The 72089-nt window shown below is 39.1% G+C and overlaps 1 protein-coding gene across 1 annotated transcript; it reads left to right on the top strand.

Moving 5' to 3' along the window:
- The first annotated feature begins 38769 nt into the window (after positions 1–38769).
- On the top strand, positions 38770–52689 carry tnfaip3 (tumor necrosis factor, alpha-induced protein 3). Its single transcript, XM_034017202.3, has 9 exons — positions 38770–39099; positions 40756–41083; positions 47436–47626; positions 48076–48217; positions 48613–48783; positions 49131–49311; positions 49620–50554; positions 50956–51191; positions 51855–52689. Exons 2-9 carry the CDS (start codon positions 40777–40779, stop codon positions 52116–52118), a joined length of 2427 nt encoding a protein of 808 aa, XP_033873093.3. The 5' UTR covers positions 38770–39099; positions 40756–40776; the 3' UTR covers positions 52119–52689.
- Positions 52690–72089: the final 19400 nt, after the last annotated feature.

Raw genomic sequence — 72089 nt, 5'->3', positions numbered from 1 at the left:
GAGCAGGAAGATGATGGGAAATGTAGTTCTGAGAGGTCCATGCAGGTACATGTAAAGGCATCTTGAGGCAGGGAATGCAATTTAAAAGTTTAAAAAAGTGGTCAAAATGTAAAAGAAAAATTAAAACAATAGACACACCTTACGTAAACAGTTGTAGCAACACATGGGAATATATAACACTATAAAATAAAAAGGTCCTTATGTACCCTTTAAGCACTACATTCAACCTCCAACAAGGAACTATATCCTTCACCAGTGCCTAAGCCACCGGGTGCCTTTCAAAAATTGCCCCGCCAGGAAAGGAGCTCCTGGGGAGACTAAATCTATTTTTACACGACAAACCGAGATGGTTGCCAAATAGACCTTTAAAGTAGAGGGGGATTTCCCCTCATCAAAAAGGTCCTGTAAAAATTGCAGTATAACTGCCACGCCCCACTTATAGCCGTAGAGGCTGCTCTGGCCTTTTGTAGGGTGTCAATCACCCCAGATGGCTCAAATGCAGCCGTTCAGGGGCCAGACCCAGAGCCTTAGACTCGATGGGTTTGGGGTGCCACAAAGTGCCCTGCGACTGAGCAGGTCGCGTCGCATCGGCAGTTCCAACGGCTGGCCGCTCAGGAGCTGAGTCAGGGAGGAGAACCAAATTGATGAAGAACCACATGGGACAGTGTGCCGACTCCTGAGAGGCAAAGAGGTCTACCTCTGGTCTCCCGAATCTCTCCCAAATGAGGCTCACAACCTCAGAATGGAGTCTCTATTCTGCACCGCTGAGGACCCCCCTTGAAAGGAGGTCCGCAGAGGAGGTTCTGTTGTGTCCACAGCAGAAGCTTGTGGGCCACACAGTGGAGACTGGGTGACCGCAAAGCACCCTGGTCATTGATGTAGGACACCACAGACATGTTGTCCATACGAACACGCACGCGTCTCCCCCGAACCTCTGAAGTTCTGCAAGGACATGTACATTGCCAGCAGTTCTAAAACATTTATGTGGCGTCCCTTCCTTGGGGACTGCCACACCCCTTGCACTGCTCGTCCATTCCAAACGCCGCCCCAACACGAGTTGGATACGTCTGTGGTGATGACCTCCCTCTTGGTGACGCTGCCCAGTGCCACGCCTTGGCGTAGATGGGCCAGCTGTCTCCACCAAGAGAGTGCCTGTAGACAATATCGAGGCACTGTCAACAGGAGGTTGCGATTCAATACAGGCTGACAAGCCATGTGGTTGAACAAAGCCTACAGGGGGCGCATATGCAGGTGACCCAGTGGAAGGGTGTTGGATGCTGCTGCCATGAGGCCCATAAGCCTGTGGAAAGCCACTACTGGCAGTGCTCTGCCGAGCTGAAACAGCTCTAGGCAGGCTGTTATTCTCTCCACTCTGTCATCTGACAGGGTGGCAAACATGAGCCCTGAGTCTAGACGCACCCCTAGATAGGTAACTATCTGGGTGGGCACTAACTGTCTCTTTACATAATTCACCTTCAGGCCCAACCGATGTAGGTGGTTGCTAACAAGCTCTGTGTGATCGTGTGCCTTTGCTGGATACTCGCCACAAATGAGCCAGTCGTCCAGGTAGTTGAGGACCCTGATGCCTCTGAGTCTCAACAGGGCCAATGTAGCCTCCATGCACTTTGCTAGTACGCGTGGAGCTAGAGAGAGGCCAAACGGCAGAACACATAACTGTTATATTGTTCCCTGAAAGATTAACCTCAGGTACTTTCTGTGCACTGGTTTTATGGGGATGTGAAAATAGGCGTCTCTTAGGTCCACCATGGTAAACCAGACGCCTGGCCTGATGAGCTGCAACAGCCGTTCGGAAGTCAGCATTTTGCACTGATCGGTCTGAGGCCGCTATCCCTTTTTGGCACCATAAAATACCTGGAATAGAGCCTCCAGTTCTTGTTGGAGGAGTCTACTATGTAAATGGTCTGCTTTCGCTGCAGAGCTGCTACCTCTTGAGTCACTTGAGCGGTAGCTTGTGGGTCCGTGACAATTGCTACTGTCACACTCCAGAAGGGAGGAGGGCCATGTTGGAACTGGAGTGAATAACCAGTTTGAACAGTAGTGAGCACCCAGGGTTCTGTGGTGCTGCTTCGCCTGAGGTGCAGCCTGCGCCTGTTGCCTAGGCACAGGGCGATTGAAAGTACACCTGCCTCCGTGAAAAGTGGGTGTGGGAAGTTTCAGGGCGGGTCCATGAAGCCATCTGCTGCGCCGGTTTCTGGTGAAACTGGGGCTTAGAGTGCCACGGCTGTAGGCTGCAAAACCGCAGTAGCCCACTGTATCAGGGGCATAAGCTCTTCCGATAAGGAAAGATGTGTCACCGTGTCACTGTTAGAGTCCACATCATCAGATAGGAACACTATATCCTGTTCATGAGCTTCCTCAGAGGCGACAATAGATAGCGCATCACCCCCTAGATCACATGCCCTTGCCTGCACAGGAGCAGGTGGGACGAGTGGGGAAGAGACTGGTGATACTGGTGCTGCTGAGTGCTTGCAGCAGTTCAGTAAGACTAGCCTGCCGGTGTGACAGGACCTCCCAGATCTTATCTATCTGCTCCCTATCTGCCGAACGTGAACGGCGAGTTTTCTTCCTCCGTTTTGGAGGGGGGAGAAGGTGGGGGAGGAAGAATGGGAGGAAGGCGAGGAGCATGGCTTCTTGACTGGACTCCTTCAACTGTGACGCCCACCCTCCCTTGACACAGAGCCACGGGAGGAGGGTCCAGTCTCACTGACCGAGCATGGCGATGCCGAGCACTGAGCGGGCATGAGGGAGCGTTACCTGGAATGACGGGGCAGCCGACGGTCCAGCATAAGCTTGATGAAGGGGGCACAAAAGTCACATGAAGTGCGATCAATCATTGCCTCCTGAGTGTGCACTTAACATGTCCTCTGGAGGCAACTTGGCCTTGCAAGAAACACATGCATGGCAGAAAGACTCTGTACTATGTGGTAGTGCACACAATAGTAACAGTAAGCAGTGTCAGTACAAACAGTAGTGCACACAGTAGACAATGCCAGTACACACAGTAGGCAGTCTCAGTGCACACTTCAGACAGTGTCAGTGTAGACAAACGGACAGTGTCAGTATACACAGTATACAGTGTCAGTGCATACAGTATACAGGTTATTGTACACAATAGACAGTGTCAGTGCGCAATAGTAAGTGTCAGTGCGCACAACATATAGTATCGACGCACACAAACATTTGTGTCCAGTGTATAAGTGCATACAGTAAACAGTATCAGAGTAGATAGTGTCAGTACATACAGTAGACAATGTCAGCACAAAAGACAGTGCAACTCGGTACTGGTACTCTGGGCACTCCGTACCATCACTCTGTACCTGCGACAGTGTTGCAGGTATCATTAGTGGTGTGTTACAGGGATGCCCACCTGTAAAACATCCACTGGCTAACCTTCCAGTCAGTACAGACACGAGACCGGAAGCAGCCTGCTTGTAAACAAGCCTTTGTAAAACTGTGCTGATAGCTACAATAATACAGCATCAAGCTGTGAAAGTAGGCAAGCCCACAGTAGCTGCTTGGTTTCGTTTCAATCCTTACTATGTAAGAAAAAGAGAGAGAAACGCAATATTAATATATTATAATAATATAAATTAATATACAATATATGATACACAACCGGAACACAAGCAAACACGGTTGAACAAGAAATATATATATATATTTTAAACTCCGGTGGAGTAGACAGATTGCACAGCCGACTAAATGCTAAGGATCCCAGGGAGGAGAGCACTTGAGCCGCAGGCTTCACGCGGGACAATAGGCCGCGGAGGGACTTTACCAGCACTCGGCTGAAATACAAGAAAGCTACAAATAAACAATTTATACTTCAGCGATTCAATATTGTTAATTCAGCATTTAAAAGCAACACCTCTCTCCTTTCTGGTCTCTTTCCCTCTGCCTTCAAACAAGCCTCTATCACTCCCCTCCTTAAAAAACCTACCCTCGACCCCACCTCCCTCCAGAGCTACCGTCCTGTCTCCCTCCTAACACTTCCTCTCCAAAACCCTCGAGCGGACTGTACACCACCAGCTCTCTGCTTTCCTGTCCAACCACTCTCTGCTCGACCCTCTCCAATCTGGCTTCTGCTCTGCTCACTCCACTGAAACCGCCCTCCTGTCTGTCACTAACTCACTAAACTCTGCCCAAGCTGCCTCTCTCTCCTGTGTCCTAATTCTCCTCGACCTCTCTGCTGCCTTTGACACTGTCGATCACTCTATTCTACTATCCTTTCTCGCTAAGCTGGGAATCTCTGGCACTGCTCTGGCCTGGTCACCATCACCTCAAACTCAACCTCTCTAAATATTACCTCCTTTTCTTTCCCTCCTCCTCCTCCCCCTCCTCTGATCTCTCTATCTCCATTCCTCTGGAATCTACCACACTGTCTCCCTCCTCCTCAGCTAAGAACCTCGGAGTCACCCTGGACCCCTGCCTCTCTTATTCCCAGCACATCTCCACTCTGGCATGCACTTGCCGATTCTTCCTGAGCAACATACAAAGAATCCGACCCTTCCTCACCAACTACGCCACCCAGCTCCTGGTCCAGGCCCTGGTACTCTCCCGCCTAGATTACTGCAACTCCCTCCTGGCTGGCCTCCCTGCGTCCGCCACCCGTCTGTTCCAGCTCATCCAGAACTCCATGGTTCGCCTGGTGTTCTCTCTGCCTCACTTCAAGACTCACCTCTTCAGACAGCACCTGTAGAACTCCTCTTTTCCCTCTGGACACTTTATCACTCTTCCTTAAATGCGCTTTACTTGCTCTTATCTGCTCCCTATTTTACTGCATTTAATCCTGTACTTTAGAGTACTGTAATCTGTCACAAGTGTTATTTAATCTGTAGTATTTTATATTTAATTATATCCTGATGTAACTATCACTGACACTGTTATCTGCTCCGTTATTGAATTTGAATTTTGTCATATACTTGTACTTGCTAGAACCGAAGTCATTGTATTTTATCTTGCTCTTAATTGTATTAATACTTGTACTGTGATTCTTGAAATGTATTTTTGTTTACGACTGTAAGTCACCCTGGATAAGGGCGTCTGCTAAGTAATAAATAATAATAATAATAATAATAATAATAATAATAATAATAATAATAATAATAATTAGAAAGGTGATAATTTAATATCAACACTCTTGCAAACTGACTGGAAATTACTTTTTAAAAATGTGTTTATGACATACACAAAACTTGTAGCACTTGTGACATTTTCTGCTGTTATAAGCATCTATAATGACTTTATAAACCTTTATGTTATCATTATCCACATGCTAAACTGTATATTGACAAAATCAGCTATTCAATAAATGACACAGTATGAAACTCCTCTTTGTTGAAAAAAATTATAGTATATTTTAATCAAGGTGTCTGAGTAACAATTGGAAACAAATGCTAAATACCGACACCTATTGTTTATTAAATATTTTGTATGACCTAATTTTTATATAGGTTTACAAAACTATATTTAAAAAAATGCAAATATAATTATTTATAAATGTATTTCTCTTTGTGTCCATATGAATTGAGCATCAATTTAACATTCATGCAATATTTACATATCTGATATTTGAACAGGTTTGCTTATTCATAATTAATTAATGTTTGTGTATGAATTTATTGTTTACTTGAATTTAATAATAAATCATATGCTTGTTCATACTGTTCGTTGAATTACAGACACTTATTATAAAGTGTTAACCAAAACTGGAAATAAACCACTGTCATTTACTATCACGCCTGTTTCTTCACAGTTTTGTAACATTTCCTGTTCACTGCAAAAAAAATAAGCCTGTAAATGTCATTGCACATACTGACATATGTATGGCAGAGAGAGACCATGCAGACGTTCTGTGTCATTGCAAAATATCCTTATTAGTTAATATGCAAATGAAGGCGATGGTGAATAAACTTGCTAATGTGGCAGAAATCCAACACATGGCGATGATCAAAACACAACAGCATAAAGCAGCTCCAGGGCACAGATGTGATGGTGAGCTGATTTTCAAAAGGAAGCTCTGCAGAGACTAGGGAACAGGGGTGGGGATGTGATGGACAGGGAGATAAGTGAATGCATTCATTCAGTGAAAATACAGCTACTGAAAGGAAAACGATATTTGGTTATTTCACGCTTAGGCCATGTTGACTGTAAATTTGTATAAATACTATATTGTACTGTTTAGAGGCCCTTCACTAATTCAGTTTTCTATTTTAAAAAATTTGTTTGAAATAGCAAAATAAAGAGAAGCACTGTATATAGGAATAAATCACGAAAAGGGAATACGATTAATTGTCCCAGATTATTATTATGATTTTGTTTATGATTTAGTGCTTATTAAGCATAAAATATGTCCATAAGAGCACTCCCTCACAGATCATCTCAAACCTAACCTAAAAATCCCTAGCCATATAGTCCTAGGTCTGTCTCAAACAGACTGCCAATAATGTCATGAATTGGTTTTGTGATGTACAAACTAATGTCGTCAGGGGACCAGGTTGAGATTAATTTCACTTGTGTACTAATGCTAAAAGAAACTCATAAAACTATGTGGCAAACCTTTCGTCAATAAGTCTTTCTGACTGTCTTCCAATTCTAGTCGAAGCGTTTGTCATCGATTTTGTATAGTTTATTTGAGTATTACTCTATTTACCACCATTGAATGTATAAAGAATAAATAATAGAGTTTTAAATGATGAATAAGTTATATATTTTTCAGGAGAAGTGAATATATGTTTTTTATATATGTTATATATATAGTTCTGTTTTTCACAAATTTCTCATTAAACATTAGCTTAAATTCTAATGTAAAACTAACTAGTGGACTAATGTTTTGGCCTTCATCAGTTATAAGTCTGAAGTTTATTTTTATATAACGTTTAACAGACAGACTATTGAATGGTTGCTCTAGCAAAATAAAAAATACAATTTGTGTTTCTGAGTTTGATTATGTATTGTTTGTTTCTGGTTGTTTTTGGCAGCCAAGACAGAGTTTAATTAGTCTCATAAACAGCCCTCGTTTCCCATCAAGATCTGTTTTTCTTATGACTACAAAACATTTAGTAGATGGATCTGCTACGGTGATATATACTGATGATTGTGGTTAAATGGTTAGCTAAGTTCTGAATACTACTTACTGTTTGTAGAATATATAAATCATAAATGAGTTGAAGGTAGTATTGTATATGAAATCATCTATAACTTCAAATAGTCAAAATAAACTAAATAGCTGCCTGCATTTATTATAAGAGTTTAATGTGGTATATTATTGTATTAAAAGCATGTTGAAACCGGGGTAAATCTCACACACACACACACACACACACACACACACACACAAAACACAAGCCTATTAAAAGCACAGTAAACTGCTAAATGATTTAGCAAATTTAACACGGTACACTTTCATAAGGAATAGTCATCATTTTTAATATGTGAGATTTGACTGCCCCCTGGTGGCCTTTTGCTATTGCATTTGGATCTTGTTTTGTTGCTTTTTTGGTTTATCATACAACTTATAAATACAAACTTTTAAAAGTAATTACAATCTAATACTCCATTTTCCTAAAAGAAAAATCATAACTGGTTTGTTCAAACAACTACAGTACTTATTTTTTTTTATTAATCTGAACCTCAATTGTTCTTCCCAATCCCAAATCTAAGCCTTGGGGACAATGATTACACAGTTGCAGTTTGATTAAGATAGCATATCAATTTCAAATTAATCTTTATGTGAGGAAAACAAACTAATATTTGTTTTTAAGAAAGGATGTTTATAGGCAGTGTGACGGAGTGTGATGCAGGCAATATTACTTGTATTGTAACGCTTGAAATGTTTTTGCTTACGATTGTAAGTCGCCCTGGATAAGGGCGTCTGCTAAGAAATAAATAATAATAATAATAATAATAAAAATGTGCATTATAAATATCATATGGGAGATACTGCAATTGAAGAAGGGATCTATGAAAAAGATCTAGGAGTTTATGTTGACTCAGAAATGTCTTCATCTAGACAATGTGGGGAAGCTATAAAAAAAGGGCAACAAGATGCACTCGGATATATTTTGAGAAGTGTTGAATTTAAATCAAGGGAAGTCATGTTAAAACTTTACAATGCTTTAGTAAGACCTCACCTAGAATATTGTGTTCAGTTCTGGTCACCTCGTTACAAAAAGGATATTGCTGCTCTAGAAAGAGTGCAAAGAAGAGCAACCAGAATTATCCCGGGTTTAAAAGGCATGTCGTATGCAGACAGGCTCAAAGAATTGAATTTGGTCAGTCTTGAACAAAGAAGACTACGCAGTGATCTGATTCAAGCATTCAAAATCCTAAAAGGTATTGACAATGTCGACCCAAGGGACTTTTTTGACCTGAAAAAAGAAACAAGGACCAGGGGTCACAAATGGAGATTAGATAAAAGGGCATTCAGAACAGAAAATAGGAGGCACTTTTTTACACAGAGAATTGTGAGGGTCTGGAACCAACTCCCCAGTAATGTTGTTGAAGCTGACACCCTCGGATCCTTCAAGAAGCTGCTTGATGAGATTCTGGGATCAATAAGCTACTAACAACCAAACGAGCAAGATGGGCTGAATGGCCTCCTCTCGTTTGTAAACTGAGTCTGCGCAGGTTTTGTATTTTAAATTGTATTTTATTTTAGGATCTGGGCTATTTAGGGCTGCCTATTTAAAGGGGAAGAATTTAATGTGATTCTTGAATAAGTATATGCCTAGATCTTGGTAATTTTAAACATTCGTAAGTGCCAGATTTTATAGTTCTGTTTTGTTTATTGATTTTTGCCTTCACTTGTAATTGTGGATTTTGATTATTAGTTAATTGGCGCTTCTGATAAGTCAATTGCCTGTTACAGCTGGCCTTTTAACCATTTATAGAATGGTAATTAAGGTTATAAGTGGGATATATTTACCTGCATAAGTCTTATCTCTTTCAAAGTACAAAACAACAGTTGTATTTGTATCATGTAACTGACTTGTTATTTCCCTGTGAATACATGCTTGATATCCTCTTAATCATTTTTATATAAAGTTACTGTTTTAAACTTATCCCTGACTCCTGGTGTCTTCCACTGACATTGTTGGTCCATTAACCGGACCTTACCGGGTTTATACCAAGGTTGTTCCAGCTGACAACCACCCCCTGATATCCGATAAGGCTCGTTACATAGCTTTGTTCTAACAGCGTTTGATTTGTATTTGTGCAAAACCTTTTGTCAACTACGACCCTGTGATGGAGCGACACCACCCTGATACTATTGCTGGTAGCTCGGCGGTGGTGCATTGTTGCTGTTGATTCTGTAAAACAAATAAAACATGGATGCCTGTGTCTGCGTGACAACCTCAACCTCCCAAAATGAATGATCGAATACCCTTCTTGCACTCAGCCAATAATCCAGTGTAAATCTCAAACTGTATTTATTCCCCCAGATAACTGCAGTGCTGCAGACAACAGAGACGTCCTTTATTCAGAGCTCAACATGAAGAATGTAAACAAGAAGGGTATAAAAGCTCTCTCTCTCCTCTCCTCCAACCCTCTGTATTGGACAGGCATCCTAATACCCCTCTGCTCTGTGTTTCTATAAGGAATAATATAAACTGTTGATGTTTATAACACAGAATTAACTTTGTACCTTTTACATTCCACTCTAGTCAGTACTGGAACAGATTGGGTGGTGGGGAATTTGTTTTTGTCTTTCACCCCCTACCCTGACAGCTTGTTCTCTAAAGTAAGTACAGTTATGGCATTGAATAAACATTGCTGGATCAAACTGAAGAGGTTGCAAGTGAAAAGAAGCGTCTTCAAGTGTTGAGAAATTGATCTGCAGAGAAGAGTGACAAAATAATGTCCCTATCCTTGTGCATACTACATGACTTGTCATCTACAAGCCTGAATGGTTTATATACTGGACGAAGGATAACAAAAATAAATAAATAATGGGCCAGATTCTCAAACTTTTCATGTAGTATCCTCTTTTTATTTCCTAGGTAAACCCTGTCAGATAACAAACCTGAGGTGTTGTACTCTGAGATCAGCCAAGCAAAGCCCTCAGGTAAGGACTGCTGGAGAGTATCTAGAATTCTCTCTCTCTCTCTCTCTCTCTCTTGCTCTCATTATCAGCCAATGGGTAACCATATGCCAAAGACAGAGCTATACAAGCTATGGTAGCAGTGTGGAGTAGTGGTTAGGGCTCTGGACTCTTGACCGGAGGGTCGTGGGTTCAATCCCCGGTGGGGACACTGCTGCTGTACCCTTGAGCAAGGTACTTTACCTAGATTGCTCCAGTAAAAACCCAACTGTATAAATGGGTAATTGTATGTAGAAATAATGTGATATCTTGTAACAATTGTAAGTCGCCCTGGATAAGGGCGTCAGCTAAGAAATAAATAATAATAATAATAATAATATGGTGAGAACTTAAAGGGTAAACCTTTAAGAATGTATTTTGTAAGTAAAATGTTTCTCTGAAATATGATGATATGAGTTGCAATGAAAAAACCTTCCTTCTCCTGAAGATGAACCATTGCCACCATTAAGAGCCGACCAAAACAAATGAATACCGGTGGATATATATGATGAGCCACTAGGGGGAACTGCTTTTAGGATCATGCTCTCAGGTTGTCATTTGCCAGTTTGCATTAAAAATATGTTTTTAATATGGTGAGGTCCATGGGCAATGACCTAATTTTTATTTTAAATGTATGCTGTTAAGGCAATACATTTCAATGGCAATGAAGTGACATTACAATGCAGTCTTGCTGTACTAAAAACAGCACAAGGATAGCTGTAGTTGTATAATCCCCTGTTAGGCTGGAATCTATTTTTAAACAGCAATGATCAGAACTGATGTATGCTGTTCAGAGATGGTGGTTTGCTGTGTTAGTGGCTAACCTTTGTAAGGGATAACACTAGTGCTGTTGTTCTTCACTTAATAACTTTACACAACATATACAACCTAATATATATTTTGTAGTGCCATTAGGTTTTCCAAAAAGCACTTGAATAGTTGGGTAAAATATGGTATTACTGCTCAGTTTCTAGAAAATGTATTGCAAATCCTTAACATGTACATTTAAAAAATGCCCCCAGATAGCCAGGAGATATAGATTGACTCGAGGGGTGAGTATAAATAGTATTGCCATAGACATTAATGCAACTTTTTTTTTTTTTTTTAGTTTACAAAATTAGTTTGTGTATTACAATTCTGGTTGCTGCTAGTTTTAATCAAACTTTTATAAGCCCAATTTTTCAAGCAGGTTAAAAAGCAGATTTTTAGAGAGAAATAAACTATTTTTATGGTATAAACAGGTAAAAAATACCTTATAGTAAGAATTGGCAATTTAATTATTATTCAGAGTAGTTTTCTGACAGTTTATAACATTATTAATTAGCGTTCTTTCAGTTCAGACATATGTGAGCGTTTCACTACAATAGAAGCGCAGTAAATCCTGCCCTAGATGCCTTACTATCTAATAATTCTGTGGTTAACAGTTTTTGTCAGTCTTGCTTGTGTAATTTTCTTGGTCTTCCTGTCTTCTTTCTGTTCTATAAAGTTTCTTGGAACCTCTTGCAGACAATTGTTTCAGAAACACCCAGCTTTTTCAGCAGTTTCTCGATAAAAATAACCTTCGTGTTTCAAAACAATAAGAGCATGACGCTTGAGGATGCTGCAATGCTAACAAGTTATGTTTAAAGTAATGTTAGCAATTTAATAATACAAAGTACATTGGGCTATATTCGGTAAAGACTATATATATATATATATATATATATATATATATATATATATATATATATATATATATATATATATATATATATATATATATATATATATATATATATATATATATATATATATATATATATATATATATATATATATATAGGGCAGCAGTGTGGCGTAGTGGTTAGGGCTCTGGACTCTTGACCGGAGGGTTGTGGGTTCAATCCCTGGTATGGGACACTGCTGCTGTACCCTTGAGCAAGGTACTTTACCTAAATTGCTCCAGTAAAAACCCAACTGTATAAATGGGTAATTGTATGTAAAAATAATGTGATATCTTGTAACAATTGTAAGTCGCCCTGGATAAGGGCGTCTGCTAAGAAATAAATAATAATAATAATATATATACATATACAGATTCATTTTTATTAAGAACCTTTTAATGAAAAGTTATGAAGTGTGTGGTTCATAGTTATAACATTATAAATGCACAATAAGTCTGTAATTACAAATTTTGCAATTTTTACATATTGTTGCACAAGCCTGCCTGTTCTTTAAATTGCTGTTCACATGAACAGCCAACAAAAATACATGGCCAAAACTTTTTCATCACCTAGAATTTTAGGATTGAGACATAATAAAAAAAAGAGAACTATATGAACATAATTTAGATCTTTTATTTAACATCATGTAATCAAAGAAACTCTAAAATGATATTGCAAGTCTACTGGAAGCCATCATAGTTGTACAGTATTTCATGGTAGATTTCAAAATGTCACATTTTTCAATTGTTTTAAGTTTTTCATTTAGTATACGGAAAACTACAAAGCGGAATGTAATTCAATATGTTAACGTCACATTATTCAGCAGGCTTCATTTGACTTTATGAAGCAAAATTAGTTAATTCTATAGGGTAATGCAAAACATTTGGCCATAGCTGTACATAAAACCAAAACAAAAAAAGGTCCAGAAAAATATATATGCAATTTTCTAATTAGTTTAATTTTTTTTGTTTCTTTATTTAGAAAAACATAATAAGGAAATTAGCTTTAGTTTCCAAAAAATTTCATTTTGTAAAGCGAATTCAAAATTCACAATGTACAGTGTAATTAAGGTGTAGTAGTTAGAGATAAGGTAGAATGTCACCAATGGTAACATAATTTACTTGTAGAGTCACATTATTGCTTTCTGCTCTCTTAATTATTATTGACGTAAACCTGAGCTGGGGTTTGTATACCAGCTGACTATCCAATAAGAAACCAGTTAATGTTCCAATTAATCAAACTGGTATAATTTTTAGCAGGAAATCGATCTATAAGAGAAATCACCAGTCAGACAGATTTGAACCAACTCCCAGTCCCTGCCGATGAAAAGCATCCCCATAGCATAATGCTGCCACCACCATGCTTCACAGTACGAATGGTGTTACCTGGGTGATGTGCTGTGTTGGGTTTGCACCAGACATAATGCTTTACATTTAGGCCAAATAGTTCAATTTTTGTTTCATCGGACCACAGAATCTTTTGCCACATCTTGTCAGAGTCTCCCACATGCCTTTTTGCAAATTCTAAGCGGGATTTTACATGGGCTTTTTTCAGAAATGGCTTTCCTGTGGCAGAGCAGGGCTCTGCCCTTGTAATATTGGCAGGGATGGGGTTAAATTCGCCTCCCTCCCCAGGTTTATTGTGTCAGGTGGGAGTAATTAACAATCAATTAGCACCCAGCCACCTAACATAAAAGGAGGCCTCAGCTCCTCAGTAGGGAGAGGTAGCTGAGGAAGCAAGCAGGGGTTGTGTGTTTTTTTTTTTTTTTTTGGTTGTTGTTGCTTGCTGGTTTTTTGTTAATTTTTTGTATTCCAGTGAAGGCAAAGCTCAGCCTGGAAGCCTTATTTCTGTAAGTTTTTACTTTGTGTTTATTGTTTGTGTTTAAGAACCTTTTTGTTTGGCCCTCGTGCCTGTTTATTTTGTGTTTTCTATTTAATAAAGGTCTTTTGTTTGAACTGCAGTCTGTCTCTGGGCCTCATCCCTTGCGCCATCCTGTCACACTTCCTTCTTGCCACTCTTCCATATAGGCCAGATTTGTGGAGTATCTGAGCTATTGTTGACACATGGACAGTTTCTTCCATCTCGGCCATGGAACGCTGTAGGTCTTTCAGAGTTGTCATTGGCCTCTTGCTGGCTTCTCTGACCAATGCCCTTCTTACCCGGCTGCTCAGTTTGGGAGGACGGCCTGCTCTAAGCAGATTCTGGATGGCGCCATATACCTTCCACTTCTTAATGATCGACTTGACTGTGCTCCAAGGGATATTCAATGCCTTTGAAATCTTTTTATACCCCTCCCCTGATCTGTGCCTTTCCACAGCTTTATCCCGGAGTTGTTTTGAAAGCTCCTTGGCCTTCATGGTAGTATCTTTGCTTTGAATGCACTACCCAACTGTGGGACCTTACAGAGACTGGTGTATTTAATCTGAAATCATGAACTTTTATTGCACACAGATGGACTCCATTTAATTTATTGTGTGAATTCTGAAGGCAATTGGTTGCACCTCAGCTTATTTAGGAGTGTCATAGCAAAGGGGGTGAATACTTATCTAATGAAGACTTTTCTGGTTTTTATTTTTCATTGATTTCCCCCCCATTTTTTCACACATTGAAAGTGTTGAGTAGGTTGTGTAAATCAAAGGAACAAAATGCATCAAGGTTTCAGGTTGTAACACAACAAACTGTAAAAACAGCCAAGGGGGGTGCATACTTATTATAGGCACTGTATATATATATATATATATATATATATATATATATATATATATATATATATATATACTATTGAAACTCAATGTTCAGCGTTCATAGTAAATCCAAGATGGGTTAATAATGAGCTGGATTAAAAAAAAAAAAACATTTTTCTTTAAGTTTTTGTTTCTAATATCTTAAGTTAGGTTACAAAAATGAATAAAATCCTATAAATTCGGTCTGTGACAGAGACAGAATGATTATTGGTGATAAATCTCCCTCCTGACCTGTTAGGGCGCTGTGTAAAGGGAACAGAGTGCCCTGGACTGGATGGCCAGACAATTAATTCCCAGGGTTAGGCGGAAGTCAGCCATCTAGAAAGGGGGCAGAGCTATGGTACACTAAATCATCGATCCGGATTGGAGGAGCGCTTGCAAACGTTAACCAAGGGGTCATGATTGATGGTATAAAAGGGGACGTAGCAAAGTGATTAGTTCCGTTTGTTATGGTTAATGCTAACTGAAAGGATAATACGGTATGTATTGTGAATTGTGAGTGTTTTGTTTGTTTTTGTCGTGTCTAATTGTACTTGTTTGTTATTTAGATGGCTAACACGATCCGGAGCTGTCGCTACAGGCCTGCACAAAACCTGGACAACACTGCACTTTGTTTCACGATAAATCGTATTTGCACCACAAGCACTACAGCACTCACTTTGGACTGGTGACTGTGTTTGTATATTGTGGGTGTATTAAAGACTGTGTTTATATTTTCGGGACTGAACCCCAGGGTTAAACTGAGTAGTACACAACCTTGTGTACTACCATTCATTATTATTTACCGTTTGTCATCAGATTTTGGATTATAAATAAAATACCCTTGCACCTAGATTATCATTGTCTGTTTGTTACTGATCACCACATCACTCCTGCACCTGCACATTGCTAACCACTTTGCCACATGGTCCCATTAAGAGGAATGTGACATGCTAATTTTAATATTACTTCAATTAATGCTTCTACATTTACCACTATTGAGAGTTTTATAGTTTATACTGCATCATATAATCCACTCAATATAAGAAGATACAACAGATACCTACAATGCCTCTTCTCTTTAATTGTTGATAGAATCCCATTTTTGAGACCATTCCTCATGAAACTAGTGGGCTTGAATACAGATGCAATTACCAACTTTAAAACTACTTCTAAAGTGACTTGAGTCTTAAACTTACAGTGCTTTATTTAATAATCTATATATATGACAGCAGGGCAGCAGTGTGGAGTAGTGGTTAGGGCTCTGGACTCTTGACCGGAGGGTCGTGGGTTCAATCCCAGGTGGGGGACACTGCAGCTGTACCCTTGAGCAAGGTATTTTACCTAGATTGCTCCAGTAAAAACCCAACTGTATAAATGGGTAACTGTATGTAAAAATAATGTGATATGTGAAATAATGTATAATGTGATATCTTGTAACAATTGTAAGTCACCCTGGATAAGGGCATCTGCTAAGAAATGACATACTTCATGTCAGGGATACCATATACCTAACATATCTATCAGTCATGAATGTAAAAGTATATGCTACATGTGACAGTGTCTTTTTCTTTCAATATCCATATAAGTGGTAATCTTTCAGTATGTTTTGGGTTATTTCTAGCAAAATCCCAGTTTATCAATTTGGGGATAGAAGAGTTGAGGTCTAGAATCACCCTGGGAGATTCTTAAAGGATATTTACACATAACAAAAGTACAGTATTTAAAAGCTTCTGGTACATAAATCACATTCATGCTCTTCGTGCTGAAAGTATATGTTATATAAAATATAATCACTGCCAGAAATTGTCTGTTATTTTACTGTACAGCATCAAAACCATTGAAGATATACATAATATTTACCTACTACATTTACTGGTATTTAAGCTATGACAAAGCATCTGTAGTGTGCCCTTTATGTCACTGGCAGTAGCAGTAGCAGTGATAGTAACACCATTTTTTTCAAATACATCACCCCTTTTGTACATGATATTCTGAAAAGTCCGCATGTACTTCCCCTTTTGAATTTGAAAAAAAAAACTTCCTCCAGCTGTGAGGCTGAGTCACACATACTACCTCATAATCACTTTTTACTTATTTTTTCTTGGAAGAAGTGAACAGAGGTCAGAAACTTGTCAAGACTCATTCATATATAAATCATTCACAACCTGTGTCTTTTTACTGACTTCCTCACTGTGACTGTGTGCCTTCTTTTTTTGTGAAAGAAAAACACCAAAGTAGCTCAGAGCTTATGTGGTTCCTATGACCAATGTGGTTGTCTATTCCACATAATACTGTACTTCCCTAATGTACATTTTTGTGTGTGTGGTCCCTCTTGACAACTTTGAATTTGAATTGTATTAGTAATACATATGGCATCAACATTCTTACAGTTACCCTAACACTCTGTCCACACTACCCATATAATGCACAATCAGCACTATGTGATTGCCAATTACTTCATTCACAATACATTTTTCAATATGCAATTACTGCTCGTTATTTTGGTAGTGTGAATAGGGTTTCAACATCCAAAGTTGAATATATAGTTTATTTGTGTAAACATTTTAACATTCTAGCAAGTAGCTTCAGCTATTCTGTTTTTATTTATACCGTTTCATATAATTTTTAGTGGTTCGTATTTATGATACGCAAATATCGTTTTGTTTTCATTTTGTAGTTTTGTGTTAAGTGCTTTGACAAAGAGTTCAGGAGCTTTCACTTTCAGCCTCTATCTGGCCCTCACAGCCTCACAGCAACCACTCCAGTCGAAGTCTGCATGTGTTCTCCTCCTTGAGGTTTGTCCCCCCGCCCTCCCCCATTTATATCCTTGGGGGAGGGGGAGGGGGAGGGGGGGTAAGGGAGTGAGGGATAAACATATAGATGCCTTGTATTGTGCAGTGTATTAATGAGGTATGATTGGTGCATGGGTGCCAACTGTGTACAGCTTGGATTGTGTATAATTAGTTGTGGATTGGGGGACTAGCATGCTAATTAGGGTGAATCCTTAGTTGGCCAATGACAAGTTTGGATGGGCTATATTACGGTGTGAACAGTGCCGCTGCTCGAGTTGAGATTTTCGTGGTTGATAAAAGAGCAATAAACAAGCTTTGTCTGCCTCATTATTTCACTGCCGCCGCCGCTGAACCAACCTCCCGCTTGGAACCTACAGCACGCTCAGCGCTACAATATATATGTAATGTAATGTATCAAGTCTTCCAACTAGCATTAGGATATAAGCCTGTAAGAAAAGTAGGCATATACATTTGTTTATTATGAAAGGTTCATTATATTTAAAAAAAAAAAAAAATTAAAAAAGTTAACTTTAAATATGCTATATTTTATACAAAGAAAAGCATATAATAATTTTTTCTGGAATTTCTGTAGAAAAAAAATCATGCCTTTTCTCTGCAGAACACAACATTGCTGCAGTCCGTTGAAGCTGAAACAGAAGAAAAAAGTGTTAGTGAATACCAAGACAGCAGACACATTGAGCGGACAGAGGTTGACTCGATGGAAAGCAGTGAAGATGAGGAAAATCCCAGTTAGAAATGACATTGCAACCAAGAATGAAACACGAGATGACAACAGAAGAGGAGGATGGATGTATCCTCCCTGAACTTGAATGTAACAGTGACAGCAAGAGAACTCTCCTAACTGCAGATTTAAGAAGTGCTGCTGTGTACTAGTTAAGGAACCTACATTATTCCATTGCCAAATGCATATGAAAGGGATTCAAGTTGCTATTAATACACTTGTTGATTTACTACAGAAGTTAGTTATTTATTGTTGACAAAATCATCTTTCATGAAACTAATTCAAAATGTCTAAACAAGGCAAAGTTTAATGCTAATTAGAAAGGCCACCTTTGGCATCAATAACAACTTAGCATCTTTCTGGCATTGTGTCTATGTCCTAGTCGACCGTGACCGGGAGTTCCTAGGGGGCAGCGCACAATTGGCTGAGCGCTGCCCGGGTAGGGAGGGCTTAGGTCGGCAGGGGAATCCACGGCTCACCGCGCATCAGCGACCCCTGTGGCCGATAGGGCGCCTGTGGTTCTGCAGTGGAGCCGCCAGATCTGTGTTGTCCTCCGGCACTATAGGTCTGGTGGCATTGCTGTGGTTCTGCAGTGCGAAAAATGACGGCTTGGCAGGAGCACGTTTCGGAGAACGTGTGTTCCAGCCGCTGTTTCCCTAGTCGGCGGGGGGGTTGCGAGCGGTGAGCCGAGGATACAGATAATAATTGGGCATACTAAATTGGGGAGAAAACCGGGGTAAAAAAATTGCAGACGACTAAATTTTAAAAAATCAAAAATTAAAGAAACACAAGTAGTGCGGGGCAAAACTGCACTTGTATTTATTAAATTAAATAATACAAAACAAAAAAGCACAAGGGCCAAAATAAACCAACAAAAAATAAACACAAACACAATAAACACCAGTAGTATTCCTTTGTCTTTTTCTTCTCCAGTCTCCTGTATTCTCCAACTCCCACACAAAGGATTCTCCTGCCTTTTACAGTCTGTGGTTTTAGCCCAATTAATCAGCAATTAACAATTACCTAATTAAGGCTCCAGCCACATTCTCATGTATTTCTGACAGGATTTTACCCCCTCCCTGCCGATCCAAAACAAACAATAGCAAAACTAATAGGAACAAATGATATATATATATATATATATATATATATATATATATATATATATATACACACACACACACACACACACACACACACACACACACAAAAACAGAAATAAATCATAACAATAACACCCCGTCACAGTGTTCTAATAAACTTGCATACTACCCGTACATAAGATTCTTCCTTTCAAATCTCTGTCAGAACACTTTGCTTTAAAGAGTTATGCTCAGGCATATGCTTTGTTTTTGTTTACAAGCAATTATTTTTGTTGTACTTGTGAGACAGTAGGTAAAAATGCCAGAAACCTAAGAAATATGTAAAATTAAAGTTAGATTTTCAGTTATATTATATGAAATATAAAACACCATATTAGTGATTTATTTATTTCTTAATCTACAGAAAGTTTTGACTTTTTTATTTGGTTGTTGTCATCTTCAGACTGCTTTTCTTCCATTGGTTATGTCCTGCTAGACAGTTTTATTCCTTTGATGACTTTGTTTTTAGACATGTAAATATCAGTATTCACATCACCGTCTTTTATCCTCCTCATTGTCATTACCTCTTGATTATTGTACTTATGCTATCTGCCATGAACTCGTTTTTCTTTCGTTTCCTAGTTTAAATCGTCCCTCAACTCGTCTCTTCTCAGTTACTTTTCCTTCTTAGGTTATCTTTAAGACCGTCTGAATTGTATCTACTCATTCCAGTTAATTGTAAAGCACCCTCATGTTTTGTGATAGTGCTATGTAAATTGAATTTGTATTTGTTTTGCTACTTAAATTTAATCTGCATATTCCTTTGAATATACAGTGTGGCTTTTTGTACATAGGGTGCAGTTCACATTGGAAACTTCTGCTTGAATAGAAACAAAATGGAAAACTAATCTGTACCCTCCCCCCCCCCCCAAAAAAAAAATAGAGAAATTATTGCTACAATTAATAAACAGGTTTCATTGTCTTTTGCAATATGTAGTGACTTTAGAGCTCTATAAACATAAAACTACACAAAATACTTAAATATTTTAAGACAGGCGTGTAGTAGACACAACGTTGTATTAAATACATTTATTTTGCAATGGATTACGGGGATAATTTTACATTTATTTCAAAACTGCTACATTCATGATTCGCACACACTGTCCTTCTCATAGGGGATATGTGGCAATGTGGTTTGTAGTGCTCCGGTGTACAGGTGATTCCAGGTGCTCCAACAAAGGACAAACACAAAGTTCACAGGTCAGGTTTCTTTAATGTTCCTTGACGAGGATTCAAATAATAAAGCTGGCTCTACCCAGCAATGGGTATTGCCAGCGAAAACTGGACTCAAATAATAAAGCTGGCTCTACCCAGCAATGTGTATTGCCAGCGACAAACAAAAAGGGGGTTGCAGTCCCGAAATAATAATTCCAACACAAAACAAGAAATACAGTCACAACCACACGTCTCCAGACTGTGTGCTCTGAGTGCTGGTGCTCGTGTGCGTTCAGGTCCGGGCTGGCATCTCCCTGCAGCTCCGGCTTCGAATCAGCCGTCTGGCAAAACAAACACAACAGTTTATCAATGGAACCACACTTCATTCAAGGTTCCGTCCTTGTCTCCTCCCATTAACCACAACAAAGGAAGCGATTACGGCGTCACGTCCCCCTAAAGTACCCTAAGCCCCGCCCCCTCCGATAGATAGTTCAATCACGTCTCCTCCAATTCATGACTGAAACTTCGCTCACCATACTAGGGCGATGGCTCCAGGTACCGTAACGCCCTCTTCCTGAATGGCCGGCTTCCGACTGTCCCCGGAATGAACTGCCCAACCATTCAGTACAAGGCACGCAGTTCCTGTTGTACAGTGCCCTCACCGGTCGAGAGGGAGATTATTGATTCGGATTCATTCGCTCTCCGTCACAGGATAATGTGATCACATGCTGTTCCGCCCACTCTAGCTCTAGTATTGGACATACAGTATGTCATTGCCACCATTATATTCTTTAATTTCATGAAGATTTTGACTTTTCATACCTGCATCCATTTGAGATGAAGATGAAATCGCTGTTGAATGTTTGATCATCTCGTTGTCTGACTGGGTAGAGTCATGTTTATGCTGGTCCATTTTCTCTTCAGTTTGCCTATCATCAATGATACTGTCCACCACATTTGACTGACATCCTGCATGTCGAATTTAATAGAGTTGTCGGCAGGTGCATGTGGTGTGGAAAAAGAAGCAATGTCCAGACAATAATTTTCCCAAAACATCTGTGTTTTATTTACAAAAGAATAACAAAAAGGGCCGCCCCTCTACCAATGATGGTATCGGGGGGGGGGGGGGGGGGGTACACGGCAGTAACCTATAACAATAATCCCCAATCCACATTAAGTTAACTCAAAGGAAACAAATAAGTCACCTGACTGTCTGAAAATTAAAGACGTGGTATAAACAAAAGACATTTTCAAAGTATAGTTATCAAACAAATATGTATAAATATTTCAAATATGAAACTCATTTTATGGTGGTCTTTTGAATAAGGAAGTCATTATGTGCACAGCATATATGCTATAACTGAAATATTGCACAAAATACACACACTCATATGTTTTGATTACCAACAATAGTATTAAACACATTTATTATACATCTAACATATTAAAAACAGACAACATAGGGAATAAAACAAGCTGGTGCCTGCTGGTTCTCTTAAAAGACTAAAACAGACTTAAGAGCTGTCTTTCATTTTGCCGCCCTCTTAAATTAGGCGTTCGTCTACTTCGCCTGCCCCTAAAGCCAGGCCTGTTTGGTAGCATAGCTGATGTTGGCTGAGGCTTTTCCAAATACCTTAATTTCAAGCTGAGTGACCTCAGCCGCCGTAAGGACTCTCAGCTCCTCCTATATAGAAAATATTTGTTTTCCATGCACCAAGAGGACTTTGCTGCCCTTCCTCTGCCATATTGTTTTGTTTGGTTTGATTTTCATGTTCCACAAATCTCATACAGTGCCTACTGCTCTCTGTACTCCTAACTCACCTCACCTCTGGGCTGTAAGTGCGGTCGCGAAATAAAAGTGTTTTACTTATTTATTTATTGTACTTTAGGATAAGATGTACTTAAGTTTAAGTTTGAAAGCAACTTCATATTATAGGGTTATCATTTCATCACCAATTTTGATACAATCATTTGCGTGCAGTAACTATGGTTTGTGTGATTCATCAACTAAATAATTGGTCATATGTACAGGCAACATATTTTGTAAATTAGTCTTGAGGTAAAAACAGGAATGTCCTGCATAGCTATTTACCCTTTCAAGGGCGGGTGCTATGCTGGAATGCATGCACTTGTTTTTAAGAGTCATACAGATTTTACCTAATCACCATAAAACCATTTATCATTTAAAAGCTTAGAACTTGAAGAATATTATTGTCAAACTGTTTGCAGAATTCAGAACATGGTAAAATGTGTATATATAAAACAGGGTTTTCCGCAGTAATTTTCTGCAGTTGGGTGGCAGACCATAGCAGCCATAAACACTTTCAACAGAACAGAATGTGTGTTTACGCTCATGTACCATATATTACCTTAAATAATTAAGCAAATATATATATATATATATATATATATATATATATATATATATATATATATATATATTAACACTTTTGTATCACAGATTAATATTCCAACTTTTTTATTTATTTATAAGTTAGCCTTTACAATTTCTATTTCTTTAGTCCCCCTTTCACTCTTAGAATTTTTACTTTCGATTGCTCAATTTTTTTTTTTTTTAATGCATTCTCATTTTTAAGGACAATTTGTTTAATAACCCAAAATCTTAATTGAAAAAATAAAGCAAATTTAACATGTGTTACTGCAGAAATTAATTAACAAAAACTAGCAATTATGTTTTATTAGAATGTAATCAAACAACACAAGCTGACTGCACATTTACTTCAAGTCTTACAACATCTTTCTGCACCAAAACAAAATATGTTTGTTTGCTCTTCGTAAGGTAACTTTTTCAAGACTTTTAGTATGATAAACTTTATTTTTTGGATAGTTTTGACAACGCATTGTCAAAAGGTGGGGCATTTTGTACTGAATACACTATGTAACACAATTTTTGCTCCTGGGTAGTAAGTGTTATTTCCTAATTGCTTATGCCACACACGTATAGAAAATGGCTATTATTCCCCACAAACTTTGCTTTTGTGACCAGGACAGTGATATTTTGAAATTTACCTATTTCCAATGAGAAAACGGGCGAATTTGTGTCTTTTCGTTCACATAAAGTCAGAAAAAAACAACATATGAATCCAAATTAACATGTATTTATACTAAAGTAATACAAAAATGACTACAAAAGATTTAGAAGTGAGTAGTTTTTCGAGATTTACGATTATACTGTAAATCACTTTCACAAATCAGCCCCCAAATGTAGTCTCCCATCATGTTCTCGTTATACTGTCCTTGGTAGCGGCGTTCAAAGTCCAGTATATCCTGGTGGAAGCGCTCGCCTAGCTCCTCCGAGTACGCTCCCATGTTCTCCTTGAATTTATCAAGATGAGCATCAAGGATATGGACTTTGAGGGACATCCTACAGCCCATTGTGCCGTAGTTCTTCACCAGAGTCTCAACCAGCTCCACATAGTTTTCGGCCTTGTGATTGCCCAGGAAGCCCCGAACCACTGCGACAAAGCTGTTCCAAGCCGCTTTCTCCTTACTAGTGAGCTTCTGGGGAATTCATTGCACTCCAGGATCTTCTTTATCTGTGGTCCAACGAAGACACCGGATTTGATCTTTGCCTCAGATAGCTTAGGGAAGAAGTCTTGAAGGTACTTGAAGGCTGCCGACTCCTTATCTAGAGCTCTGACAAATTGTTTCATAAGGCCCAATTTGATGTGCAGTGGTGGCATCAGCACCTTCCGGGGGTCCACCAGTGGCTCCCACTTAACGTTGTTCCTCCCCACAGAGAACTCGGTCCGCTGTGGCCAGTCCCGCCTGTGGTAGTGCGCCTTGGTGTCCCTGCTGTCCCAAAGGCAAAGATAGCAGGGAAACTTGATAAAACCGCCTTGGAGACCCATCAGGAATGCCACCATTTTGAAGTCTCCTATGACCTTGATGCCATCTGCAGAAAAATGCAGATATGTATCCACTTAGGCAGCTGGAACTAAACTGAACTGGTGGGCTTAAGGCCCCTGTATTTATACTACTATTTATATTACTGGAAAGTTCTAGAAAGTTCTAGAAGTTACTCCAAGTTTACTCAGCACTGAATCTATCTGGAATGTTCTGGAAAATAGGTAAATTTCAAAATATCACTGTCCTGGTCACAAAAGCAAAGTTTGTGGGGAATAATAGCCATTTTCTATACTTTTGAGGCATAAGCAATAAGGAAATAACACTTACTACCCAGGAACCAAAAAAAAAAAAAAAAAATTGTTACACAGTGATATCAGAATCTAATCAGAAAGTGACAGTAGCATCCATATATTACATATATAATAATTATATAATTTTTTAAGGCATATCAGTTGCAGATGTTTTACTGTAACAAATTAAACTTACCTCCATTTCTTTGAAGCCTGCCATGAGTAAAGCTGAGTTTTGGTAAAACCAAAACAAAGTGTTCAGTATTGTGGAGAACGTCTTAACAGATCCATCCGCGCTTGCAACTGCCAGTCGGTGTGAGACGCAGTGATTGGATATAACAACTGGGAATTGCGCTTTTATCTTCGTAACCACTCCTGCTTTCCTGTCTGTCATTACATTACCAAATCCGCAAAGTTTGCAGTCCAGTCTACAGTCCAGTAGTATCTTAATCAGTGTCTGTGTTATTGTCTGTGCTTTTCCATTGGGGGTGTCCTGTACAGCTAAAAACGAGGTCTGCACGTCACAATCTTTGTCCAGATAACGAACGTACACCTTTAAGTCAGTACTGCTATGTTGGTGGTTTCATCACATAAGACACTGAACATTTTGCTTGATTGAATAAGAAGCTTTTGTTTGTTTTTGATAACATGTGACAGGACTTCATTAAGTTCCTGCATAATTCTCTCACTTGTGTAATGTGAATTTTTCCCTTGGTTCAATTGACTCAGATACGTACATCCTAATTTTGCAAGTGACAGTAATGGTTCAAAATGAGTCGTATGGGCAATTTCTTCCTTGCACAACCAGTACACACATTTCAGTGACTCTCCCTTTAAGTTAAGTCACAACCATTGCATGTTTCCATAGGATGTTGCCACTTTGGAGTATCTGTCCCTCAGCGCACACCGATGCCTTGTGTACCTCCGATTCTGCATGATCCTCAATAGTGTGACGACATGAGCTCTCAACAGGATGGATGACTCTGGAGACAAGGTGTGCAGGGCTAAATGACAGTAATTTATTGTTTGAACAGAACTCAATACCGTCCTAAGTCCCTGTTTGGGCCAAGACTACGCCACCAAAACAACAAACTCCCCTGTCACTCACTAAATGGTAGCCCCCCCCATTCCTTACACGCTCCCAACCTTAACACAGTCCTCAGCCTCTCCCTCTGTGATTTGCCACACCACGGGTTAGGTAACCTCAGACTCACTCTGTTGCTCTGTCAGGCAATCTCGTTATCTGTCTCTCCTGAAGATTTTTTATTTTGTTTGTGTTTTTGGCAGAGCTTGCACATCATTCCAACTAATTCAGTGCAGTAAAAAGTCATTTCCATTTTTCTCCCATGTAACATCATACCCACTATAACGATGCTTCTGTTTTTTTTCTCACAGGCTCCCCGGCCTCCCCCTACCGCCTTTCCTCTAATTGTTTATTTTCATTCGCTGTATCGTATTGTTTCTTTTCTCTTTCTAAACGTGTTTCATAATTTGCTTCGTTGTTTTCAGTTTGGTTATTTTCACACTCGCTTCCACAATTGTTTTTCAAAAAAGAAAAAAATCGGTTATCTTCTTAGCAGTCATTTTAGCCTTCCACGAGCTGCAGTGTCTAAAACGATACCCCGCCCACACTAACCAACGCGATTGGTTAGAAACGTTACTGCCGCGTGAATAGAGTGGGTAGATGCATTCAATGTGTTTCAATGCTATAAAAAAAGAAAAAAGAATCCTCGAGTGCGAAGGACTGAGGCTGCTGGCAGTCCAATTTACACCTTTGCAATAACGCAATGACAGCCGCAGGCCGCAGCCGCAGGCCGCAGATTTTTCAGGTGGGTGGCTGGCGTGCCCGGCTAAAAAGGCCTAGGGAGAACCCTGTCCAAGTTTAATGACAATTAACTTGTTTTGTCAACATGGAAATATACCAGGGAACACACTTATTGTGACTATATCATTTATATTAAGCGATTTATTTCTGTTTTAAAATTTAACATTTGCCTGCAAAAAATATATATTTTTTAATATAAATAAGGTATGGCATGTGTGGGATTTGAAACTATAACCTTCAGTTTGCAAGCATGTTGTGTTACTGTCAGTGCTACATGACTAGTTCAGAAAACAAGCAGTATTTTGAAAGATGAAGTCAACCAGCTGAGAATTCTCTGGACACACATTTTGGAGATTTTTTTGGAGGTTTTTTCCCCCCCCCCCCCGATTTGAGTCATCTCATCTTTCTGAGATTCTGATCTTGATCTCTGAAAAATGTTGGTTTCCTGTCAGTGTAACGCTCATTGTGGTCCCTATTTTCGCAAGGAAGTACGGTTCCTCCTCTTGATACTGGTTGATGAGAGTAACGCTGTTTGTGGTCCCCACTGGACAAAAAGGAACATTAATTTCAGATAATTAGCTATGCTGAAGGATAGCCTATATATCTGGTAAAAGTAAAACAAATAAACACATACATTAATAAATATTGAAATGAATGAATACATAAATCAATACATATTTCTTTCTTTTTCGCTATCAAATATAAACACTGCTGTTTAATACTGTATTAAAATGAAAATAAATACTCAACAATTATTGTTCAATTGTATATTAGTGAAGATTTTTGTACATAAAGGTCATCATGCTTTCATATATTTTTACTTTCAAATTAAAAACAAATTAAAGGACAATTGCTTTGTTGCAGGACTTGTCTGTTCAGTTTGTCTCATCTGTCTTTTATGTTACATGTATTGTAAGGGGAACGGGTCACACCGTTACTTAGCATGGGAAAGGTGAGTGAGTGAATGAGTGGGGAGAATGTGTGTTGCTGTTTTCGGGGGTTGCAGAGCATGGATGTGACTGGTTGATGAGCTGGACAGCGGCGGGAAACAATGGGAGGTTATAGAAGGGGGTGCATGAACCTGGGGACTGGAGACAGTCCAGCGCTGAACTTGAATGAGAAACTGTGGGTGCGACTAGCGAGCGTGTGAGCTGTTACCGGAGACAATATGCAGTGAAAGTGCCAAGACTAAAACTAGAGTTATTATTTTGGTGCCATAAATTCCGTCCCCTGACAGGAATTTGCTGTAGTTTCAAATAAAACATTTTGAGAATTCAACACCATCTCCCTGAGCACTACTTCCAAAACATGAAAACATTACAATATACTAAATGAATATATCAAGCTTATTATGATAGTTTGCAAAATCAGATGAAAGCTTTCAATGCAATCTGGATAATACATAATCATTATTTACAAACTCTTGTCTTGTTACTTGTTACTTGTTAAAAACTGTAACTTTACTGCTATACTACTTGCAAATGTTGTCAAATGGCAGGGCAAACTTTGTGGTGTGAAAGCTGTATTAGAAGCATGTCTTGGGTTCGATTCCCACACAGTGTTTATGTTGCTAACTTAAATAAAAAAAACTAAATGTATTTTTTTATGTGTAAAGATAGGATTTGAACCCTAACTAGTCATATTTTCACTCCAACTACATAACCACTACACAGATTCACATCTTAACCTTTTCAACAGACTAGGCTACTATTTACATTTACCCTATTCAAACGGCCTCAAAATAGGTTGAACAATTTTGCTATTCCCGTAATGTGTGTGTGTTATTATCCATTAAGTGAAAAAGAAGTGATATCTGAAACAAAAACACATTAGAAATGTGAAAAAATGGCAAGTTATCAAAAGTGTCCAACCATTTAAAGTGGAGATATCAAAAACACAAGCCAAGTTAGAAGAAACCATCGGGGCAACCTTGCCCAGCACAAAGCAAACAGGCACAATTGTAAAACTGATGGTTTACCACTGTGGACTTAAAGGACATGTATTTCCATGTTCATATTCGTCCCGCGCACAGGAAGTATCTCCGCTTCACCTTTCAGGGAAGCGTCTTCGAGATTTCCATGCTGCCATTCAGCCTCTCCTTAGCCCCCTGCATATTCTCAAAGTGCATGGATGTCATCCTGAACAGAATTGTCTAGCCTTGTTTCAACAGGGATCGATAGTACCTCTGGTGTTTTGTCAGAAGTTGCTGGATCTGATGTAGAGGTCTGCTCAGGCCTCAATTGAAAACTCAATCCGAACCCAACCCAACCAAACAAAATCAGAACCTGACCTGAGCCCTAGACCTTTCAAATATATTTGCATACCCGACCCGACCATCTCCACAAATATATTCCTAACATACGCTATTGTAGCTAAGTACCTTCAGTGTAGAGTATTCCTGGTTTCCAGTTAAAATGTAAATAAAGAAAGAAAAAATCACGCTCAATTAATTGTATCTCATTTACTTCCTTTCCTAGTAATCCAGCACTGTATGATTTAAAAGAAGACAACAACAGGCTTCTTCAAAACTTTGTTACCATAAATAGCAACATAGAAGATGCTCTTGCAAATTTGCATACTCATTTTGGACAAGCCTGTATCATATTAAACCGCTAAATTAACATCCAACAAAAAATATTACACCACAACTATGGCTTTTAAAACAGCTACAGGACACTTTTCAGTGTGCCGCTACAGAGATGCATTTCCCATCTTTTTGCTGTAATATTTCAGAAATATTTTGCAAGATTTGCATTGTACAAATCCACAAGGGCTTTTATTATCACTGAATACAACAATGTTCGTAATTTTTCAAAACAGTATATTTAGACATACCCTTTCCAGGGAATGCTCCCCTGCTACACATTCTCCTTTGATAGTTCTTTTTTTACTCCATCATCCTATATACAGATGAACACGCTTTATATCATGCTTGCCATATAGGCATAATTCGGGATATAAAGCATGTCATGATATAAACTGAGTTTCACGTTCGCCTATGACAGCACATTACGAGAGCGAGAAAAAAAGAAAGAAAACTTAACGGTGAATTAAAGCAGTGTTTTAATACTGTACATTTAGTCATTCTTTATATTTAAACAAATGCATATAGTTCAAGACAAATATGTTTTGTATCATTAACTGGAACGAAATAGTTGGTGTCATTATCTACAAAAGGCATGATTTGTCGACTGATGAGAGCGATCAATTAGGCATTGCACTTGGTGTTTTTTGTGTGCATTTGCATAAGACTGACTGTTAAAATTTGATGACGTTGGCATTTTGCAATTGAACTGTATCCCATTAAGACTGCTCATGCATCATTTGTTGACAGGCTGCGTAAAATGTCAGTTTATCAGCCAAGATGATTATTGGTTGTTAGTTGCGTTGGAAATTAATTATATCCTGTGGTTACTTAATAAAGCCCGGCAATGCAGCATTTGACAGGCTGCACAAAACGAATAAGCGGGTTTGTGAGATGATATTAAGAGAAGTAATTTCTCAAAGAACCTATGGTGCATGGCGAGTGTTTTTTCAAAAATCGTGAAGCAGGAAGTGAGTTTTAGGGAGCACTTGCACACAGGTAATGAAAAAAATAATAACTTAAAATTAAAAACTGATAACATTAACCCAACCCAACCTGACCCGAGCCTGAACCATAATATACAAACTACACCCGACCCAAACCCGACAATGTCGGCTCCCATTGGGCTTGGGTTGGGTAGCAAGGCTCTAGTCTGATGGCCACAGCTTCATCTGCCCTCCATGTGTGCCCACTTCAGGCGTGGCTCAGTACCTTCCAGCTAAATCCCAAACGCGACAGACACCGTCGGCTGACCGTGTCTCGCGCATGCTGGCAAGCCGTGCTGGTGGAGGCAAACCTCTCACCTCCGCGAAGGTGTAAGGATGGGGGTGATCCACAGCCGTCAGGTAATGACAACAGACGCATCCAACTTAGGTTGTGGAACAGTCTGGGTCAGCAGAGGAGTTTGCGGACCGCTGGATGTCCCTGCATATAAATATGCTGGAACTGTAAGCGGTTCAACTTGCTCTCCAGCATTTTCTCCCAGTGCTCCAAGGAAGACATGTCCTTGTCTAGACGGACAAATATGTGGCATATGTCAACCGCCAGGGAGGACTTCGGTCCCCGGGGTTACATCGCATAGCCTTTCGAGTATTATGGGCAAAACAGAACCTGCTATCCCTCCGGGCTGTTCACCTTCCTGGAGTAGTGAATCGGGCAGCGAACCTCCTCTCAAGGAAGGGTCCTCACCCATCTGAATGGCAGCTCCATCTCAGCAGCTATTCTGCAATTCCTGCAAGAACTGCTGGAAGTGGGAAAATCCCCTTCTACGCTGAAAGTGTACCTGGCAGCCATATCTGCATGCCTTGTTGACTCGGTGTCCCCAGGCGCCCATTTCCTGGTGACCCGGTTTCTGAAGGGCGCTCGACGGTTATGTCGAGATCATGTACTGAAGGCTCTCACTAAGGCCCTGTTTGAGCTTATACATTCCTGTGACAGAGATCAGATGATTCTTGGTGTTAGATCTCCCTCCTGACCTGTGAGGGCATTGTATAAAAGGAACAGAGTAGCCTTAACTAAACGGCACGACAATTTATTCCTTAGGGTAGGTGGGAGTCGGTCATTTAGGAAGAGGACGGAGCTACGGTACCCAGACTCGGACGGGAAACGGCGTGGCATCCGAGGATTGGAGGAGTGGATGCGCTCGTTAACCTAGGGGTCATGAGCGAGGGTATAAATAGGGGGCGTAGTGTAAGTGATCTGTTCCTTGGTAAGTGGTTAGTGTTTTAAACCTACAAGGAGTCTGTGTTACAGTATCGTGAACCGTGAGTTTTGTCTTGTGTTTGTTAGTGTTTGTTAACTGTCATCTGTTTTTTAATAGACTACCAGTAGCACGATCCGGAGCTGTAACGAAAGACAGCATAAACCCGGACATCACTTTCACCCCTGCATTTCACGGAGAACTGTAATACACCACTTGCACGTATTCACTATCACTAGGAACTGTGTCTGTGTTTTGTGTTTAGTGTTGGTGTGTAAAACTGGACTTTTGGTTACAGGTCAAACCCGGTGATTTACAAATACTGAGTGATACACGCCGCTGTATCATGCCATCATTATTATTTACAGGTGTTCGCCATAAGGCTCTGGACATTGTCAATTAAATCAATAAACACCCTTGCACCTGGAAATCATTGTATGTCTGTTTTGTATCCACTCTGCACTGCACGCACCTGTATTCACTCACCACTTTGCCATAGAGTTCCATAGAGTTGAAACACCTCTGTATGAAGACAGCCTTTTTGTCAGCCATCACTTCCGCCAAGCAGGTCAGTGAGCTACAAGCTCTGTCTGTGCACAGCTCCTGTATGCGCGTCTGGGACAAAATAAACAGGGTATCATTATGTACGATCCCCGCATTCCTCCCTAAGGTGGTTACTGCTTTCCACTTAAATCAGTCAGTGGAGCTAGATGCTTTCCATCCCTCTCCTTTTTCTTCAGAGGAGGATCAAAGACTAATGACTTAATGTGGTAGATCCCTCTATGTCTTCATTAGACACAAGGGTCCTTGAGGTTATTATTATTATTATTATTATTATTATTTATTTCTTAGCAGACGCCCTTATCCAGGGCGACTTACAATCGCAAGCAAATACAAATACAGGTTGCACGCTCGCACTGCTAACCATGGTTTTACAGTCTCAAGATGTCCCTTGTCTACTGTCTCCACTCACGCTCCCTCATGACGGCTTTGGTATACTTTTCCTAAAAGAATTGGTGGTCGTCTTCGAATTGAAAGGGAACATTAGGTTACGGATGTAACCCTGGTTCCTTGAAAGAGAAGACAACCACCAACCTACGAGGTTGCATCGGTCGCCTTTGCGAGTTCGATGCAAAAGAGGAAGTGAGCTCCGTAGAGTGACTATTTGTTCCCTCAGAAGGCGGGACCGAGGACGTCACTCCCCGGAGGGGCCTATCGCCAGCTCTGATATAAAATGCTCAGTGAATACCTGGCCTGCGGCAGGCATATCCCAAAAGTATTGCTGGCGGTCATCTTCTCTTTCAGGGAACCAGGGTTACATCCGTAACCTAATGTTTTCTCTCACTTTATATACACATGGCCATTCCCCAATTATCACTCAATTAACTAATTAGGGAATGCCCGCATTCCACCTGTGATTGTTGGCAGGGATGGATTAACCCCATCCCTACCAAACTTGCATTCAAACATAACACTCTATTTACACGGCAGGCTTCTGGCCTGGCACAGTGTGTTAACAAGAAAAGTATTTGCAAGTACGTTAGGGGAAACCCCAGCAATTCAAATGCTTTGTAAAAAAAAAAAAAAAAGAATAACCAAGTCTTGCAAAGAGCCTGCAACATTTTATTAACCAAGGATGTTTAACGGTAAAAGGGACAAAGAGAAAAACCTGGTTCATCTTGAAAGAGGTGATACTGTATGTCTCTGTCATCTGCCATTACAGCCACTTGGGGTCTTTTTTTGACCAACTTACCCCACTCAGACCACTTGCTTACAAAATATTTTGTTGTCATTGAATAGATAACCTCCCACGCCTCAAATGTTCAAGGATTTTAATAAGCAAGCCCTCAATTGTTAACCCAAAAGGTTAGCTATTTTCTAGAAAGGATGAACAACTGGTGGGGAGACATTTCTTGTCCATTAATTCTGCTCAGAACCATTGTTTACAAAATATTGTGGTACAGTATTTTTGTATCGATAAAAAAGGTAACTATGTTTAATAAAATAGTATATATTTATTATCAATGCAAAATGATTGGTTTCTGCACTGCCAAAATTGGTGCAACATACAATGTCATACCTATCATGTTTTGTAAGACAGTGCGACTTATACACTGTTTTACGGTAATTCTTTTAGTCAGATGTCTTTCTTTCTGTCATTGCCATGCTCCTAACACAAGTGACTATGTGATTCCAGGCACTTTTTATTTCAATAAGTGGGTCTGATTAGACTAAATGGGAACAAAATAAAATATACATGCATTTATTGCTCACATTTTGCGGCACCCTAAATTTCAGGAGTTTGATTTGATGCGGAATAGCCGCAAAAATTCTCACAGCTTTCAGAATGAAATTCCACCTTAGATTTAATCTGCCTCCAAGTATTTGTTCCAAACATGTTCTTAATTGTTCAAGTGAACCAATGAAATCTCATTCCAGGTCCCAAAGTGGTTATCTCATTAAACCTATCACACCTGGTGTAAAATGGTCCTCCAGGACAGTTCATCATCCCTGAGAAACATTATGAAAATGCTTGGTAAACACAAACAAATTAAAAAACAAATTAAACAATTTAAAAAATATTTAAATTAGAGACAGAAGTACAACTATTTCATTTGACATTTTCTAAACACTGCTTTGCTGTCGCTCTGTGTCTTCTCTGCAGTGCCAGGTGATAACATTATACAGTCCCATCAAGATATAACCATAAAAAAGTAAACTAAAACAGAGACAAAAAGGGTCAGATCTCCCTTTAAGCAAAAACTACACATCAGTGTGAAATTTGAATTTCCAGATTATTCACCCTGAGAAAATCCATATTAGTTAATTGCTTAGACAAAAATTTAGTTAAACTGTTATGCTCTGCCTAGAGTTGTGCTAAAACATCCAGAATAATTGCAAATATTAAAAGTAAACAGTTAAAAAAAATGTCCTGACATTCCCTCAAAATGTCCCTACTGGTATTTCCTGTAAATATCAGATTTTCAAGCAATTCAGACTAGAGTGCTGTGGTGGTAGTACATTGGACCTGTTCCACAGAAATGGAAAATGAAACTGGATTGTGCAACAATGACAACTCTACCAAACCTCAGTTTTTAAGATGCAAGGATAAGGCTGCAGACACATAAAGAGTGTTGCTTCCAGAATGCAAAAACCCTGAAGAGTTAGAAACTCTTCCATTCCAATGGAGAACATTCCATTCCAGTGGAGAACACAATGAGGCAATAAAGAAATAAATGCCCATAAGGGGCACCGTTGAAGCCATGTGGATATCACATATCACATGGAAAATGTATTTTACTTAATTCACGACATGCATCATTCGCATTTACATAGCTTATGATTCATGTTGTGGTATATGAAATCGGTTCAGAGCAGATTTAACTGATTGCTGAAACCCAGAGAAATTCTTTCCTGGTTATTTCAATAATATAACCAATTACAATGCAAAACATTCTCTTTTCTTAATAAATCACAATTGGATGCATTTAAAATCTAAAATAATATCACATAATCTAAGGTTTGTGACATGAGACCCCTCAAATGAATTACTGCCTTGTAATGTACCCTAAGCTAACAAACTACAATTTAGACATTTTGAAAAAGACATGAAAAACACCTAAAAACAGGCTTAAAACAGCATAAACGGTGCTTCACAACTTCAGTAATGTGACATTCATTGTGCACAGTGCTTTTGTCTTTGAATCTGATTGCTTGAAAATTCTAATTTTCTACATATGTAAAATGCCTATACAAACCCAAATTCACATTTTGTTAGGAGGTATTTTTGGTAACACTTTATTTAATGTGGCATAAATAAGTCAATATACATGTAACGAGCGAGAACCAAACTGTGAAACTCCGGCCCCACAAGACATCTGAATCTGGCTCGGAAACCAAGCCAGACCAGCGGTGGGGTTAAGGATTTTCGTCATTACGTTGCATCAGTCAGTACACTCCAGAAAGACAAACAACAAGCAACATGGCAGGCAGCAAGCATGACGAGAGAAAAGTACAGCCTTGGGACGCTGAGGAAGTGCAGGCTCTAGTTTCTCTGTGGGCAGATAGAAGTGTTCAGGAAGATCTGGAGTCGTGCATCAGAAATGAAAACGCAGGTAGAGTACACTTAACTCACACACTCAAAAACACAATTCTACCAAATTTCTCATCCTTGACCTTTATTATATTAATATAAAGAAAGAAATGCAGAAAATAAAACAATTCCAAACTTATTCACAAAAATATAGTAAAACAAAATACCGCTGTACATACATACAACTACGGCTCTCATTGCACTCGCACAGCTTCTTTTTTTAAGCACCCAAACAAAAAACAACTATCCTTAAATGGGATATCTTTTGCAAATCATATTTTTAAAATCTTTTTTTTTTCCCTTAACTCAAATTTAGATCATATTTCTTATAAAATGTACTGGTATGAAATCAGATGAAGTTGAAAGTCCAGTGGAAATAACCAGCATTTTCTAGAAAAATACTATTGGGATCCCTTTAAAATACATAGGTACTGCCCTGATAAAACCCCAGACAGAACCATTATCAGGCCACAGCATTATCACTAAAAGCAACACATCTGGTCTGGAACAAATATTGCAGTGCATTGGTTCCTACGTGAAAAGTTTATTTTAAGCACAAACTTTAGGGCTGGTCTGTTTACTAGTAAGAGACTTTTTTTTCACAAACAGTGGGGCAGTCAGTTTCACTGTCGTATAATCAATGATATACCCAGCATAGCCCAACTCAGTTGCTGCATTTAGTTTCCTGTGGGGGCACTTTTTTAACCCAGATTTCATAGGAAGTCTGATTTAAGATTCAATACCAAGACCTAACCCTTGATTCTCACCACAGAATCGCACCACTTGCCCGTTTTAGCAACCTGTTCTAAAAGTTTTTTTTTTTTTTTTTTTTTTTATCATGAAGAACTCTCTGATACAAATTATGTCATTTTCCTAACAAAGGGTCTCAATGTATTTTTATTTGGGGCAAGTGCACTTATTCATTATACTGTCGGTTGGTTTCACAAGACCCAGCATTAATCTTGGAGTACTAGAAAGGGTACATTGCAAATTTCAAAGTTAATACAAACCCTTTCCCTTCAGAATGAATGTGGTATTCTGTAATAGAGAGACTTCTAAAACAAATAGTGCAGTTCTGTTGGCAACTTACATGTATTAATGGGATACTTTATGCCATCAGAATATTTAATTTCTTACATGTCTAATATGCTTTAATGAGTGTTTTGTATAATTCTCTAGTCATTAATATTTACTATTCCTTCTTACTGCTAATACTCATACTCATACAGTAATTGTCTTTAAGAAACATTTATTGGCAGGTTTACAAATGAATACCAATAAATAGCAACTAACATCCACATTCAGTGTTTTAAAATTTGATTTTAAGCTAATTTTCTTCTCATCTGTGCCTCTGATATTTGTACTGCCATACTGCCAAGTATCACCACACCCCTACTTCTTACTAATGCTAATTTCTACTGTTATTCTGTATAGAGATTTTTCATTTACTACCTGACTGTTGATACAGTTGCAGAGGGGCTGCAGAAATGACAGTTGTGCACCCCTAGTGGTAATTTCTAAAACCACTTCAGGTTGAAAAATGACATTGGTTGGTTAAGCCTGGTAAATATTGATCTAACCATAAACTATAATGGAGAATTATACAAAGCACACAAAAATTATATTAAACAGGAAATTAGATACTTGTATGGTAAAAACTGTCCCTTTAAAGACAAAAATTATATGTATTTCTTGACAGAGAATAACCAAAAAGTGACAAAATTAAACATTTAGACATTATGGATTGATTTCTTTTTTTTGTGAACTGAGATAACCATAAAGTCATACTGAGACAGCTTTTACTTTCAGCTTTTACTTTCTTTCCTTGAATTTCCCTTCACAAATGCAGGTTGACTATAAAAATTAAAATGAGAGGATTCCCTTTGTTGCTGAGTGGTAAAGATATTACTGTTGGAAAGTTTTGAGACGTCTATGGACAGAAGGGGTTCTGAGGGCCTGCAGTTTCAGTTATTATTATTATTTATTTATTTATTTATTTATTTATTAGCAGACGCCCCAATTGTTACAAAATATCACATTACAGATACTGTAAGAGTATAAGATACATTAAAGTCAGTCATCCAATGTTAATGAATGATGAGATTTAGATGGAGGATATTAATTATATATTTGCCTGTTTTCCCCCAAAAAATATAGTTTAAAGTGCAGCCACTGTACTATTACTAGCTATATATGTTACGGTGTGTGTGTAAAATCAGAAGATCTTTAGATTAACCAGTAAATGTATAGATTTACCAGCTCACAGGTCAATTTATAAAATAACCAAGCTGGTAAATCTATATATTTACTGGTTAATGTATAGAGTGACCAATTTTTATAAATGAACCATAACATATATCATATATGATTTTCTTTTCTTTTTTGGAAGTATTTTCCTAGTATACTACACTACTGTATGGTACATTTATTTAAGCAGTAATATGAGACATGAATATGAGTTTTGTGGATCGCCAATAAAAGTTTTCCATGGTAAATTTCCATCCTTATTTTGCACTACACATTACCAATTTCCCATTGTTACAATGCTTTGCCATACTTCATGTTTCTGTAATTTACCTAGTGTTTAGTGTGATTTAGTACAGTGGTGGTAAGCAGTTACTTAAAAACATTTTTTCCCTTTGTTCTCCTTGTGGTGCATCAGGAAGGTCACCTGCATTTGTGGACCTGGTGTTTTTATTCATAGGAGCTACAAAAACTCCATGTCCATAGTTGAGGATGGAAAGACTCTGGTTATAATACTGAGACTGGAAAAAAGCTATCTTCCCAATTGACTTCCAACAGGGAGATGCATTTGTATAACAAATGAATCAGTCATGCAGCAAGAGACACACATTTAATAAAAAGTGTGTTGAATATTGTATCACAAGTGTTCTTTTTTATAGCCCCCCCCCCCCCCCCCCCCCTTACAGATTATAAACTGGGATCATTTAGATTAGTAAATTGGTTTGTATAGGGGACTTTTTTATTTCAATAATAACACTGTGGGAACTGTTTATAATAGTGTTATACAATACCTTAATAAGGTTTTACATTTCCCTGAATGTTTGTGTGGCAAGTTTACTTTATTATACATGCTTTATTATATGTTTATTAGGTGAGCACCAATTAATCTTGTTCAGGAGGACATGTGCAACTGGATGTAATTAGAATTTTTTTTTTTTTTAACTATAATTGAAACGGAAAGTTTTTAAATATACCAAAAAAATGCTATTGTCTTCTGGGATTTTCAGTTTAATGACTATCAGATATATATAGATAGATAGATAGATAGATTACTTATCAGCTCTCTGTGATACAGCTGAAACCACATTTGAGCCTACAGAAGACATAACTATTGTACCTAAGAAGAATGTAGTCTACAGAGACCAAGAATAGTAAAACACAGGAAGATAGACAACCCCAAAGTCTGAAAGCAGTATGAATGAGTAGTTTTTAGCTCTGTGAAATGTAAATCAAGCACAGTATTGTTTGCTTTCGTTCTTCGCCCCTGGCGGCTGCGGACGCATATTGACTGCAGGTTCTGCTTTATTAGCTTCTGGAAAGTCCCGTGGACTGGAAATCCCCGACTCGGGCTTTTCCGTGCGAGAAGGTTTTTAACCTTTATTCAGTTCAACTTAATTTATTTCATTGTATTTAGAACTCGCTGGTCGCGGGGTTGTTAGCGTTGTTAGCCAAAACCCTTGCTAGTCAAAGTGTACAGTGACGTTGACTAGCACATTACATTACAACATGTATGTGATGATTTAATGGCGTTTTTTTTCCTACTACTTGGGTAACTTATTTGTAAAGTTATTTCTTTGGAGCCTATCTGTGAATTGTACAGACTATTGTAGAGGATTATTTTGAGTAAACAGGTAAGTTTATTTTATCTTTTAATAATAAAAAAAGCTTGTTAAACTAAGGTTTAAAAATAATGTATGCATAACTATAAGTTATGGTTTCGTTTTCTTTTTCTTTATCTTATTCTGTAATTAAGTAAAACAATATACGACAAATATGTATTTGTCTAGTACAATTTTAACTGTTTAAGGGTTAGATTTGTTACACTGTCATTGTGAAATTGCTGGACTTGTTTTTGTATTATTATTAATATTTTATTTGGCACGAATGCATTATTTAAAAATGTTTTGTTATTACTTCTAGCGTAAGCGGAGTGGTCAAATTGGTTTTCGAGTAGCAAGGTATTAATATTATGCAAGATAAACAATATTACTGGTAAATCTACAGTATTGTTTTGTCTACTAGGAATGACACGATAATAATAAGATCAATGTAAGTCGTACTTCACTGACCACCTAAATATTTAGATGATGCTTGGTACTGTGCCCGATATTATCCAGATCTTAAGGCCAACAGTTTATTTCTCAGAATTAAGGATTAATTATTGATGGATTCTGCGTTTTGTAAGATGACAGATGTGTAAATGAGGATCAGGTGCTAAAAGTAAAAAATGAAAACGTGGTGATTCTTTATGCAATTCTATCTTGGAAAATGTGGTTCGTCATGTGACGATTATAATCAGACCACTGCCTTGTATAAAACATATACAAGCAGAAACACTTCAGTGTTTTGGAGAATAAATAAAAATGCACAATATAGGATATGTTTTTGCAAGGTGGGAAATGCATACCCCCAGCATTTGTTATTGTTATGATTGTATTTCATATTGCATGTATAAAAAATGATTGCAGAAACATTCTGTTCCTATGTGAACTGAGTAACTGGAAAATGCCACTAAAATTGTCAGCAGAATTGTCAGTAGGGGCACATTGATTTAGACTGATACAATCATCTCTGGTCCTCTGTGACTTCATTGTAACCAAAGGATGTGCACTTTTATGTCACCATTTGCATTTTTTCAAATACACAAATTCCTTACGTGTAAAACTGGTCAACTACCACATTTAAAAGGCAACGTAAAGTTGTAGCCCCTAGTTTTATACAATTTCATTCCATTACCACAGCAACTCGCCTTATTACAGGAATTTCTTTCATTTTTCTTGTTAATGTCTCTTTGTTTTCACTTTGAAAAGTCTCTGAAGGTACACTGTAGATCAACCCTCTCCACATAGAGAGCATTGGAGGACACTCCAGTCTGGAGGAGATGAACTCTATAGTGTTGTTTCTTCGAATATGTTCTTCAAAGACTTTTAAGCTAACACAACTTGTTAAAATTTTTTATACGCTAGTTGGAAATTAATTTAAATTGAACATTGCAAAATTGATTAAAAAGCCTTAGTTGCTACATCTTTAAGGCCCTGCCTCCAATAATTTCAATGTTGACATTAAAATTCTAGCATTCGATTTCCTGGCACAAACTACACTATCCCTCCTACCAGTAACCTACAAGCGACGGTTTTAGTACAAGCGACGGTTTTAGTTTTTTATGAAGTATAAATATGAAGTGACCATGAATTTTGTTCAGTGAGCCTCCTATTCTGATGTTTGATACCAAAACTCACAAGGAGTTAACCTGTATATTTTCTTCTTCTCTTCTTTTTGTTGAACAGGTTTAATTTATTTCAGATAACATGTCCAGTCATCAAAGCATGCTGCCCCAGTTTTTGTTTATCAGCAACTTTTTAAAAGCTGTCAAGATAAGGGAAAGAGTCCCAAATGATGTTGTTAAGCCTTCCACTACCAACGGGATCATTCCTCACCTAAGAAGCATGCACAGGTGTACTTTGGAAATGTTCAGGATGAGCCAGTTCCCTCAGCAGTTCAGGGAAGTCATTCAGAATGCACTCTTGGATCGGGCCATGCAAAGCTCCCTGGAGCAGGAGAAAAAACTGAACTGGTGCAGAGAAGTCAAGAAGCTGGTTCCACTCCGGACCAATGGTAAGAAAACTAGTGATGCCATCTACAATTTAACACCTAATAAGATTCTGTAATTCCATTCAAAAGTCAGTACGGTATAAAGTATATACTATTTGTATAATCCACTGACAGTTAAATATGTTAGAATGTAAAATCTACCTGGAATGACATGACAATAATAATCTCAATGTAACTCGTTGCTGTCTGAAGACACAAGGCCCTATTCAAAAGTTGTTCCTCTTTTTATTAGGAAGTATATAAGACTCAAACAGCTTCCTACTCATAGTTTGCCTTTTTTCTGAATTGGTGATAAGAAAAATAGTAGAGCTTTTAACATGGCAACAATAGGGATATTTCACCAGAAAAAATAAATTTGTTTTGTGGTTCACTTTTCAGTACCAGTAGTGCTTTCATGATTCTTATTTTATACCTTTTATGAGCTTTCGGGGCTACATGTGCTCATTTTCTCAGGTGTCAACAAGTGAAACATACACTAATGCTTTTTGTGTCAGTTTCAACAATTTTGGATAACAAAACTGAAATTACCAGTAAATACATTTTAAATAAGGATCTTTTTTACCTATGTTTTACTTTCTGCTAGATTTTCTGTTTAATTAAAAACAACATTACTGGACTTGTGAATCTGCAGGAATTATTTTACCTTATTGTACATTTGTGGTAAAGATTATTCCATGCATAGGTCATATATGTACCAAGCTGGAGAAATGACAATGGTCATCTAAACATAGCTCAGTATTCATATGTTGGTGCTGCTTCATTGTCAGAGGACTTTAATGTAGTTTTAGCTGCAATGACTGGGTATTGATAAAGTTACAGTCAATGTAGGTATGCAATGTCATATATGCTACCATTGCAGTAGAGGTTAGCGAATGTGGTTTAGATTCAGCCAGGGTCCTGCACTGTCAGAATCAGTGACACTTGTACACCTTGACGTCAGATTTGGTTTCTGTGTCACAAAAAGTTCCATCACTATTTATTGGAAAATCCATTTGTCATCTACAGCTTTTGTATTTTTTATGTTGCATACCATTCCATTAAACTGTACACAGCTTAACAAGATGGAATTTCACACAATGGAATAGATTTCAGCTGTCTATATACAGTAACTAAAGGCAGGATGGCTAGTAGTCTCGGAAATTGTTTTTATGAAGTAGTATTTTATGCAGTTATTGGTAACGTATTTCTTAATAGTAAATTTGAACATTATGCTTTTTCTACTGGTATTATTATTATTATTATTATTTATTTCTTGGCAGACGCCCTTACCAGGGCGACTTACAATCGTAAGCAAATACATTTCAAGTGTTACAATACAAGTAATACAATAAGAGCAAGGTGTTTCTGGTATGTTTTATTACATTTATGCTATTACAATGGCATACTGCAGTAAACATGTTGGTAACTGAATAAGTTGCTAACTTTGATATTGTTTGTGATACCAGTAGGGCATCTTGGTAAACCAAAAGACTCCAAACATGTGTTTTTACACATGGAAGAATCATAGGACCAATATATCCATATGCTTTCCGTCTATGACTCCCTTATTTTCTGGGGAAATTCCTGTACAGCTTCCACTGGTCAAGGTGTATGTGTGTGACTAGTGTCTGCTGATGATACATAATTATCACTTCAAGCAGATATAGTGACTGCACAATTAAACCATGTCAGTGTACCAGCTGTCTGCGATAGTCATTTTTAAAATACTTTAAAATAGGTCTAAGCAAATTACACAAACTGGAAACTTTTTTGGTTATGAATAAAAAGTACACTAAATTCTTCTCTTCAGTGCTTCTGAATGTAAAAGGATAGGGTTCCAAGTCTAAAATGTGGATTTTATTACAGATTTCAAATATCTGGTTCAGCTTGTATGGGAACATCAATAGCACAGTAGCACAGTGTATTGTAGTGTAAATACATCTAAACACGGGAAGTGTAATATGCAATGCCATCAGAAAAAAAAAAAAAAACATTAAAAATGGGACTGACTGTACTTCAAATTCAGGTAGTTAAGCATGACCTAAACTATGAGGTAAAGCTTTTCAAGCTAGATCTTATTTTTTTTGGCTCAGTCTGTGTGCATGACTGCTGTTTTATTCCCCTTGCGGTTTCTCATAAGAACCTTTAGAGGGGATATCCAGGTTTGTTCTCATAATGATAATGACATTAAAATATAAGGGGAACTTCAGATAAGAAATTACTCCAGGGTGAACCATGTTTTCTTCAAATTAGCATTTTTGATAGAATGTAACTTTTCTGAATGAGGGCAGGGCCACTCGCTGGTGTCATTTTCAGTGTCACTGTGTCAGAGTTATAAGTTGCAATGCATGTCTTTTTCTTTTTTTTTGTTATTGTTATATATATATATAACCTTAGCTATAGAATATTTCATAAAAATCCAGAGCAATGTCAATTTACATACAGTGCAAGGTAAATGTACATGTTCCAGCCTACAGCATTTATGTTTTAAAGCAAAATGCACCATCCCTAAACTATACATTTTGACTTGCAGTGGAGAATAGCTCACCTGCACAAGAACCAATCTAAACTCCTCCTCCCAAGCAAATAGATACTAAAGCGACCCAAACACAAACTGAGGATTGAAACCTGATATGTACCAAAATATCATTCAACTGTAAATAGTACGTTTAATTCCAATTGTATAATTGGGATGTAGGCATTGACTGTGCTTGGTCAGATGTCAGTAAGGTATTTTTTTAAGCCTATGGCTGGCTTGGAATATATAATTACTGTAAAAATGTGTCATTTTGTCTACCGCTTTTTTCTGTCGCATTGTACAGTACTTAAACTTGGTTAGGCAACATGACTTTGGCTTAACTTTGATAACATAGATGATACTACAGGAAGAGGTTAAAATCTCATCTGGAAGTTATACCATATTCCCATCGAACCAACAGTAAAGCCAGGTTGCTTAGTAATGTTAAAGGCAAGAGCTGAGACAAATATCAAATGATTATCTTTTATGAAGGGCAGTATTGTCACACCAGCCATGCTTTCTGTCTCAAGAATTTTTTTTATTTTGATTGCTACATATAATTATTGTGTATAGAAAAGCCAATTGGCTTGTCTCTCACTTTGGTAACAAAAATAGCCTCAATGTAGATAAATTCGTTTTTGCATGGATTATTTTCTCATTTTTATCTCCAAGAGTATTTTACTGATGGTCTTCAAAAAGAAGTAAAACCATGGAAAAAAACAGGCCACCAACTATCCTATTCAAACAAAAACAAGGCACTTTCAAGCCAATAACGTTGCTTTGTGATATTTTCTTTTACTTTCTTTATAGAAACAATTTCCCTAAACAGCAGGGAATATACTAATATTTATTAAAAATTGATAAAAAATAAGAAGCTTGCTCCTGAACTATATTTGCACAACACCCACCTGTCTGTATAACTTATAGAGCAGGGTTTTAAGAGCAGACATCTGTGATGATGGTGGTTTATCTGAATATTTGTATCCATCTGCTGTTTTAGGGTAATTCTTTTAATATGACACCGGAAATATAGGCCTATATACACATAAATATATGCATAAATTCTATTTTATTCTATATGTTTCTTCACCACTGCTTTTAAGGACATGAAAATAGAGAAGATGAGGAAGGGAGTAGGTGTCGTATAAAAATTTAAACTTCCCCTTTATAAAAAAGAAATTGGCCCCTGAGATTTCACTTGTATAATGAATAGGCATTCCAACTGAGCTGAGACACGCCTAACTGGAAAGTCCAGTGCTAATTCATGGTTCAAATGTCTAGAGTGAGACTAGGAAAAAAAAAGTACAATGGCTTCCACCCAACTCTTAGTCAGAGAACCACACGCTGGGAATTTCCTTTAGTGCACAGGGTATTTCAGATGAACTACTCTCAACCAGTACTGCACGTCTTGTGCTTTGATAAATAGACTCATTGCTCAAGAAAGAAAGAATAACATTAGGCTGGCTCCTATCACTCAAAGTTAGTCTGGGTTTTAGCAGCTTTACAAATGTGTAGGACTCAAATAACTAAATATTTTTGGTAGCATGTTTTTTTTTGTACTGATCAAGTCCAATTAATCTAAGTAGGGTAACAGTGATTGCTTAAAAGACAGAAAAACAACAGAAAATTCATTCTTAGAGTTGCAGCACAAACGTTTAAATAAAAAACAAAACATTTAAAGTGTGAAGTTAAATCTAGACTAAAGATTGCCAGGTATCTGTCTCTGGGCATTGCAAACTACATTTTCAAGAGATGTTTTCTGGATGCACAGAGATAATTTGCAGGATTTCAATTATTTTCCAATTTTCTGGGAATTCATATTGAGATACTGTTGACATCTAGGGCCACATTCATAAAGTATTTACCACCGTGCTAGAACAGCATCTAAAGGAAAGTTAAAGTTGATGTTAAAAAAAAAAAAACGTAATTCACCTTTGTTTGCTAGTTTTGTAACACTGGCATTTTGTTTTCCTTTTACAAACAAATGATGGAAACTTTGCGTGGTGGTAAATGCTTTATGAAAATGGTCCCTAAACTTTAATAAACAATGTATAGGGAGTGGGGGCATCTTATTTTTGGTGAGTTTTCTAGAATCCTCTTATTGAAAATATGGCAGAGACACTAACACTGGAAGCCACAAGGAACCGGAAGCCCTGTGAAGTGTAATTTATTTTGATCAGGGAAGTATTATTATCTTTTCAGAGGCCTCTTTAAGTTCCTGTTTTAAGTGGTTTACAAAGTCAGTTGTAAGTATACATTAAACAGCTGCAGCAGAGTTGGAAATCCCCAGTAAAAATGTTTTGGTGCAGTTTGCTGTCTGGCTGTTTGTGATGGGGGTCTTTGTCTTTGATACTTTTATTGCATGCTGTGCTATTTTGCAAGACTGGAATCTTAACTTGTTGACATACTTACATTAAGGAAAACTAGGCAATACATTTTTACAGATGATTTTTGTACAATGATGAACCATTGTATAGGGGATTTTCCAGGATATATCCATACTCGGGTACACACATTATTTTCTTTAAAGGAAGAATAACTTATACACAACACATGACTGTTTAATGCAACCACGAACCCTCTCCCTCTGAGACATTTACTGATGGTTATTGTTGAAGGACAAGGGTGTATAAGATGGAAATTTTGCCTACATGGGACTGCCAAAATATATTTACTATGTTTCACCTTTAATGGAACTACCATTAGGTATATTTGCAGAAATAAACTTTTCTAATGCTACATTCTTACTTGTTCCATGTGTATGGAATCATATGAAGTTAATTGTGCTCATTTAAAGATCATGTTTCCTCCTTTGCATCCATGTTTTAATGCGTGTGCCATCTTTACACGTCAGTCTTTAGGGTGTTGTTTAGCATTATGAGATGTGATGAATAATAAAAGATGAAAAGTTAAAAAATTAAGTGATGACCTTAAAATTACTCAAGTGGGCATACATAGGATTTGATACACATGGAAAAAAGAAGAATTTGGCAATAGGCAAGTACATTTCTGCTAATATACCCTATGGTACTATGTAGCCTGTAGTTCCATTAAAGGTGAAAGAACCATAATATATGTCATTTTTGGCCATAACTTTTAAGCAAAATTCCCTTCTTATCCTTTACAGTGCATCCCAGAGCAAGACTGTCAAGTTCAATAGTACTTTGGTCACGTTGCAATGCTGTTGTAAAAGGTTTACCAAAGAGCAATATAGCTTGGCAGGTTGGAAGCACCCAGTGACACATCAACAAGGTTCTAGTACGACCACCACTGCTCATAGAGTCTTGTACTGGAAGTGTGATATCATTAGCTGCTCGACATGGCTTTAGAAATCTGATTGCTTTTTCACTTAAATTATCTCCAGGTTTATTTATGTAATCACCAGACCCTTACTGTAAAAAACAGGTATTTCTGTTCAGTTTCCTTTTCCTAAATGACAAATAAGCCTGTCATGTTGAAGTCATTGTCTAACTCCAGTTAACTCCTGTCACGAACACATGACTGTACTGCAGTTGAAATCGGTACACTAGTTCAAGGTTAGCCTTGGGGATTTCTATAGTGTTTGAACTGTTCTTCCTGTAAAACTTAATACCAAGTCACAACGAATAATTACATCAAAATACTCTGGAAAACAGAAATATCAACAGCAAAACTATAAGGAGCTTATTTTGTTATGTTGCTATGGTAATGAAAATGTTTCGAAAGCCTTGGTTATTTCCCCTTTTGATGTAAGAATTTAATGTGAAAAGGCAAAAAGTCCACGAGCCCTTGATACTACTCGTAAATGTAATATTACAATAAAGCAGATCAATTGCTTTTCTTTTCCCTTCTAATAACGGGTCTCTGTGTCGTCCATAGGTGATGGAAACTGTCTACTTCATGCCGCTTTGCAGTACATGCTCGGGGTCCAAGACACAGACCTCGTCCTTCGGAAAGCACTTTACAGCGCTCTGAAAGAAACAGACACACGTAACTTTAAACTACGTTTTCAGGTTGAGTCTCTGCAGTCACAAGAGTTTACACAGACAGGTCTCCACTACAACACAATGGTAAGTTTAATCAAAATAGAATAAAAAGATAAGATTCTAATGTTTACAAGCCCATTTTTAGTTATAAAATATGTGTTCATTGAGAAATCTAAGTAAGGGCTTTCAATTAAATGTGGGGCCTATTGAGTGACTCTTTCAGTTACAACATTTGCAAATAACTGTAGATGACAACTGTAGATCTGTCTTTCTTCTTTTGTCTGTTATTTCCATCCTTCCCCTTTTAATTGACCACAGTGTCATTATTTTATTTTATTATTTTTTACATTTCATTTTATTTGCACCCCAGATTTATTAGTATTACTACCAGTGCTGAATGAATCAAAGGCACCACAGTAAACAAATCCACAGTTACAGATAAAACAGTAGAATTAAACAATAAGATTGAAGACAGTTTTCAGATAATTTTCTTAGATGTGCGGATTTGACCCATATTTTATATTCCATAACAGAACTGGGAGGAAGAATGGGAAAAGCTAGTTGAAATGGCATCACCAGCGGCAAGCCGCAATGGTCTACAGTACGATTCCCTGGAGGATATTCATATATTTGTTCTGGCCAACATCATTCGGAGACCAATCATTGTAATTGCAGGTACAGCACCTCTTAATAATCTGCACATATCAGAAATACAGCTTTGCATTTTATTGTATGGTGTGGATAATTCTTCAGGTCTTTTTGTGGTCCAAGTTTCAATTACAATTCTCCTCTATGCTAAAAAACAAACCACCACTGACAAGGAAAATACGTTTCCTGTGTGACAGATCATTATTCATAATCCGTCACTCCTGATTCCTGTTGTTTCAAATCTAGAGGTCAGCTTCTAAGGGATAAACTAATGTAATTGTTTCAGCCCAGAAAGACTTAAGGTGTGGGCTCAAAGAAAGTGTGTGTATATTATTGTGTGTGAAACTTCAATGTCACCTTGTCTGTACATGTATGTAAGTGATATATATATGTAAACTTAATGTGCCACCTTTGCTTAACAGATCAGGTGTTGAGAAGCATGAAATCTGGCTCAACTTTTTCTCCCCTGAACGTTGGAGGAATATACTTGCCCCTGCACTGGCCGCCTGGACAATGCTACAAATATCCCATAGTCCTTGGCTATGACTCGCAACATTTTGCACCCCTTATCACTATTAAAGACAGTGGCCCAGGTAAGAGTTTTAAAAGCCCAGAGACAGACTCTAATGTTGTATTTTAGTAAACACCTCATAATAATATACACTATATAAAAAATTGGTTTATTCTAGCAAGTGTACCAAATTGTTCCTTTTTGCTATCAGATGTATTGTTTGTTGTATTGTTTTTTTAGCTGTTAGTGGAAATGTGTGGATGGTATGTGGTGCGTGGTTCATACCAAAAAGCAAGAAGCTATCCAGTGACACCGCAGGTGCAGTCATCACACCCAGGATAACTTTTTCTTTTATTCCATTAGAGGTCAGACCTGTGAGATAGTAACCAGTTTAAGTAATTAACAATTTTTTGTTTCCTTTCTACATAGAAATCCGTGCTGTACCATTAGCATACCAGGGAAGAGGCAAATTTGAAGATTTAAAAATCCACTTTCTGAATCATTCTGAACAGCGCGAGAAAGACAAACTACTAAATGACTACATGATGTTGATTGAAATACCAGTCCAAGGATTTGGTTATGATACAACGCACATTATCAAGGCTGCAAGGTATGTTTTGCAGTTAATGGTGTGTGGGTGTGTGGTTGAGTGTGTGGAGGGTGCATCAGATCTCTTCAACTTTTTTAGAAAATCAAAGGCTGCAAAGATTACTAGTAACGGAAGCCACATTTTCAGTCAGTGCATTTGGCTTACAAATGTATATATTTTCTTGACTGTGGTCTATAGTTAATCATCATAATTACAATACCTTTTATCCAAACTGCCCCAAGGTTTTTTTTAGATAAAGATGCTAGGGTAAAAAAAACTTAGGTTTGGATCAAGGAAGTATAATTTTTTTTTCCTCTTTGCATCTTCAGACTTGATGAAGGTAACTTGCCAGAGGATGTGAACCTAATGGATGATTACCTGCATGTGGTCAACCATGAATACAAGCAGTGGCAGGACAGTTCGGAGCATGGTACCCAGCCCTGCTACAGAGATCCACAGCACTTCTCCATGTCCCAGCTCTCCCTCATTGAAATTAAATGCGACACAAATAGGTGTCCTTACTACATTTCCATGGACACTAGGCCTTACTGCCATGAGTGCTTTGAACGGAGGATGTCAAATGGGAAGCCAGAAATTAAACCCAGAAGTCAGAGTCCCCAGGCTGGAACAGAGTCTCAGAAAGGGAGCGGACATGGCTCTGCAAAGGCCATCGGTTTTGTTGCTCCTGGACTTACTAATGAGACTTCACTGTCCTGTTCTCGGTCGGCTCCTCCAATGACACCAAGTGTCTGCCACTTTAGTGAAACGCATGCTATGAAGTGCAAGACCCCAGAGTGTGTATTCACGTTAAATGTGCAGCACAATGGACTTTGTGAGCGCTGCTTTATGGCAAGGCAATCCAGTCAAGTTCCTAACCAGGAGGAGCCTTTCATGCCTCATGTCCTACCACCAATGGATTCAACTGGGCAAGGTGGTGGTCAAGAGGGAACACGGTGCAACCTCTGCCAGCTGGATGTCAACCGGACTTTCAATGGCATGTGCGCATCGTGTATGGAAAGGACTGACAACGAGAGGTCAATTAGTCCACATCACCAGAGATCCAGGTTAGAGCCTACTCAAGCAGCAAGGAGGCGGCCTCAGCAGTCTGTACCTTGGGCCTCGACCACTGGTCCTGAAGACTCTGGTTTCCCAGCACAAAGCCCAGTATCACTAAAGTGCAAAAGATCAGGTTGCAAGTTTTATGGGACCGTGGAAAACCTTGGGTTCTGCTCCATGTGTTTTAACCAATATAAAGTAAACCATGGTAAGATTTAAGTTTGTTTTAGTAATTTAGGGAAGGTTTATAATGTATATGTGTTATCCTCTTTCTGTGGTTCTTTTCATTAAACACAACTAAATAGTAACATGAAGCAGAATTCAGTGAATCCTACTGCCATAAGTACTATTTGGGTGAAAAGTACCAGACTCCTCCTGAATCTTTCATGGCTCTTAAGCATTGTTACTGCTCTTGCTGAATCTCAAATCTTTATGAATATCATGTCAAATCTATTAGATCCATCAGAATGCTAAGTTGTGCTAGTCCAAACAATATACTTGATCTATTATCCTTTAGAATAACTCTTGCTGTGTTGTTTTTATTATAACAGAACATACAGTAATATGTTGATTACAGTAATATTCACACATTTATTATTTGATTTCTAGAAATTGAAACCCCACTGTCTCCCCAAAGAAAACCTCCTCTTACCACTCCCTCGTCTGGATACCCCTGCACTGCTGCTGCTACCTTCCAGAACACCTCCCGCTGCCTAGACCAGCATTGCACCAACCTGGGCAACTCCATGTTCGAAGGGTACTGCAAGAAGTGCTTTCTGAAAGAGCAGGGACTACGATTAAATGAAGGAAGACGGGCAGAAGAACCATCTCCTCCTTTACTTGAGGTGAATAGCTGGACAAACTACTCATTTTATAAATTGATTTATTTGGCAATTAATTATGACAAATGGAAAGAAATGGAATGGCCTCTTTTACTAGACCACCCCACTATCATTTTACTTCCAACTGTTCTCACGGGCTATTTTAGTACAGTGGTGTATTTATATATTAAAGAAGCTAAATGGGGACCTTAAGAAGTGGTCTAGATCGATAGATGTGGTATAACAAAACATTAATGTTACAAGATACACATTCTACATTGATCTTAATATAATATGCCCATGTACCTACATTGAGCATCATATAAGGTAAATAGATCATTAATGATGGGCTGTTTTTAGGCCAAAACATAGTGAGATGCATCAGAACATCAATGCATGTTTTTTTACGGTTGATCTTTATGTAACAGTGGGCAAAGATTTACTTTCTTTGATTTTGTTCTGTAGGTTCTACAATTCAGTATTTTACACAACAGAAAACCTGCAAAATAGTTACGAATTTTGGACTGCATTGTAATGCTATGCATTTACCACAGTGCTTGTGTACCGTATGTGTACAACCATGTACTACTGTGTTTCTTCAGTGTAATACACTGGTATTATAATGGTATATTTGGATAAAATTTAAATTATTATTTACAGCATTCTGTTTTGTATGTATTTATTTAGAGATCAGCCCCTCAAAGGCAAGCACATAACCGCCTAAATCCGCAGTGGTTAAAATGTGCCAGGAACAGCTGCAACAACATTGTATCAAGCCGGGGGGAGCTGTGTGCAGAGTGCCAGCGGAGTGGCACAAGGGCAAGAGGACTGGCAGCAGGAGAGGCACCAAAACAACGCTGCAAGGCCCAAGGTTGTGACCACTACTCCAACCAGGACAAAGATGGTTACTGCAATGAGTGTGACCTGTTCCGACAGATTTATAGGGAGTAAAAGTGATGCATGAAAGATTTGGAATGCTGGTGCTAACTATAAAAAAACAACACATACGTTGACCAGGTTTTTATGACTTATCACACCCCAGAGCCTGGTACATATTTCACCTTCATAAGCCAAACTGCTACTCCACTCATTTAATATATAATTAGCAGCCTATTTTTAAGCACTTTAGGAAAAAGAGTAAGAAGAAAATACATTTATATCTAGGCAAGGAGCTGACAAAGCAACATTACACAAACTTAAATAAGCTGTTATGTAAAGTAGTGTATAAATATAAATTAAACAATTCATTTCATATACCTCCACGTAAGACTGTTTGCATAGTTCCTGTGTCTAAAGATAGACGGGTTTCGTAAAATAACCACCAGGCCTGAGAAATGAAGAATTGTGTGTTCAATTTAACTTCTTTGTAATTTTAAAAAACCTTTCAGTTGATTGGAGCTACTTTTGCTTGTTTTGGGCAATGTATTTATGAATCTGAAAATTATGTTATCTGAATTTATGTTATATAACAACTAATTTATGTGTTTGTTTTACATAATATACAATAAATTATTTTACATAACTCTGATAGCGTGGCTGTTATTTTTATGCTAAAATGGATCATGTTTACTGCAAACCATTTCAACACATTTGTAAACTGAAGGTTTAAAATTCTGTCAATTTAAGTAACAGATATTTAGGATACTATAACGTTACTGTGTATTATATATCTGAAACAAAAACACATTGGAAATGTGAAAAACACCAAGTTATCAAAAACACAAGCCAAGTTTCAAGAAACCATTGGGGCAACCTTGCCCAGTACAAATCAAATAGGCACAACTGTAAAACTGATGGGGGCCAAGGTTGTCCCAAATGTTTCTACTGACTTGGCTTGTGTTTTTCAGGCACAATAAAAGTTGATCAAACGCATGAAAAACACAAGCCAAGTTGCCTGACATAGTAGTGTGGTGTAGTTTATATTTTCCTTCTGGTACTCTGCCTGGCTGATCCCACCCTGATCAGAAATAACGAGCGCCTCTCCCGGTGCTACATGTGTTCAGCAGCAATCTGCCACATAAATTAAAGTGATTTTTTTTTTTTTAATAAATATGATAATTGATTCAGTATAATGCAATTGACATATCCAAATTCGATCATGATTTCATATTATTTCATCAACAGAATACCACAAATACAATAGAAACTATCAACAATACATATGCATGTTAAAAGTTATGTGTGCAAAGGTATCTATGTTCAATGAAAGTGTCTTTCATATCAACTACATTATTTAACATTAAAAATGTATTTGCAAAAAAAGTTTGCAATATAAGCCTTGTGTGGGAATCAAACCCAAGACATGCTTCTAATGCAGCTTCCAATGCTGGTGCCATGGCTTTCACGCCACAGTTTGTACTTCCATTTCACAACATTTGCAAGTAGTATAGCGGTAAAGTTTTTAACAAGTACATATTCGAGACTTCTGGAATTCTTGAAGATAACAAAGATACAAGTTCTGGAATGGCCTTCGCAATCACCAGACCTCAATTCAATAGGAATGCTTTGGACTGATCTGAAGAAAGCTGTAGCCAAGCATTGTGTATCCAATCTGTCTGAGCTGAAGAAAATATGCAAGTCGGAATAGGCCCAGATTTCACCAACAAGATGTAACATACTGGTTAAGAATTATCATAAATGTCTGAAACCAGTAATAAAAGCAAAAAGGAGGACACAAGAAATACTAAAGGGGTTCCAATACATTTACATTTACGAATACTTTAAATAAGTTTGTGTTCTTTGATAAATATCATTTGTTAAATTACCAGAAATTGTGTATTTTGCATTTTGTTTTATTAAAAACAGTTAAAGTTTACTAAATGCTTGTCCTTAATTTGTTACTTTGAATAATGGTATAATAAGCAGAAGCACCAATAAATATATGGGTTGCAGTGTAATGGAACTATTTTATCAAGGGGTTATGTGACATCATAAACCACGAGAACGAGAAGAAATATTCTCTCAAAATACACTGCAGCCCATATGTTACTTTTTATATTAAATGGTGTAACGGGTGTTCTGTTACTGTGTGGGTATCCGCTGAGAGATGAGAGAGACACAGAGGGTTGTATTTCAAAACGCCACTCAGTGGTCCAGGATTTAATATTTACAAATATTGCAGGCAGTTGCTGCGGTTGGTGGCCGCCACTAGGGTACCAACAATGGTATCCCTAGTATGGGAGAACATACATCCACGTGTACATAATAATAAATACAAAACAAAAACACTGTACAAAAACAAAGCTAATAAACAAAAGGTGGCCAAGCTCAGGTCATGCACTACTCCTACTATACAGGGAGGTCCCGCAACAGGAACCTTTTTCCTAATACAAATAATATAAACTTGCAGTGATCCCGGTATGCACACAGTGATAACTTTAAAAACACAGAACCCTGGTATATACATTATTTTTCTAAATACCAAGGATCCCAGTTAAACACGGTGGTCCTCAGTTTTGGTTCTCACCCTGGTTCAGACACATGATCATGAGGCTTTCCACTGGTAACAAAGCACAGAACAAAGGACTGGCTTTCCATCCACTTTTAAAAGGCAGGTGACCAGGGCTAATTGATAATCAATTGGTCAATTAACACCTGGCCACCTGCTGCACATTAAACTTCAATAAGGAAGGGAGGAAAGTCTAACCTCCTCGCTCTGCCATATGTATCACACATTATTTTTACAATTTCTTTACAAACCGAAACAGGTTTATACATTAACAATAAACACAGTTATTGTTTTAAGAATATTAATTGCCACGATATCACCCACATGATGGCTGTGAAACGTATCAAAAGAAGAATGCCAATTAACAATAGGCCTACTGTGCTGAAATTAGTACGCATTCTTCAACCAAGCAGACAAAGCACAGTGAGCTTGGGAGACATCATCCAGCTTGCAATGCCTTTCCCACAGATTGTTCTTGGAAATATGCTGGATAGCCTAGAAATTGAATTTATGCAGTACATTTTCCTACACTTGCCAAGTTTGCCATTAATATAAGGGCTGATGCTGGGACTTTGTTTGTGTGTGTGTCTATGCTTGAATTGTGCTTGCACAGAACTACGACGCTTTGCAGAGCTAAATTGCACGGTCTGCAACCATGCTTCCCGCATGAAGGAGAGCTTACCATGCTGCAGAACCTGTTCCCCTATACTGGACTACTGGTACAAACTTGCACCAGCACTGACCCCTACCAAGCACCTGGCAGGAGCCAGGGGGTGGGACTGATAGCGTCCACTGATTAGTCGGGGTTAACCTACAATGTTGCAATATTGTAAGGGTTAAGGGATATAAGAGGCAGTCTGCGTGCTAGCCAAGTGTGGAGAGTTAGAGACTTGATCGCTGGCACATTTTGGTTCAGCTGTGTAACCTGTCTTGCTGAAAAGTATTGCTGACCTGTGTATCATGTGCTTTTATGCAAAATAAAAGTGATTGCCCTCCCCCAGTGAAGCTGTTGCGTCATATTTACAGTGCCGGGTATGTAAAATACAATGCAAATATCACCGTCATTTAATCGCTATAGTGAAAATAAATCATATTGAAGTCATATAAATAATAATAAAAATGTACAGCTGCTGCAGCAATTAAAATAAAAATCATTCCATGCTGGTGTTACCTGTTATATGTTGTAAACTCATCTCTTAACTGAACCACATCTCAACCATGTTTGCTCGATTTGTTAGGTCTGCGCTATGAAGCAGCAACGAATCACCAGTAATTGGTTGGTTCTGGACTGGAGAGAGAGCAGAGTAAAAAGTGACGGCGGCATGAGATTTAGTATTTTTTAATTATTTTTGTTAAAAGTATAGGTAAAATTAAGCAAAACCACAGACATTTTATAATGTATTGGACGGAAGTGGGAAAACTAGAGAGCCGGAGATGAACTGCTCCTATCCCAGTGGTGCTCAAAAAAGACGAGCTTATGAGGAAAAGGCCAAACGCTTGAGAGCATATCCTAAATTGACAACATTTTTCACACAACAACAAGAAGCTCAGGCAGAACGTGTTGGGGAAAGTTCAACGTCTAGTCCTCTGTCAGCTTTGAATTTTGAGGAGGTAGCTGAGACTGGGAAAACTGTTGAGGCTGCATCAGAGGATATTGAGGAAACACAGGACCTGCGAGGTGAGTCTTTAGAGCTCATTCAGGCGTTACCTGACGACCCAGCTTTATGGCCAGAAAGAATAAGTGATGACCAAAGATGTGAAATAGCCAAAACAGATCCCAAACAAATACTGGATATCGAATTTCCCTAAAATAATGATACAGTTCTCTGACGCTTTACAGAGGAGATCTATTATATTCATCTTAAAAATGGCGATAAAGTTCTCAGATCGTGGCTTGTGTATTCTGAGTCGGCAGATAAAATATTTTGCTTTTGTTGTGCTCTTTTTGGAAAACAGGATAATGCTATTTCGAAGAATGGCTTCAATGTATGGAAGCACCTTCATTCAAGCCTCAAAGAACATGAACACTCACCTGCACGTTTGTGCTGCATGGAGGCGTGGCACAGTCTGAAAACAGGAATTAGTGATAATAAAACTGTGGACAGTATCAACATGGAGTTAATCAATATGGAAAGAAATTATTGGAGATCTGTTCTAATTTGGCAGAGCGGAATATGGCCTTTCGTGGGACTACAGAAAAACTACATGATCCTACCAATGGAAATTTCCTTGGTCAAGTTGAACTTCTGGCAAAATTTGACCCCGTAATGAACGAACACCGAGGCGAATTGAGAAAAGAGAAATTGCAGATCATTACCTCAGCAAAGATATCCAAAACAAATTGATTGCTAGTATGGGAAAGCACATCCTTCATTCCATTGCCGAAAGGTTTCATCGTGCGAAATATTTTGGTGTGATAATGGACAGCACACCTGACACTAGCCACACTGAGCAACTGTCAGTTACAATGCGCAGTGTCAACTGTGAGCTATCTGTTGGTGCTTCAGTTACAGAACATTTTTCTGGAGTTCTTGCTGTTGAGGACACTATTGGTGAGGCACTATGTGATACCTTGAGAACCTACAGAGGACAGAGCTGCGACAATGGAAGCAATATAAAAGGCAAAAAGCAGGGTGTACAAAAAAGAGTGCAAGACATTAACATAAAGGCTCTGTTCATGCCTTGTAGCAGCCACACCCTGAATCTGGTCATATTGGATGTTGCAAAATCATCGGTGCTGTGACATTTTTTGGGGTGTTACAGCATATTTTTGTTATCTTCAGTTCTTCTACTCAACGCTGGTCCGTACTTAAACAACATGTTACCCAGCTTACAGTCAAACCATTGTCAGACACTCGCTGGGAGTCCCGCATTGACAGCGTTAAGGTGCTTCGATATTATTTACACAAAGTGCATAATGCCCTGGAAGCACTCGTAGATCATGCAGTTCAGAAAAGAGACGGCGTGACAGCGACAAGCTTTGCATGAGAGATATCTTCAGGACACTTCATAGTGTGCATTATTATTATTATTATTTATTTCTTAGCAGACGCCCTTATCCAGGGCGACTTACAATTGTTACAAGATATCACATTATTTTTACATACAATTACTCATTTTACAGTTGGGTTTTCACTGGAGCAATGTAGGTAAAGTACCTTGCTTAAGGGTACAGCAGCGTCCCCACCGGGGATTGAACGCACGACCCTCCGGTCAAGAGTCCAGAGCCCTAACCACTACTCCACACTGCTGCCCTAAATGGCACAATGTTTTCTTTCATATCAATCACGCAAGCAAACTCTTTCAGAGTCCCACTGTAGGGATGGAATCCCTTAAAAATGAAATTCAGGCAGTGCTAACATTTCTGCAAGATTTCAGAGAACATGGGTTTGCATCAGCTCACACCTCTGCACGGGAAATCGCAGAACAGATCGGGATTGAACTAACATTTCCTGAACAGAGAAGACGAAAGAAGAAATCAATGTTCGATTATGAATGTCCAGACGAGGTCCAACACTCCAGAGGAGAGCTTAAAGCGAGATCTAATTGATGCCGCCGTAACAAGCCTGAACGAGAGGTTTTCTCAGCTGGATTTTTTATTACAATTTGTCTTTTAGCACCAGGGAGATGGGGAAGGCTATGGAGACAACATTTGTCACACGAAATGGGTGACATCGATGCTGATAATCTCGAGATCTGCTCCGCTGGAGATGTTAAACTACATTTACACAGAAAAGCTATTTGATCTGTACCCAAACCTAAGCATCACATTGCGTCTACTTTAGAGTGGACCTGTAACTGTGGCATCAACAGAGAGACGCTTCTCACGTTTGAAGTTATTGAAGACTTACTTACGGAATACAATGTCACAGGACCTCCTGAATGGTCTGGCTGAGATTGCCATCGAACACATTTGTCGGAAGTTGGACTTCTCCAAAATAATTGAAGACTTTGCCTTCGCTAAAGCAAGGAAGGTCTGTTTCTAGTAGGTGATTGGGGTAAGTTTGTCATGTTTAATATTCTTAAGAAATGTATGTTTGTGTTGTGCGGTATATTATTAGTAGTAATAGTAGTTGTTGATAATGATGACGTTTTTATTGGTAGTTTATTGGTAGTATTAGCAGTAGTAATATTACCCCGTATGTTTTTTTTTTGTTGTTGTTGTTGGGGGAGGGGGCCCTTCTTTAGATTTTGCCCTGGGCCCCGGTTAGTCTAACACCGGCCCTGCTTGTCTAAGAGCTTGGGACCGGGGAACTGCAGCGACAGTGCCTCCAGACCTTACAAGCTGCACATCACATAGCATAGGAGTGAGAACAGGTGACAGCAGAGGAGAGGCCAGCAAGGAGCCGACCAGCAGCCCTGCAACAGTGAAACTACAAGCGACACACTGGTGCTACCCCTGCTCCAAGAAGTTGTTGCCATTATAAGGGTGATGACAACCAATGGCCACCAGAGATCCAGTCCTCGGGTCCGCGTCTGCTGGAACTGCCAGGCTGGACACTTGCGGGCGCAATGCCTGGCTACAGCCTCCCCACCGCTGTCCCAAGAGCTAAGCCAGACACCGGGAAACGACTCTGAATTCACCTAGATGAGAGGCCGTGGGATCGATTCCAGAACCCCAGCCTGCTGAGCCCAGCTGTAGTCGTGGGGAGAACGACACTATGGGACTTCTGCCATGTCTCCATCAGGATTGCAGGCATCCCATGCACTGCCCTAATGGACACCGGGTCAACCATGACTTTAGTGTGACCTGACATTTATCAGCAAGCAGCTGGGAGACAGCAGGCCTGCCTGGAGCCCACCACGGTCCAGCCACACACCGCAATCAGAGAACAGGCAGCATTGAGGGGAAAGGGGCTGTAGATCATATAGCTGGATTTAGCAGAATTCTACTGTAAGGCCACATTTCTTTATTGGCTGTATTTAACAATAGTTAACATATCTCCACTTTTCTTTAACTAATAAAACAAGATCCAGGTAAGTAGAGAGACCGTCTAGTCTCTCTTCAGTCCACTTGGACAAATGGTACTCTCCCTGTCAGGTAAGTAAAGCAATTAAACATCAAAAAGAATGCCGAATCCAGTCTTGGAACAACTCAAACGAACAAACAAAACTACTAATAAGAATTCAACAGAGAACTGAAAATTAAGGATATTTTCACATCGTCTTGATTTAAAATCTTAAAAGCACAATGTATGACTATAGTGCTCTCATACCCCCGACAAAGCAAAGTATCAGTCAGCAAATCTCCTAGATAAACGGAAACGATTTACAACTTTAACTAAGGATGCATCCTGAGGCGTTTATTATCTAAAAAAGAAAATGTATTTTATGCAACGTATCAGAGATTTAGAATAAAATACAAAGCACAGTCATATACATCTAAAAGTTTTGCCACTTAACTATTGTAATGTGTTTACATCTCTGGAAGATGTACTAAAAGTCAAACAACAAATGCATTCTAACCAATAAGAGCAATCTAACCAAAAACAGACCGAGCCAGGGAAGATCAGCGCTGTCCGGGACTGGCCTGTCCCAGTAGATCAATGCCAGCTATGTGGGTTCCTGGGGCTCGCTTCCTATTATTGCTGCTTCGTTGCTTGCTTTGCTACTATCGCCGCTCCCTTCCACCGGTTGCTGCAGTAGGAAGAGCCTTTCACCTGGACAGAGGCTTGCCAAAACACCTTTGACAACCTGCGAGAGACGCTGACCCAGGTGCCTGTGCTGCTGCCCCATGATCCAGATTGACCATCACTGCTTGACACTGACGGCAGCAGCGAGGGGATTAGAGCAGACCTGCTGCAGCAGTAGCCAGACAGAGAACGGGTGGTGGCTTACTTTAACCGGTCCCTAAGCAAAGCAGAACGCTGGTACAGTGTGATGAGAACTCCTTGCAGTGGTGGAGGTGTGTGACAGGCTAGCTCTAGGGGTGACGTCAGGCCAGAGAGAAGCACACACAGACAGGCAGTACTCTGGTGAGTGAAACTGTGACGCTGCTGCGCTCAGTGCGTTTAATGATACACAGAAAATAAAATGCTGAACAAAAACAGAATACGGCCAAAATAAATAGACAAACAAAATGAACAGACACTAACAAACAGGGACAAACACTAAACAAACACGTTCCGTGCTGGTCCTCCAGCACGACGTAGCAATTGCTTCTTATTATTTATCTCCTCACTCTCTCCCGTTCCTTCGCCCTGAACACACAACCCCAAGTGAGTGCTTTGTGCATCTATATATACTGTTGTGCCGGGATTCAATTACTAATTAATTATTCACTTGAATCCCAGCACGTGAACTAATTCTGTGCAACCCCGTGCTCACATATTATTAAATACTTTAAATGCACGTGAAGTGAAGTGCAATCCCCGTGCCTAAATACAATTATACATTTTAAACACTCGTGCTCATTACCCACATTATATCCCATGTACCAACTACAATACACGAACATTTATACACTACATACAACATATAACACACAAATGCACACAGGGGCGGGGCACATTGCCACAATATGTTACGCCACTTTCGCCACTACCTCTGCGGGTTGCCCTTCACCATCCACACGGCGCACTCCAGTGGCTGCTTACTTTCTGGAAACCAGAGGGTCAGGTGGGAGCTGGATCGAGCAACTGAAGCCACACCAACGCTGATGTCACGGCACACCTGTGCTGAGGAGGACTGCAGCCACTGCAAGCAAAAGCGGCGAGGGGGTGAAGACTGGGAGTGGCACCAGCCAGTGCGGGATGGCTGGGACCTGCAGCGAGCTGTGCATTATCACCACGGATCAGCAACCAGTGTTGTGCTGCCGCTGGGATGTGGAAGACTGCCGGTGCAGTAATGACTGCGTGGTGTGGAAAGGACAGCAATTCCCATGGAATGTGTGAGGGGGCGACATCTTAGGTCCCTTACCTTGCTGTGACCAGGGGAATCGCTTCATCCTGGTGGCTATGGACTATTTCACAAAGTGGCATGAAGCCTATGCGCTACTACACCAGAGGCAGAGACGATGGCAGGTGCTGCTGGAGGGGTTCTTCTGCTGGTTCGGGGGCGCACAGAAGCTCAGACCACGGCCACAATTTTGAGTCCTGGATCTTTGCTGAGATGTGCAGCTGCCTGGGAACACACAATACGCGCACCAGATCACTACACCCTCAGAGTGATGGGCTGGTGGACCCTCTCCGCTCAGCTCACCATCGTCACCACCCCTCACCAAAGGGACTGGGACAGTACCTTGATCCAGAAGCGGCTTGGGGAAGTAGTTTGCAGGGTCCAGCTGTCCCCCAGAGACCGCAAAGTTGTGTTGCATCGATACCCATTGCCCCATACTGAGGACGGGATACTGACAACTTGCCGGATGGGGCTGGGAGAAGTAACCTGTGTAACCTGTTTTGCTGAGAAGTATCGCTGACCTGCGTATCCTGTGCTTTTATGCAAAATTGCAAGGATTGCAACCTGCTTCAAAGCATAACAGGAAACTGAAGAGGCGGAGAGATTTAGACAAATGTTTTTTTGCTCATGCAATACAACTTTTTGACGTCACAAAAGTGCAATATGACTTGCAATATGATGGGGTACACCTGGCTCTAATAATAAATGAATGCCACCTGCCTGTGATTAGCAGGTATTTAAACCAGGAAAAATGTTTGTTCTGGGCAGTCTGCAGTCAGTGTGAAGGCTAGAGGCTGTCAGTAACGAAAAGGTACTGTGTAAACCCTTTGTGTATTGTTGTTATGTGTAATCGTGTAAAAGTGGTTTTGTAACTGGTAAACGGCTTAGCTGTCCAGGTTGTTAGTTAGGTTCCTGAACAGATTAGTTAGCTCTCCAAAAACTGAGTTAGGTTTTGTTTTGTTTTGGTGCAATTGTCTTTTATTTCTGTAGTTAATAAAACGGAACAAAAGTCCTATTAAAAACTTCAAATTCTTGTGTCTGGTCTGATTTTAAGGGGCTACGAACCTTAAAATAAGTGAAAGCTTTCACATTTGGTGGGAGCGGAACCGAGCCCTACAGACCCAGCACATTTTTCTTTTCTGTTTTTTTAATGGAAATCTCAGACCTTCTAAAGATGTTGGAGCAGTCAACTGCTGCATAGCAGGAAGCGAACCGGAGATGGAGACAAGAGCTGGGGCTGCCAGAACAGGAGCGAGAGGGGCAGTCGAAGGAGCGAGAGGGGCAGCCAACAGAGCAACAGGTACAGCCGAGGGGGCGAGAGATACTGCTGTCGGCTACAAAGATGGGGGAGGAAGCGAGGAGCCCACCGGCACCACAGCCCCGACCATCACCCCTGCAATCCAGTCCGGTGCTGCTGTGCAGTCACATGTGTCAAAACTGTTCAATGAAAGTAAATATTGTATTAACAAATGGGGCTTTGGCAGTAAAGAGCAACTTTCTGTTAATCAATCACAGCAAAGTCAATCACTATGGCTATCTTTTTATTAAAGGCAATGTCATTTACACCTGATTTGCAAGCAGATTCAGACTCCCACTTTATTCATTGGTCACCCCTAACTGAATTACACCAGCACCAGCTCAAACTTCCTTCAAAACACCCAACATGAAGGGGACGGTGCAATCTAGCACAAACGTATTGTTTCTCAATTGTAAACCGAGGGAAGGATGGATTTTCTTGTTTTGAAACCAACACGTTAATGTCAAAAGGATTATTTTATTATTTATTTTTAACTTTAGCAAAGTATGGTAAATATATAATTGTAAGTGTTTAATAAACAGAAATACATTCATCGGACTCCCTTTCTTACAAACCCAACAATTTAATCGTGTATACAACTGTTACATGGAGAGCACTAAATATTTCACCAAAAATAAGCCAGTCATGTTCAGTAAGCTTCATTCTCCTGTTAAAGTATATTATAAATTTCTAAACTGTACTGTCTTTGTTCTTCTATCAGTGTTCTTTAATGTCCAATATTCTATTTTGTTCTGAGATATGAGCTGGCATTTCACAAGTCAAAATAAGTTCCTAGGGGAAAAAAATGTAATTTTTTTTTGGTCAAGTTTATTGTCACCTTGTGTTCTGTTCTATTATAAAGGTTTATAATGACAATCATGTAATGTATGGCAAAGGCAGACTATAAAGTGTAATGACAGAAGCATGGCAAATGTGTGCTTACTTTGGCCATTTACAACCAAAAGGTGACTGTACATTTTTCTTGGGTTCCAAATCTATCTCAGTTGCCCATCATGAGTGTACATAATTTTAATGTTTGGAGGTTGGCGTATATGCAAATAAATAAGAATAAATAATTTTTATGGAAAACATGGCTTGAGTATAGTAAACTGCAAAATGACTGTGCAGATTTACTGTGGTTTACTTTTATAAGGGGCAGGGAGCTTTCTTTCAGAAAATAGCCTTGTTGAACAGTAAGTGAACCCCTGAAGGAGTTTGAGAAGAGGCCTCCAGGAACACGGCAGCGTCCTCTGCACAGCTCAAATGTCACACTTCCACCACCAGAAATATCCCCACCCTCAGAACAATGTGAGCAGTTATTCTACACACATGAGCAAGACTTTCCTTTATGCAAAGTGATTCAACTCGCTCAGACTGGGGGAGGGGGTTGTCTGTTGTGTGATTTTAGAACAGATCGAAGCTGTGGGCGAGGCTCTCAGTATTAGACAAAGAAAAAGACATTTTAAACAAAATGTCAACCATGTTTAATGGTTTCTTAAAAAATGATACTTTCTGGCCTTTTTTAAACTAGCACATTCCTATATCCTTAGGATTATGGTCTAGTACACTTGTGAAATTTAAAACCATGGTTGTCTGCTGAACTACATTATTTACTCCAATTTACTAAGGAGGCAATTCAGGATTGGTTTCTAATTATAGACCAGTTTTACCTATTGTTTCTAAGGTTCTGGAGAGGATTGTGTGCAGTTTTGGTGAAAATTACCTTTCCTTTAACCAGATTTTAACAAAATCGCAGTTTGGCTTTCGAACTAATTCAGGAACAGGGGATGCTCTTTTAACATTTCTTGGTCCATACTACAAAAACTTGGTTACAGTACAGCTGCTGTATTTTTTTTTTTACCTCTCCAGAGCCACTGACTCAGTTCCACATAATATCATTTTATTACAACTTCCTAAATACAGGTTTGATTATCTTTTATGATTATCTCCTCATCCAGGAAACCATCTCCAATAATGCCTTTGTCTGGGGGGGGGGTGGAGGGGGGTTGGCAGGGTGCAATTCAGAAAGTCACCCATTATAAGCTCCTGGGGGTTTGGGTATCTGATAAGTTGTTCTGGACACACTTTGCCGATTATGTTTGCGGCAAAGCGAGAAGAATTTGGGGGTTTATTTTTCGCTCCTTTAGAAAGGCCCCTCCAAATGTTGCTTTACATCTTTACAAGAGTTTGGTGAGACCAATTTTAGTGCTGGGACAAACACAGGATTTTCATGTTCGGATATTCGCTCATAATTGAAATATTCATTCGGATATTTGTTCTTTTTCAAAAAGTAATAAAAGCCATTATATGCTCAGAACACAGGCAGAGACAGCATAGCAGCAGGGTCAGGGAGGCGTGGCCCCTGTGTGCGCCTTTATTTTACAGCAAGACGTTACAATGTGTAACACATTAAAGTAGAAAAATATCCCAGGAGTAAAGAATACGTTGTGCAGGCCTTACTCTACCCCAGTGAATTAACTACAAAACAAAGGAGGCCAAATAGCAGTTCACGTTAAACGTTGTTTTGTTTATTCCTGAAATAAATAGTACATAAATTTGACACTGCATTTTGCCATTGTTGTTTCTTCACAGTAAACAGTGGCCATAGCCATGTTTTCATAAAGTAATAACATGAAGTTTACGTGTGCCTTTTTGTAGCTGAACAAGCAAATGAAAACTGAAATTTAACTTTAAACACTTCAAATAAAACAAACATGGAAATTGCGTTGTAAAATGAAGGGGAACAAACTCATCGTTTTGGTTGTTTATTACATTCCAGTAACAGAAAGTAGCAACAAAAAACAAATTATATATATAAATTTACTACACAAAATTTCCAGCAAGTTGGGCACTGTGTAAGCGAGGCATTTCAGAATGACGTGCTTGCCTTTCTTCTGTCCCATGAGATTCTGACTCGCTCTAAAGCAGCACAATGCATTTTTGACTCAGATGGCCTACCACAGAGGTCACTATGCGTGGGCACGCATAATCTGGTTTGTTTACTTTTTGCTCTCTAAAACTTTTAAATAGATGCTCAAGAGTTGCTGTGTTGATCCTGTGTTTTTGTTTGTTTGTTTGTTTGTTTGTTTTTAATATATATTAATCTCACATTACACAGAACTCTTTTTCATTATTCCATTTTTGAAACTGTTGCGCAACTTCTGGTGAGGTGGTAAATAAGTGCAAGGTATTTTTGTCATTTCTAGCGAATAAAAACATCTGATTTTTGTATCTGAATACATGTCAAAAAATACTTGTTCAGATATTTGTCCCAGCAATACCTATTTTAGAGTACAACTGTTTTGTCTGGGACCTATTTCAAAAATACAATACTAAGAAGCTTGAGTCTGGGCAAAAATGTTCTTGTAGGATTGAATGACTGGAATTGGGATTCTACGTATAACCTTCTTAGTCGCTCTTCTCTTAAACCATTGAGTGGCAGAAGGTCCTATTTTATTCTTGTTCACTTCTATAAGGTTCTACATTCACTGTGTTCTACCTCTGTCAGTCTGTGCTGGTAAAGGACCTGGGCTGAGAGGCCTCCACAGAGCTGGTCTGACCATCAGTCCTTATCGCCTTCAATTGTGTCATTATTCTTTCTTTGGCACAGTCTTGGGGTAATGGAATGTCCTTCCAGATTCCATTGTGTCATTAGGCCTCTCCGGGTTTATAAATGTCAATTTATATATTTCTTTAAATATTTTTATTGATATTACTTAGATGTGTAATAATTGTTGTATTGTTTATTATTGAATGTGGTCTACTTAGGTCTCTCTTTGTATTAGTGCTGCACTACTGAGATGTATCTGTGCTGGCCCTGTGGGCATGAAGTCAATAAACTAAACTAAACTAAATTTTCTATGATAACTTTCAATTTAATTAAGTTTTCAAGTGAAACATTTTTTGATTAGGATCATGGTCTAGTACACCCTTGTGAAATTTAAAACCAAATCTCTTTTTAGTTATAAATAACCCCACTAACCCCTCTTGTCATACCATTATTTTCATTGTTTAACAATAAAGTTTGTTAAATTGTAATAAACCAAAAAAAAAAAAAAAAAATTCTTGCTCATATGGATATATTAATTTGCTTCTAGGTTTGAAGCTCGGTAAAGGAATTCTCAGCTGTTGCTGTTCAGGTCAGTGAAATAGCAGTTTATATATTAGTGGTACCATGGCAACCAAGGCCACATTGAATTAAACACTTATTCCCTTTTACTTTGCCAAGCTAAATGACAGAAGAACTCTTCTGGAAGAGGTGAAGGACAATTGATTGACAATACAGTGAATGTATCATTCAAAAGTGACTAAAGAATGCATCGTACAACAGCAATGCTCTGTTCTAGTCAGGAGGGAGTGCTATTTTGATCTTATTGGTAAAAAAAGTACTGTAATTCAGTTCAATGTACACATCTGCAGTGTAGCAATTAAAATGATCAAATTTTTTATTATTACTTGGTTGATAAAATGTAGCTGTTTGTGTACATGAGAAATGTTTTGGTCAGATTAAGAATTATCAAGGACAGCTTCTGAAACTGAAAATGCAACAGAAACAGAAATTAGGGAAAAGCGTTGGTGTCCACGGTTTCATTGAGAAATGTTTTCGTACGGTTTTATCTTTAGATAACAGGCCGTATTCACACCTCACAAGTTATTTAAATACTTTTTCAAAGTTTGTTGTTTGATTAATTAAATACAGTGTGATGTTTATCTGAATTTGCAAATAACACAGATGGTTATTTATGATTACTGTCTCAATCATTATCCAAAATACTGCATTGTTTTACTTGTCATTTTGAATAAATGTGATGGAAAGCACAGACAAATGAATGTGATTGTTTATATGAACTAGACTTTTGGAATCCGATTGGTACTGTGTTTGTCTTGTCACTGTGTATGACTCCTATAATGTTCACAGACCTCAGGTTGAGAATCACTGGCCTAGAAAAGTTTTATGAACATTGGTCTGTTAAACAAAGTTGTATTTAAAAAAAAAACATTCTTCACAAGATACATCTTTATGAATAAAAGATCTATCAGAATTTGTGTGTTATTTGGGGAAATGATAAAATAATGATATCAATTGAGAAATGTATTTTATTCTTACAGCCACTGTAGAGGAGCAGACAAATTGATTATGCCATGGGGAGACTTTGGTAATACTATATACTTATGAAAAGGAAAGTGGATTTTAAAAGGCTTATGCAAGTAGTGTATACCTTCAAGAGGAATACTCATGGACATCTAGTTTGAAGGAATACCAACAGTTATTTTATTATTTTATATTCTATCTTAACACAGTTGCCAATGAATTAATCAACAGCCTTTTCAAAAGTCTCCATTTAAACAGCCAGGTAGTAAAACGTGTGTAACTCATAAAATACCTCTCTCATCCTGGATCTCTTCCTACAGCCTATAATACTGTAAAAGGTGCACATTAACTTATATGGTAGAGTATCATGTCTCTCAAATAGAGAATGGGGTGTTCAGCCCCAATTATTCCCTGGGACAAAACTACGCCCAATCCAACCTCACAAGCGTTTACCTGGACAATTAACTCCTTCGAGAAGTCAGGCCCTTGGAGCACAGGGCCTCTGCACAGGATTTCCTTTAACTTCTCGAAGGAGGCCTGACATGCCGCTGTCAAGCGCATAACCTTCGAGGCAGAGTTCTTTATGAGGTCTGTCAAGGGGCAGGTATCGTCGAGAAGTTGGGTACAAAACATTGATAGTACCCTGCCAGCCCGAGAAACGACCTCACCTCCTTCTTTGTGGCGGGAACTGCACAGCCACTCGCAGCCTCCATCTTGCTGACCATGGGCTTTACCAGTTCATTCCCTACCACATAACCCAGGTATTTCACTTCTGCCATCGCAAGATTGCATTTGAGCGGGATAGCCATCAACCCCACCACTCTGAGGGACCGCAGTACAGCGGCCAACCTAGAGAGCTGACTCCCCCAGTCCTCACTGTGGATGACCATGTCATCCAAATAAGCGGCCACATAGTCCTTGTGGGCCCTCAGCACCCTGTCCATTAATCTCTGGCCGGGGGTTGCCGGGGGCTCCATGTAGTCCAAAGTCCAACTGTCGTGAATGCAGTTTACTCTCTGGCACCCTGATCAGGTCCAGTGTAGAAATAAATGTGGTTCTACCCAATTGGTCTAACAGCTCATCTATACGTGGCATTGGGTAGGAGTCAAATTTAGAAACTGCATTCACCTGGCAGAAGTTGATGCAGAACCTTGATATCCCACCTGGCTTTGGGACTAGGTGGATAGGACTCCACCAATCACGCGAGACTCTTTCACCTGGACCAAATCAAGCATGTCTCACAGCCCTTGCCTGACAGTATCCCGCATGTGTTCAGGGATCTGGTGCGGCTTTTGCCAGATAACAACCCTGGGTTCTGTAATTATCAGGTGCTCAACAAGTGTTCTGCCCGACACCTGTGGCAACACATTCTGAAAGGACTATCAATTATTTTAACTGTTTTTTCTGTGAGGTAGAGAGCTCTTCACCCATTGGCACTTGGACAGTCAGGTCCAGCAACCTGTGGGCCCAAATCGAGCTTGGCACTGATGGGGTGAACTAAAAAGATCTCTCTCGTATTCCAGGGTTTCATTAAGTTCACTTGATAAATTTGGGTTTCTTTTCTCTTGTCAGGATGAAGCAGTTCATAATTCACGTTGCCCACCCTGCGCTTGACTTCAAACAGCCCCTGCCATTTTGCCAATAATTTGCTTGCAGTTGTCAGAAGCAGTAGAAGAAGTACTTGTCCCACTTACAACCATCTGAGTCTACAAAGCGGCGCAGCATGGACTTTAGGGTCTTATTAAATCGCTCCACCAGACCGTCCATTTTGGGATGGTACACTGAGGTTTTCAACTGTTATACCTCCAACAGCTTACACCTGTTATATCCTGGAAGTTAGGCAGCTGAACCACCCGGTCTTGCCCCAACTCTAGTATGGGAGGTGTCTGTGTAGACCCAGTGTCCCCCTGCTCCATGTGTGGTTCACCCCCCTCTGTATCCTGTCCCGTAGACCCCCCAGGTTGTGTTCTTTGAACCCCGACTATCCCCCTTTTTCCTTCCTCCCTTGTCTGAGCTTTTGATTTGCAGGACTTACCCGGCAGCTCAGAGAGATCAGACTCGAAGGGGAACATTTTTCCCAATGAAACAGGTTCAGCGCTGCCAACCCATGGAGACTGGGCCAGGACTTCAGCGAGGTCTAGCCCCTCAGAGTCCTGGCCCACAACCACCACCACCGCCACCAGTAGTCTGGGCCCCGCTGTCAACCTCAGCAACTGGGTAACTCCACGTACTGTGAGGGTCACTACCACAGCAGAGCATGTTAGCGGAGCGGAGCACAAGCGAAGCGAGGAGTGGAGTGGGACCATTTTGCTAGGAGCGTGGAGTGGAGTGGGTAAAGTGCTTCTGGCACCACTCCCGCTCCAACACCCACTCCAAAAGATGTTTTGCAAAGGAAAAATATTTAACACTGTACATATAAGATATGATCCATAAATGATGCAGCTTTTGCAATGCTCCGACAATATTGTGCAATCTATGAAATCGCTCTGTATAATTAAAGTTAACAAAATAATCAATAATATACAATTTGCACAGTAAGAGTTTTATTACAACAGCGAAATCCATTGTGTGCTTGTATATGAATCATGTTAATTGCAAATTTCACTAAGCTTTAAATCTTTAACCACATGGTATGTGCAAAAGGGTCAGTGTATGTTAGGATCCCAAGCTTAAATGTGACCCCATTGGCTTGGGGTTACATTACTTTTCTAGATAGCTGAAATCGTGTCGGGTTCGGCTTGGGGTTGTCTTGTGAATGATCCTATCGAGGTACAGACGATTCACTTTACCCAAAGTGTTTTCACCACTTCATGTAAAAGTGAGTTTGAATTATTGTTTTAATAATCAGTTTTACTAAAAACATAATAGTATTCACTGGAACCGGATCCCTGATATTTGTATCCGGTTCATCAGTACCAAAGCAAGAACTGGGTACCCAATTTTAAAGGAACCGATTCGCACATCTCTACATTTTGGAAGCGATTTACACTAGCAGTGGAGTGGAGCGTGAGTGGAGCTGGCTGCAGAATTAGAAGCACCGGAGCAGAGCAGACGGGAAATAAAAGCCTTGGAGCGAGCGGTTTCAAAGAAGAAGAGAGCGAGGTGCGACGTTTATGAGCGCTCCACTCCACTGACATGCTCTGTACAGTAGTAGGATACACTACTATATCTCCATGTATGCGCCTAATCTCCCGCACATGCTGGTAAGTTATGAGGTTCAGGGGAATCAGTTCCATGTGGACCAACGTATTATCAGACCCAGTGTCGATAAGAACTTCCACGGACTTATCGAACAAGACAGTTATGAAATACAGGCCTTGACTTTGGCCTCCTCCAGGGTGACACCTGCTTGAGCTAGGATCTCCATCTTAAATGTATCGTAGCATGTAGCCTAGATAAGATCCAAGTCATAATACTGGGTGTCTCCAGACAGAAATGGTGCTAGAATGCTGGCCCACTTTTCTTTTGGCCAGTTCTCTCAAGTTCATTCAAAAATCTGGAGATAACTTTCCAAGTCGTCATCTGCTGTTAGCTTCTGCAGATACTGCATTGCCGGGATTCTAGGCGTCAGTGGGTGGTTGTGGGTTCATTCACATCTCTTTGACCCTGTTCCTGCAGCTGGTTCAGATGCTCAACCAGCAGGCGATTTGTTTCCTGCTGCGTTTGCATCGCTTGCTACTACCCTCCAACAGTGCTCGAACCACTGGGTTGTCTATGGTAGCTGCCCCTCTCTCCTGCTCCCACGATGGGTCCTTTATTGCTGTATTTATTGTGGGTTCCCCATACTGCTAGGCGGCACTATTTCACATTAAAAAGCTCTTTCATCATCAAAAAGCAGTCACGACATGCTGTAATATTTTGTAGGGCATCCTGAGTGGCAAGATTAAGAGAATGGGCGTTACAGTGAACAAATCCTGCTCTTGGTTCTTGTTCTTTCACTCTGGCTTGGAGCCCCGTGAATTTACCAGACATATTACTAGCTCCGTCGTAACACTGCCCCCAGCAATCGGAAAAAGGCAGGTCAAATCTGAGAAGCTTGTCTTTCACAATTTTGAAAAGAGAAGCAGCATCTGTTGCCTCAGTTTGATAAAAGCCCATAAACTCTTTGTAAGTTTCCCAGTCTTCATGGGAAAAGAACCTCAATGAAAAACGTTCTTGTTCTTTTCTGGACAAATCTGCAGTCTCGTC

The sequence above is a fragment of the Acipenser ruthenus genome, chromosome 6 (genome assembly GCF_902713425.1).
Source record: "Acipenser ruthenus chromosome 6, fAciRut3.2 maternal haplotype, whole genome shotgun sequence".
NCBI classification, from domain to species: Eukaryota; Metazoa; Chordata; class Actinopteri; order Acipenseriformes; family Acipenseridae; genus Acipenser; species Acipenser ruthenus.
The sequence above is the reverse complement of the archived record's forward strand: the minus strand, read 5'-3'. Positions and strand labels throughout refer to the sequence as shown.

Excerpts from the sequence above, each read along its gene's own strand:
- tnfaip3 (XM_034017202.3), top strand. The coding sequence starts at position 40,777 with ATGTCCAGTCATCAAAGCATGCTGCCCCAGTTTTTGTTTATCAGCAAC. Across the intron at positions 48,218-48,612 it reads ACCAATCATTGTAATTGCAG|ATCAGGTGTTGAGAAGCATG; the intron begins GTACAGCACCTC and ends TTTGCTTAACAG. Across the intron at positions 50,555-50,955 it reads CCAATATAAAGTAAACCATG|AAATTGAAACCCCACTGTCT; the intron begins GTAAGATTTAAG and ends TTTGATTTCTAG.